We start from the raw sequence: 69,983 nt of genomic DNA on the forward strand, positions 1-69,983 counted from the left end.
GACTTTGGGCTGGTCACAGTCCCTCTCTGAGTCCTGGCCTCGGGAGAACAACACTGGCCTGGGCTGGGTTCGAGGCTGACCCATTCCTTCCTGCTCCTTACAGATTTGACAACTACTCAGCCAATGTGATGGTGGACAGTAAGCCCGTGAACCTGGGGCTGTGGGATACCGCAGGTCAGGAGGACTATGACCGCCTCCGGCCGCTCTCCTACCCACAGACAGTGCGTACCCACCCCCTGTGCCTCCTTGTGGTCCCTGTCTTGATCCTGTTCCATTTACTTCTGATGGCCTTCAGGCCAGCAGTGTCTGCTCAGCCCTGAGTCTCCCTTTGAGGCCTGTGGGGGGGGGGAGGGGCAGAGCTAGGGTCCTCCTCAGACTGTGCTCCCTCAGCCATGCTGCCCCGAGTATCACCATGCCCTGAGATGCTAGCCTTTCTCAGTGTGTGCCAGGCAGGGGCCAGTGTGCCTGGAACTGGAGTAGGCAGGTGGCCTGCTGCAGGGGACTCTGTGGCTTCTGGGTCCCTAGAGCTGGGCTTTCTACCCCTAGGGCAAAGGGGAGTGCGGTACGGCAGGTAGATGGTTATGGGAGCCGAGGGAGGGTTTCCCAGACAGGACTCTGGCCTCCCTGTGCTAACCTGCCCTGTTCTGTATTTAGGATGTATTTCTCATCTGCTTCTCGCTAGTCAGCCCAGCCTCCTATGAGAATGTCCGTGCCAAGGTGAGCCACAAGTGGCCTGGGAAGGGTGCTGAGGAAAGGGGAATGGGCAGTTAAGGTCTATCCTGGGTTAGGAGAGGCCAGGGGAGAGAGGGTCACTAGTACCACACGGGACCAATGAGGGGAGAGTCTCCCTGGGCTGTGTGTGTGGGGAGGGGTGGGGCAGTGAGGGTTCCTCCTGCCTCTGAGCCCTGTCCCTTTGTCTATCCAACCTCGTGCCTCTTCTTATCAACACACAAACTCGCCTGACTCTTATCTCCAAAAGAAGTCTTGCCATTTTTTTTTGTTTTTGCATGCCTGCTCAGATCCTGCTCTGCCTTGTGACCCTCCTGCTGGGGGTGGGGGCGGCTCTTACCCCCCTTTTCCTGGTGCCTTGGGCGTCTTTGCCCCACTCCCCGCTGCTCCCTCTCACTCTCCACTCCCCCACCTCCAGTGGTTCCCTGAGGTACGGCACCACTGCCCCAGCACCCCCATCATCCTGGTGGGTACCAAGCTGGACCTTCGCGATGACAAGGACACCATCGAGAAGCTGAAGGAGAAGAAGCTGGCTCCCATCACCTACCCGCAGGGCCTGGCACTGGCCAAGGATATTGGTATGGGGTTTGAGCTCAGAGAGAGAGAGGGTATCTGGGGGTTGGAGGTGCCTGAACACAGCCTTGTCTTAGCGCTATGCTGTGTGGTCAAACTCTGTTCTCCCAACCATTGTACCAGCTGTGTGACCTGGGCTGGTCCCTTGGCCTCTCTATGCCTGTGTTTCTCTGTCACAAAGGTATAACAGCAGTGATGGCTTCTGCCATGTCGGTGCCTGGGTAAAATGACTTGGTCCACGGTCCCAGAGCATCACGTCATGGGATGGGAGGCATAGCCTATGATTGCTTGGAGCACAGGTAGCCAAATCAAATTGGGCTGTTTCTGGAAGGCTTTCTGGAGAAGGTGTCCCTGCTGGGGACTTCAGGGTGACTCAGTCCTTTGTGCCTGGCCCTCACCTCCCTGTCTTTGCTCATCCTGACTTTCCACCAGTCACTCTTTGTCTCCAGGGACCAGGCAGAGGAGACTTGATCCTTCAAAGTCACCCAGCTGGGGGAAGAGTGGTAGCTGGGATCAAAAGGATGGAGGATGGTTGCTGGCTAGGCCAGTGGGGACACTTGCCCCGCCAAGCACTCCATCGCCAGGAGACCTGACTCTGGGTCTAGCCTCTCCTGTGGTGTCCTTCTTAGGCAGAACTACCAGCTTAGATCTGATCTCTACCCAGCCCTGTACCTCTTCCTCTGCAGGAAGGGAAGGGAGGGGCTCTTCACAGGAAGAGAAACCGCAGCCTTCTTGTGGCTGTCATGGCCACCTCCCCAGGGGCCTCGCTGCTGCTTCTCCCAGGGCCTCAGCTTCACACATGTCAGGGACGGTCCCAGCCTTCTCTTCTTCACCAGCCTGCCCCCAGAGGGAAGTCTGCATTGATTTGGGGGTGTTAGGGAATAAACCTAGGACTTCGCTCACACTAGACTAGTACTCTACCACTGAGCTACCCTCCCCCTTCCCCTTAGAGTTTTCTCACCTCTCAAGGCACAGCCCATCATGTGGAAATGACACAGCAGCAGGGATGTGAGGCAGCTTGTCACAATTCACGGTCTGGGTGCAGACAGAGAGTTAAGATATTTTAATTTATTCTTGGACAATTTCATACATGGTGAACAACCTGTCTTGATTATATTCACCTTGAACCCTCCCCCACTCTCCTCTGGCACCTGACACATGCCCATCTTTCCTTCATGTCCTGGGTATGCGTGTGCTTGTGTGCATGTGTGTGCATGTGTGACATGGTGTAGTATGTGTATGTGAGAGTGTGATGTGTGTAGTGTGCATGCATGTGTATATGTTATGTGTGTGTGTGTATGTGTGTGTGTGTGGTGAATGTGTGTGCATGTGGTGTGGGTGTGTGTGTGAGTGATGTGTGGTGTGTATGTGGTATGTGTGTGTGTGATGTGTGGTATGTGTGTGATGTATGTGTATGTGGTGGTATATGTGGTGTGTGTGATGTGTGGTGTATATATGTGATGTGTGTGTGTGTGTGATTTGTGTGTATGTGGTGGTGTATGTGCTCTGTGTGTGTGTGTATGTGGTGTGTATGTGGTATGTGTGGTGTGTGTGTGGTATGTGTGGTGTGTGTGTGTGTGTATGTGGTGGTGTATGTGTATGTGTGGGGTGTGGGTGATGTGATTGTGAGTGTGTGTGTGTGTGTTTGTGTGTGTGGTGTGTGTGGTGTATGTGGTGTGTGTGTAGTGAAGGTGTGTGTGTGTGTGGTGTATGTGGTGTGTGTGTAGTGAAGGTGTGTGTGTGTGTGTGTGTGTGTTTGTGTGTGTGGTGTGTGTGGTGTATGTGGTGTGTGTGTAGTGAAGGTGTGTGTGTGTGTGGTGTATGTGGTGTGTGTGTAGTGAAGGTGTGTGTGTGTGTAGTGAAGGTGTGTAGTGAAGGTGTGTGTGTGTGTGTGTGTGTGTGTGTGTACCCCATTGACTCCAGTTAGAGTTGCCTGCTGGAATGTCCAACTCTGGTGGCTTTGGCTTTGCACAGATCTTTGTCATAGCTGCTGTGAATGCATGTCCAGAAGACATCCCCAGCCCTCTATGGCTCTTTGGTTCTTTTTGCTCCATCTTGCTCAGTGTTCCTTAACCTTGGGGTGGGATGGGGGTGTGTGATGATGGTGTGCCATTAGGACTGGGCACTCAGTAATCACTTAGTCTCCGCACCAATATGAGTCTCTGCATTGACTGTGGCCCACTGCAGAGCAAAGGCTCTCAGCCCAAGGTTATCTGTCCTCTCCCCTCCCCTTCCTTTTGTTCCCTCTCCTCTCCTCCCCTGCCCTTGCTTGGCTCACTGTGAAGCCTAAGCTAGCCTCCAATTTATATAAACTGCCCTCCTCAGAGTCTCTGGTGCTGGATTTATAGGCCTCATTCACCAGCCACTCTTGGCCATACTTCTTCCTCAAAGTGTGTGTTCTCCAGTGACAGGACCCTGTAACTGGGATCTGTTCCTTCCTGCATCACTGATTGCCTGTGAGCTTCCCCTCTCTGGGTCTTATACTTTGAGTGCATGCATGTGTGTGTGTGTCTATGTGTATGTGTGTGTGTGATATGTGGAGTGTGTATGTGGAGTGTATGTGTGTATGGTATGTGGAGTGTATGTGTGTGTGGTATGTGGAATGTGTGTGTGTGTGGTTTATGTAGTGTGTGTGGTATGACGAGTGTGTATGTGGAATGTGTGTGTGTGTGTGATATGTGGAGTGTGTATGTGGAGTGTATGTGTATGTGTGCTCTACAGCCTGTGACATTTCTCCCTGAGGCTGTTTCATCCTTTGTGGGGAGCTGAAAGCCCCTCCCTTGCAGCTGCTGTGGGGATGGGCAGGTGAATGTTCCAGCTGTATGCCTAGGGACCCAGGTTCAGAGTGCCTCACTGCTGGTCACCACAAGAATGGGGAACCCGAGGGACAGAGGCCATGAGCCCCCACCCAGAGTCCTCTCTGGAACAAACAGCTGGATGCCAGGGTAGGACCCTGGCTTCATCTTCTCAGGGGGAATATGGAGCCTTGAGAACTTTCCAGGAACAAGAAGCACCTGGTGTGACTGCACAGGGTCTGACTTCCTGAAGCTCCATTTCCGCCTGGCTGCCATGACCCGTTTCCCAAGCCCTGGCTTCAGTGGCTTCCTCTCCAGGGGTGGGCCTGTGGCTGCTCTGCGCTGGGCCCACTGAGGCGGGGAGAGCCACCAGTTCCTCACAGCTGTCAGAAGTGCCTGCCCCAGAAAGGAAAGCAGAAGGAGTCAGAGAGGTCACCGGCCTCCCTTCCTTCCCCTTTCCTTCCTCGGGACACTGCATCTCCCAGCCTCTGTGTCAGGGCTCTGGGCTCAGGTTGCAGGGGCTGGGTAGCCATGCAGATGCCACCAGGGCCCTGTCCTTTGGAGGGCACAGAAGAGCTCACTATTTTCATCTCCTTACTGAGTTTCCCTGGGGCAGGCAGGTCCCACAGCTGCTGTTATGGTTTGCCCATAAATTGGGGTGTGACTAAATGATAGATGTATTGGGGTTTCCTCATACCCGCTCAGAGGTGTCAGCTCCATGAGAAAGGCCGTGGGGAACTTGGCCACTGAAGCAGGTCCTCTCCACCTTCCAAACAAAGGGTCCTGTGTCCTGGGGTCTTTCACCATTCCCACTGAGTCTACAAGAAGATGAAGTACAGAGAGGCATATTCCCACTCGGGTGATACTCCCCACTTGAGTGATACTCCCTGTTTGGGTGATACTCTCCACTCAAGTGATACTCCCTACTTGGGTGATACTCCCCTCTCAGGTTGACACAGCTTCTCCATGACTCAGGCCCTTGCTCCCCCTGTCTCTCCTCAGATTCAGTCAAGTACTTGGAATGTTCTGCACTCACCCAGCGAGGCCTGAAGACTGTCTTCGATGAGGCAATCCGCGCAGTCCTCTGCCCACAGCCCACACGACAGCAGAAGCGCCCCTGCAGCCTGCTCTAGGGGTATTACACCTCTCCTCTGCTGCTGGAAGGGCACCCTGCCCCTGGGCCCAGCCCTCAGGTCACTGAGAGTAAAGTTAGATCAGGACAGAGGGCCATGGGTACCTAGGTAGCCTCAGTTTCCCCTCTTTGTCACTACCTGTGAAGAGTCTTCCTGGACGGATACAACCCAAGCAAGCCAGAACCTGCCCAATGCCCTAAGCCAAGACACAAGAGCTGCCTGGCTCGCATTAAGCCTGTCCTTGTCACAAAAACCTAATGACGCCAGAGAACCCCAACCATACCCTGGGAAGGATACATGGGGGTCTGTGGGAGGAATGGAAGAGAGTTCTGGGGCAGGCAGAAATTGAAAGCAGCCATGGGCCCGGATGGCCCTGAGCTGGGATGTCCTTGTCTGTCCTCGGCACTGACCCCCTGCTGTCTCCCTTCCAGGTGTCACCCCAGTCCTCCCATCCTGATGGTCCTGACCCTCCAGGGCCCCCACCATAGCTCAGTGATGTGCTGGTGGGATTGCTGTTTCTCCATGTGGCGTTCCTTCCCAGTTAGCTGCAGAACTTGCCTCTCTCCTCCACGGAGGTCCCTGGGGATGGGCGGATGTTCATAGGCCACATCCAATTTGGGATGCTCCTATGTTCCCAGGGACCATCAGGGACCCCCAAGACGCAGCCATCCATCCTCGTACAGAGTCATACGCCCACCTGCTCCAGGCCTTCCTGACGCCTCTCTTGAAGCTTCCAGTCTCCATGGCCTGCCTCTACTGTGTTCGCCATGTTGGGACACCTCCTTCCCTGAACCAAAGGGAGAGATGTGGAAATCTGCTCCTCTGTTCTCCTTTTCCAGAAAAGCACAGAACAAATCTATTTCAGTAAGAAATAGATTTCTCTCATCTGCCCAGCCAAGTGAGGGTCTGAGCTCAGCCAACCCCTACTGTCTCTCGAGACCTCCTACTCTACTTGAAGGGTAGAGCTGCTCCTTCTTGGGACTGTCCACTCCACCTGCCAGTCAGGACCTGATCCATAGCAAATGGAAAACACAGTTCTCTTGCTTACACAGAAAATAAATGTGTTGATTCTTTTGGTGGAAGTGCAGTGAGTTCAGGCACAGTTTGATCAAGGTGGGGCGAAGGGATCAGATGACACCACGGAGCCTGGCTTCCTGTCCGTTTTGGGTCTGCCTGCTGCTGCTAGGCTCATTTTTCTGGCCATTGATTCTTGGGACTTGATCCTCTGAGGTCAAGTTCAGGTGACGTCTGCCCCAGGCAAGCTCTAAGGAAGGGTCACTCTGGTTGGACGAGCTTGTCTTAGGCCCACCTTCAATCACACAAGTGTGTCAGAGAGAGGCTGCACTGTGGCTGGCTGTGAGTTATGTTAGAGCCAGGAGCAGAGGTGATGCCAAGAAGCTGGGGTATAGAATGGGTGTGTGTGGTGTTGGGGGAATAAATTCTTTAGGGAACAACCTTCTTAAAACTGGGTGGGTATCCAGTAGCTAGGGTCCTATAACCCCGACTGTCAGAGATCACGGTAAGTGTCCTTTCTACCATCACCAGGGACAGTTTCTGCCCCAGCTGGCACTAAGAAAAACATACCTTTTCATTTGTTTTTTGTTTGTTTGTTTGTTTGTTTGTTTTGTTTGTTTTGTTTTGTTTTTGAGACAGGGTTTCTCTGTGTAGCTCTGGCTGTCCTGGAACTCACTTTGTAGACCAGGCTGTCCTCGAACTCAGAAATCTGCCTGCCTCTGCCTCCCAAGTGCTGGGATTAAAGGCGTGCGCCACCACTGCCCAGCTCATTTGTTTTTGAGATAAGACTTTATTATATAGCCTGGGCTGACTTCAGACCTGCCATCCTCCTGCCTCAGCTTCCTAAATGCTGGGTTTACAGATGTACACTTCCGTGCCTGGATAAGGTTGAAATTCTTACTAGAGAGTTCTATGGAAGTCGATGTGGTGTCCATATTGGGCACTCAGGGCCTGGGCCTGAGACAGTCCTACCTACATCTTCCCTGAATTATCAATCTATGGTCAAGACCGTGGCACTGTCTGAGCTTCCACGTCCTTCTCCCAACACACTTTTGATGGCCTGTCTGTGTCAGGTGCTACCATAGTCTCAGAGATTCAGTGACATATGTGTTGTTCTCAACCCCACCCCCAACCCCCAGGCCCCGAGTCTCCGAAAGGCTGAGAGAAAATGGCTCCCCCTGACATTGGAAAGCTAGCCCAAAGGAGCTCAGCATCTTCATTTTCTGTCTCCAAGAGTTCCAGAACTGCCCCCCCAACTCCCCCCCCCCATTTAAGAGACTCCACCTCTGGAGGGGCTTGGCCCAGTGAGGGAAGCTTCTGTCTGTTCTTACCTTGGCTCACAGGAGGGCAAGATTTCTCTGACACAGAAAGAAAGGTTTTAAGCCCATAGGTGCTGTGTTCTCCAGCACGGCTGAGAGGATCTGCACCCCCATCGCTTTGAGGAGTTAAAGACCTGGGGTGCAACCAGAGTCCCTCTTCTAGCTCTCTGCTCCTTTTCTGCATGATACTAAGCAAAACCTTACATGATTCAAAACCGTAGATCTAAACCCAGAACCATTCAAACTAAGCCTCTAAGTAGCTAAACCTCCCCCCCCCCCCGCCCCCTCCTGTAGGCGGCAAAGCCCAGGCTGTTACCTTGAGCCTCTGTGTGAGTTGTTGAGCACACAGCCAGCCCACTGTCACCTTGACAGCTTATTTCACCCAGATCTCAGCTTTCACTTTAATCTGAATAAAGTCCCCGATACTTTTGCAATTTGTGTGAAATTTTATTTCGGTTCCTTGACTAAGAGGCCAAGAACTGAGAAAACCCTGACCGGACTCCACACCACCACTAGTGACCTTTCTTCTCCTCTGTTACCCGCCCACCCAGGCCCAGTCCCTGCGCGCCTTAAACTCCCCTGTGTGCTGGGGTGGGCTCCTGCTGTGGGTGTTTAGCTCCCCCCAGCTGCCCTTGGGTCTTTGCCTTACCCCAAGAGTAATGACATGAAATACCCCTTCCGCCCCCTCACCACACATGTAACCCCAGTCCTGCATTTGATCACTTGGGGTGCTGCTCGCCATTGCAGAGGAGGAAACAGGGCCTGGAAAGCATAGGGGTCAGTGCTCTGATGGACAAAGCAGCCTGACCCCTCCTGCCCCTCCCCGCCCTGCCCCTTCTGCTTGTCTCACCCCTCCTTCCCTCTTCCAACCCCCCTACCTTCTCTTACCTTTGCTAACCCTCCCACTCCTCTCTCCCTCTCCCACCCCTCCTGCCCCTCCCCCATTCCTCTCTCCTTGCCTACAGAATCCCAGTTTAGGGCAGGACAGCAGTGCGCTCAGCATTGACGAAATACTTGTTTTCAGGGAGAGGAAAGGCTGTTTAAGTGTGTGCTTGTTGCTGTTAGAGCAACCACGTTTTGTTCCTAATTCCACCTCCCTGGAGGAGGATCTGACACCCTCTTTTGGCTTTTGTGGGCACACACACACACACACACACACACACACACCATTAAAAACAAAACTAAAGCTTTAAAGTAAATATCCGTGTTTTCTCAGCCTTTGGGGCTCCGAGGTCACACTGTTTTCACCAACCACATCCACACAAGGAAAGTCAGTCAGAGATGCTGTGTCTTGGAAGAAAGATAACAAAAGTGCTCTCCTGCTCTGAAAACTGATGGGATGTCCAGAGCAGCCACTGTCGCCTGGTGAGCTTGCAGCCTACAGCATCAATAGCAGAAGCCAACGGCTTCAGACAGAGACAGAAAGATAAACCGGGCCGACACTGTTAGCCTGCATCAGCCTTGCTTCCAGGATGAATGCTGGAGGACCCAGTTACTCGTTTTTAGCACACTTGGCCAGACTTTCTACCGATGATGTTCCCTGTTAGTACCGGAGGCCCTAGACCCTGAGTGCAGCGGCTGAGGATCAGAGGCCTCCTGAGCAGCGGATGACAAGCTGTGAGATGGGTTTGAAAACCCTAGATGTTTTGAAACAGGAGGAAGTGCTTGCTGGGTTGGCTCAGAAGTGAGGCTTGCTCCACAGCATCCACCTGGTACCAAAGCACACAGTGTGTGGCCTGGGAGGGGCCGGGGCTCTCTACTCTATGCTCAGCCCTCTTGTCCATGGCATCATGGCCCAGGAGTGAGGTAAGCACCTGCTGGACCAGACCTCCATCTCTTCCAAAGCTCTCAGCCTCCAGCTGGCTGCTTCCTGCTCCTTCTTCCGAAGCAGGGACCTCTTAGCCCCACCATCTCACATCCACACTCACAAGTCAATCCTGGATGACTGTCATCCTAGGGTTCCCTAATTCAAGCCCCCAACTGCACTGCCCCTCCTGAGCTGGGCCTTGGCCCTTTCCCCTGGTCAGCAGTGATGTCTTTCCCAGGATACCTCCTGCTTTCCCTCTCTCAGTCCCTGCACCAAATTCACCGGGCAATCTCAGTAGGATCTTGTGTCACAGACACACTGTGCCACCCCAAGTGTCATCCTAAGATCTGCTGTCGGCTGGAGCCAGGACTCATCTGACAGGCTGTCTGGAGTCTGGGGGCTGCACCATGCCCTCAGGAGCTCATAGGCTATCTAGGAGGTCCCCATGTCAGCAGAGAACAGGGAAGTGGTCCCTCTGTGTATCTGTCCCCTGTGCTTTCAGTCCTATGTGCTCTGTCAACACGGACACTCAGTCCCCGATTCAGGTTCTCATCCAGAGCTATCATGTCATTCTTTTTGTTTTGTTCAATATCAAGATTTCTTTTTTATAGGCCTGGCTCTTCTGGAACTTGCTCTGTAGATCAGGGTGGCCTTGAACTTGTAGAGATCTGCTTACCTCTGCCTCCTGAGTGATTGACACAAATGAGGGAATGGATAAAAGAATATACTAGAGAGAGAGAGAGAGAGAGAGAGAGAGAGAGAGAGAGAGAGAGAGAGAGAGAGAGAACCATCCATGCCCATAATCTGCCATCCTGCTGAAGCAGGTTTCCACTGCCCACCAAGGTGTAGCCATCCCCGTGATCCATCTTGTGTGTGCCACATCAGCTGAGTCCCCTCTGAGTGCCCCATCTACTACTAATGTGAGCGACGAGAGTGGCCTGGATGAGCCCAGCCATCCCGGATCTTGAGGGGGAGCAGCACAGCTCCTCTGCAGGCTCTGAGTCTGGAGAACCTTGCTGTCTGTGGCTTTGCTCTGTCTCCCCACCCCCACCTGCCTCTACACAGGCTTCATGGGATGTCAGTAAAGGACACAGTGGGTCCTGCAGATGGCAAGGCAGAGCTAGATGCCATGAGAGGACCCCCAGGAAGGCAAAAGGCCACAAGGCATAGAAGAACACTGGCTTCTATTCACTTCCTGTGTCCCCACTTCTCTGTGCTAAGACTGCACACACGGAGAAGTCCTTTCTCACCAGGGGCTTGGAGGTCAAGGAGAGACAGACACGTGAATACCTTTGCCTTTGTGATTTGTTCCACACATCAGAATCTTCTGTACAGAAAGGTCTGAGGGTCAGTACACCCAGGGTTGGTATACCATGGGATGGTACATATACCCTAAGTCCTTATACCCTGGCCCCATGGAAAGGTGGCCACGAACCAAGGACAGAAGAAACAGAAAAAAAAAATCTGTGTGCAGAGAAACTGTGGGACAGCTATGACCTCAAATCCTGGTAGTTGAACTATAGAGCAGAGGGTGGTGAAGGCTAGACCTCAGGGCATGATGGGAAGAGGAAAGGATGGGGGAGGGGTGCAGATCAAAATGACACAGAGCAAGCCCACCTCCTGGAACTCAAGGGGGAGGTGTGTGGATCTGGACACTGTAGGCTGTCGATGACAGTGATGGCTTAGGACACTGAAGAGCCTGCTTGAGGAGCAGTTAACCTTCTGAGCCTGCTTCAAGAAAGCCAGGGTGAAGACCCACACTGGATTTGGAAGATGTGAATTCTATCTTACTTGGTAACCCCTCCACAGGGACAAGTTAGCCAAGATATAGCATTTACGGGAAGAAAGATTTGTTTTGGCTTGTTTCCAAGGCTTTGGTTGGTGGTTGGTCAATTCTTCCCTTTTAGGCCAGTAGCCAGGCTGGAACACCACGTAGGAGGGACATGGTGGAGCAGAGCTTGCTCATCTCTGTAATCTGCCAGCAAACGGATAAAGAACAAAGAGCCAGGACCAAGGTTTAACCCTTCTGAACCACGGTCTGAGTGACCTGCTTCCTCCCATTAGGCCCTAGGTTCCGCAGTTCCACTTCCCAATAGTCTGTCTGAAATTAGACTCTCAGGGGATTAAATCAGTGATTAAGTCAGAGGCTCCATTATCAAGTCGTTTCTGGAAATGATCACAGACACTCAGGCTGTTCTTTATTAATTTCCTAGGTGTCTCTCAATTCAATCAACTAGATAATTGAGATTCACCTTTGCAGTACCAGCCCATGTCAGTTTGACACCTAATGCATTTCCTTAGATCACACTTAATCTCCAAATAAAGACGTTTGCAGAAGACGACCAGTCTACTCAACACGGCTGCCCTGTTCATACTCAGGACTGCACCGAGGTTTTCTCCAAACGTCCCAACAATTTCAATATTGATCAAAAGTTCAAACCGAAACTGAGAGTCCAGGCAAATTGACAAAATCAAAAGTATATAACACCACACAGCAAACATTCTTATTCTTTCCGGTGGAACAGGGGTGTAGAGAGAATCTTTTGTGCACTGGGTGGGAGCATCACCTGTCAATAAAAAGCTTCTGGCCTATTAGCTTAGACAGGAAGTAGGAGGTGGGAGTCCTGGCAGGAAGAGAGGATTCTGGGATAGAGTCTGCTGTGGGAGGAGATTTGCCTGAACTCGGAGGAGACAGATTTATGAAACTGAGTGCAGCCGTGTGGCACTCATGTAATAGAATAAACAGTTTATTGAGTTACGAGTACGTCGGGGAACAAGCCCAAGCTTGTGGCTTAGCCATTTATTAATTCAAAAAGTAATTCCGAAGGCGGGTTCTGGGCCGCAGCAATGGCGGAGGCGGCGGGCTGGTAACGCGAAGGTGGATTGGAAGGAAGAACAGCAGCAGAAATGCAGACAGCACACACAGGTTTAAGCCACACTGCAGATGGCGCCTCCGGTCCGACAAGCCGCTGCTGTCCTGGTAATGCAGACACAAAGGCAGTTATTCCCAGTGGAGCGCACCCTTTTGCAAGAGCACTGGAAGCCTCCCGAAATCCCAGCAAAAACACCGTGCCTTTAACCCAAAGGCCTGGAAGCCGATATCATAGATTCGCCCTCTTCGTGCCTTTCCCGACCTCTTTGGAGGCAGAAATTGCCTGTGGGTCCCTAGTTCCAGATGTCGAACCACACCGAGGACTGGTAGGGAGGAAGCTTAAAGTGAGCGGCTGCATGCTGGAGGTACGCTGGATCGCGGAAGATTCTCGCCTCCTCCGAATTTCCATCATCAACTTTCTTGACCAGCTTTCCCTAGTGGTAAACACCGTACAGCTCTTTGGGCCCCCGGTTTCCCATTAAGTCTGGCTGGGGACCCATGTCTGACCTTATCTCCATCTCTTCCTAAGCAATACAATTTGGTTCTAGAAATAGTAACTACTGCAAAAATGTGGGGGGGGCTAATATTTTTTTTCCTGACTTGGTCCTCAGGCACTTAGGGGCCATTTAGTCTAGTGCTTCAATGTTTTGTTGCTGAAGAAAATAAAGCTATGCTGCTAATCTGCATTTGGAAAAAAAAAAGTAATTCAGTCTCAGAGTCTATTTCTGGACTTTAGGCACTGGTAGAAAAGCTCATGGTTAAGCAGGAGAACAGAAAGGAGATGTGAGGCCAAAGACCCAACAGGTCAAACATCAAATCCTGTATATCATGTTTTGCATCTGGGGCACATGGTGTCATGATGTGAACATCCTGGCACATATCTCACTGCTCTGGCCTTGCTGGCTCTAATGTACACGGCCTCTTTCCTGGATTGGCTCTGCTCACTGCTCATGGTTTCCCTTGGCAGCTCTTCCAAGTCTCTTGGCATCTCCAGCTTGGCATGGTCTCCACAGCATCTTCAACTTTCTCCCCAGTTTCACACAAGAGGGGACTCTTGGGGCTGACCCAGCCACAACCCCCGTCCCCAGCCTCCCAGGATTTCCTTTGGAATCTTCGTGGTTGCCTCCGTGATCTTACAACCCTTCCACTCTTTGTGGCTGCAAAACCAGAGTCATATGAATGACAGAAGGTCCGCCACCGTCACAAGCAAGAGCTGTGGACCATGACTGTGGCTGATTCGAAAGCCTGGGCAGATTGAGCATGGTGAAAGGAATTCTGGGAAAGTCTTTTAAAAGATTACATTAACAGTGTAGATACTGCCAATGGCTGACGTCTGACCAATTCTTGAGATGGCCTTGAAGTACTTTTCCTTACTGGTCAGATACAAGGTATTGGCTTCTTTTGTTGTTTTTGTTGTTGTTGGTGGTGGTGGTTTTTGTTTTCTGAGGCAGGTTCTCACTGCACGGCCACAACTGGCCTGGGACTTCCTTTGTAGACCAGGTTGGCCTTGAACTCCCAGAGATTCTCTCCCTGCCTGTGCCTCCCAGGGTTGGGAGTAAAGACGTGTGCCATTACACCAGCTATCCTTTTAATGGTGTGAGTCTCTTTAGCAATCTACTTCTCCTCTTCGAGCGAACTTTAACCATTCCTTTTCTGAGCAATCTGCAAGGTTTTCAAATTCTTCTCTGTGCTCACCGTCAACATGGCTAAAGGCAGCTAGCAATAACTGCGCTGTAACCTAAATGCTGAAAATGCCTTAAAACTTTGTCTGCCAGAAAAGTCAGTCAGCCACCTTGAAGCTGAGTCTCACAAAGTCTCATGGCATGGGGAAAACAGAGTTAGATTCTTGGACAGACATAAGCAAACATAAATGGTGTGTGGTCTAGTCCCTAGAGCATTCATGTTCCCATCAGAAGCTTCACAGGCACTGACTCTGTCCACATCTGTCTTAGTCAGGGTTTCTATTGCTAGGACGAGGCACCGTGACCAAAAATAACTTGGGGAGGAAAGGGTTTATGCACTCACAGTTCCATGGAACAGTTTATCATCAAAAACAATAAGAGATAGAACTCAAGCAGGGCAGGAACCAGAGGCAGGAGCTGATTCAGAGGCCATGGGGGCAAGCTGCTTACTGCCTTACTCAGCCTGATTTGTTATAGAACGCAGAACCCACAATGTGCTGGGCCCTCTCCCAACAACTTCTGAAATCCCCTACAGCCAGATCTTATGGAGGGATTTTCTGTCCTTTCAAATATCTCTACCTTGTATCAAGTTGACATAAAACTAGCAAGCACAGTTGACCTCTTGTTAACTTGACACACAAACCCATCACCATTAAACCATAAACTTTCCTTGACTGTTCTTCCCCACGACCACACATTAATATTGACATTACAATATAAACATTCCAAATTTTAGAAGTTTCAGAGTCTTTAAATTTTTTAAACACTTAAAAGTCCAGTCTCTTTAAAATAGCCAGTCTCTTTTAAAATCTGAAGTCTTTTAAAATTCAAAGTCTCTCATCTGTGGGCTCCTGTCAAATAAAAAATTAATCAAATGCTTTCCTACTTCAAAAGGGAGGAATCAGGGCATGGTCATAATCTGAACAAAGAAACACCAAACTCCAAAAGTGTGAATAACCTAAACTGTCCAATTACCTGGGATCACTCGAGATCTTCTGGGTTCTTCTAAGGGGCTTGGGTCACTGCTTTTGCTCTGGCTTCTGTAACATGCACAGCTTGTCTTCTAGGATCCATCTGGCTACACCCCAGTGCTCTTGCTGCTCTTGGTGATCACCCCATGGTACGTGTCTCCAAAAATGCTCGAGTTCTGTCTTAGTTAGGGCTTCTATTGCAGTGAAGCGCCATCATGACCATGGTAACCCTTGTTGAGGGAATCATTTAATCGAGGTTGCCTTCCAGTTTCAGAGGTTTAGTTCATTACCTTGACAAGAAGCAAAGTGCATGAAGGTAAACATGGTGCTGGAAAAGGAGCTGAGAGGTCTACATCTTGATCCAAAGGCAGCAGAAGACAGTGTGCCGTACTGGGTATAGCTTGAGCATATGAGACCTCAAAACCCACTCCCATAGTGACACAGTTCCTCCGACAAGGCCACACTCACTCCAACAAGGCTACATCTCCTAATAGTGCCACTCCCTATGAGCCAAGATTTCAAACACACGAATCTATGAGGGCCATTCCTATCCAGACCACCACAGGTCTCTTGCTGCAACTGAGCTGCACTTTTACCAATAGCCTCTCCTGGCCTCTCTTCAGGGACTCCAGTCAGGCTACACAGTGCCAGATCTCAGCTGCTCTTCATGACCCATTTGTGTCTTCAAAATCAGGACCACCTGGGGCACTCTTGCACTATCAAGTTTGGTTGCCAGCAAAAGGTACAATCTTGGCTCCTTCTGGAACATAGATTCTGTGTGCTGACTCTCAGAAAACACTTCCCAGAAGATTTCACCTCAATGATGCTGTCTCTTAATCACAGCTAATTCTTTAGTTGCAACTGAGCAGAACCAAAGATTATTCACATAAATAGCCCAGTAGTCTGCTTCCCTCTGAACTTCATAAGTTGGGCATCCATTCTCTGCATTGCTCTCAGCAGGTTTATCTTCCAAGTTCCTACAGAACAGCTCACTGAGCTCTCAACACTCAATGGCTTTTGCAGCCCAAAGTTCTGAAGCTTTTCCGTAATCCTATTCAAAACAACATGGTCAGTTCTGTCATGGCAATTACCCCACTCCTGGTACCAATTTGACTTAGCTAGGTTTTCTATTGCTGTGACAAAACACAGTGATAAAAACCACACAGGGAGGGAAGGCTTTAAGGCTTCATTTACTCATGGTTCCATATAATATCCCCCATTGCATTCCAGTTTCCTAAGGTTCAACCAGAATGCCCTAACCAGCTCTGCTTACAACATTTCAGGGATCTACCAGCTCATGTCAAATTTTCAGGTTCCTCCCACAAACACGTTCTAAAGCCTCTGGACCACATAGTCAAGAATTATCATAGACATCATTTCACTTCTCAGAACCAACCTTCCTGTGTGATTCCCCCCCCTCCCTTTAGTGTGGTAGCAACAAAATATCTGAAGTGCATAGCCTAGGGGCAGAACGGTGTTATCTTGGCTTGTGCTTCCAGAAGCTTCCATCCATAACCAGCTGGCTTCACTGCTTTTAGATCCATGGCTATGGAGAGAAGGGCGTGGTGGAGGAAAGCCGCTTGCCTCAGAACAGCCAGAGACAAGAAGGAGGAAAAGGGAGGGAGGCCTCCTGTAATATGCGTGGACTGTGGACTGGGGATGGGCACAGTGAAGGGAGTCTAAGACCAAAAAGAAAGATGGCGTCCATGAGCTAAGCCAAAGTGACTCAGTGGCAGAATGCAACACCCACCCTGCCTGACCATGACAGCAAGGCATTAACTGTCTCCAGGCACACACACTTTCTGGAGGCTACACGCCTCCTAAGCGAGAGAGCACTGTAGGGTCATGTGGAAATTCTTAGCCCCAGAAAATGAATATGTTTATTTTTTTAAGTAAGCAAGTGAAAGAATGAAGAGTTATAGGAGGGAGTAAGAAATCAAGATCTCTGCTGTAGAGGGGGCCGGAGAGATGCCTCGGCTGGTAAGAGCAATGAATGCTCTTTCAGAAGAAAGAAGTCGTTTTGGTTTTCAACACTCTACCCCCCAACACACACACACACACACACACACAGCTCATAACAACCGTCTGGTCCCCTCTTCTGACCTCCTTTGGCACCAGCTATACATGTGGTACACAGACATATATGCAGGGAAAAACTCAGACACATAAAGTAAATGGTTTACACTCAGGAGAGTAGAACATACTTCTCTCCAGTGTGGCACAGTGAAGCTGGCCCTCGTGACAGGGACGAGGGTGAGCTGGCCCTGAGGGCATGAGTGTGGGAGAGAGCTGACCCCTCCACTCATCTGCTGGAAGGTAGCCTGGGTACAGTGGTGATGCCCTCCCCCTGAACTCTCCTCACCACCTCCTGCAGTCAGGAAAGCTGGCCTCAGGACAGGGAGCAGGAGAGTTGGCCCAGCCCCTCTCAGGCTGCAGCATTTGGAAGAGTGCTACCCTCCCCATGCCCAGCTCCACTGTATCACAGTGTATCCCTGTGTATCACAGTGGAGCTGCCTTTGCAGGCATGGCAGAGGGTTTGAGAGCAGGAGAGCTACTTGCATCTTACTGATGGCCACATTGGGTAGCCTAGCCAGAGCAGTGTTGGAGAGCTCCCCCTGATGGTATGGATAAGGGAGAGCAGGTGGGTGGACCAGCTTAGCTATCACCCAGGCCTAGACCCAGAATTTTGATTTGGCCCATTCCAACATCTACATCATCTGTGAACTGTTGGAGTGTGTGAAAGGGCCAGTCCTGCCGATCCAGATCTCCACAACACACGGCAACAACAGGAAAACTGGGAGGAACCAATATTGATGTCATAGAAGCCAGGGACCTTGAACCAGACCAGTGACTCACTGCAGTGAACATTCCCAAATGAAGATGTGTGGGTAGGCGGAGGGATAGACTGTGGGACACAGTGTGACACACTGCAGCTTCCATAGTGAGATGTTTTTTATGCTTTGTTTTGTTTGTTTATTTGTGTGTGTGTGTGTGTTTTATTTGGTGGGGGGAGAGGGAAGTTGCTAGGGCAAAGGGTGAATATGAGAGGGTGGGGAGATGAGCCAGACTGGGGTCCATGATGGGAAACTCGCAAAGGATCAATAAAAAGGTTGTTGGGTTTTTTTTTTTAAGGAAAAATTTAAAATGCCTGTTGTGTTGGGTGGCCCACACTTAGGAGCTCTGACCTCGGAAGGTTGAGGGAGAAGGATCAACTGTGCAAAGTCACTCTAGGCTCCATAATGAGAGCCTATCTCAAACACACCAAGTTTGTGCGTGGGGGTAGGGGTGTAGAGAAGGCAGAAGGATGCTTCGGAAGATGTGTGCACATAAACACAACTAAAGGTCAGAGCTGCCTCTGAGACAAACTAGGGAGAGGGCCGTTGGAGGATGGCTGTGTCTTCTTCGTTTAAAACCTTTTTAGCACAAGACGATTCAGAAACCTGTTTGCGAATAATGCTTGAAGAACACAAGAGCAAATCAGAAATGAAAAATAATTGCATTGCCGACAGAAAAGGGAGGCCCAGGAGAGGAAGCCTGCCTCAGAGCAGGTGATGTCTAAGCTTGTGAGAAGGGAAGGGGAGATGTGTGTGTGGGCAAAGGGTTCAGGCTTCGGGGAGGGTATGTAGAACAAGAGGAGGGGTAAAGTGCAATGAAAGGTCAGTGGGGGAGGGGAAGTGCGACACTAAGAACTGTGGCAGTGTCAGGAGTGACAGGTGGCCATGGGAGAGCCTCAAGCAGTCAGGCTGTGACTCAGCATTTTAATAGAGTCCCTGTGCCTCCTGAGTAGGCTGGTCTCACTGTGCTGTCTAAGGGTCTGGGCCGAGCTAAGAATAAAATTGACACAGAGCAGATTAAAGGGAGAAGGGCGTGTGACTCGTGTGACTCGTATCAACAGGGACAGTACAGGAGAGTTCCCTGATCACTTTCCCCATGGGGGGCAGGGGAGGGGGATGCTCCCATCCTCATGGGCTCTGGCAGCTGTCCTGCGGGAAGAAGAGGGTTAAATGGAAAGCAGGCTCTACAGGCCCAACCTTCCCCAGCCCTGCCTGGTAAGCAGGTGGGTTATGATCCTCTGGGTCCTGGGAGATCCTCCTCTCATGGCCTTCAGCCCCTGCTTTCAAATTGAGAAGGGAAGGTCACAGTGTCCTTCTTGATTTTCAAGTATCTTTTGTTCAAAAGAGAAAATCAGTGTGATAAATCGGGGAGGGGAGGGGAGGGGAGGCTGGCATTCTTAGAATCTTGTGAAGGCTGCTGAGGCCTCTGGAGAATCAGCCAGGTGAGAGAGGGGAGGGTGTGTGGGCATCCCATGAGCCTCTTCTCTGTCTCCTGTCAACCGAGGTCAAGTGTCTGCCAGCCAGGTGGTGGCCTCTGCTGAAGAACACTGAAGTTCCAAGAAGTGGGTTTTACAGTCATGTGGCTGGGGACAGAGCCAGGACAGAGTCCCACTGTCCAACGTCATGGTCCTCGGTTCCCTCACAAGCAGGAGCTCAGAAGTTAGAAGTCACTGGGTCACAAGAGCTGCTGCAGTGTGTGGGGGGTGAGGGTGAGGGGTGGGGTGGCTCATTCTGTTATCTGCATAACCCTATGAAGTAGGAGCTGGCAATGAGATCCAGAGAGGCTCAGACACATATTTGAGGTCACACAGTCAGTACAAAGCAGACCTGAGACTCAGCTCCAGAAGGAGCCAGCAGGGGGTGACAAGCCCTAAGACATCCTTAATGGGGACATTAGTGAGAAAGTTTAAGAGATGGCCAGAAAGTCATCTCATGTTTTAGAAGACAGACTAGTTTCAGTAGCTAGGTCCTTCCCTGGCCCCATGGTGATACTCCTGGCTTCCAGTTGTGTCTGGGCTCCTGAAAAACTATTTGTCTCATGGCACCATTGCTGGCCATGGGAGCCTCTACTGTGAGGGTGGAGATACCATCAGGGTTTTGCCAAGGCCAAGATCACATGGGAAAGCCAGCCAAGTAGCCTTTGCAGGACCCCAGCAGATCTGACAGCCCTGGGAGCCAGGTCCAACCAGAAGTCAGGGATTTGGGATTTTGAGTCACAGGCTTCTAGAACCTCAGATTTCCAGGGCAGGGCCATCTCGATGGGGTCCCTCTGCATCTGCATTGTCCCTTGCTCCCAGAACTCTAGGTGTGGACCTACACTTTCCCCTCTCTGCTCTGGCTTACCAGAGAAAAGGGCTCAACAGGAGCCTCGGGTCACTTTGCTGGCAGAATTGGTCCCAGTCTGCACATAGTACACCTTCCACTCACTCTCTAACTTCTAGCCCTCAGGAACCAGGTGTCCCTTCTTGTCCCTCTGCTACTCCTGATTCATCTAGCCATCACCCACTCACCCACCCATGAACTCCATGAGTTCAGTCATCTCTCATCCATCTATCCATTTGCCCATTTATCCATCATCCATCCATCCATCTGTCCATCCATCCACCTATCCATCAATCCATCTGTCTATCTGTCCATCCATCCATCCATCCATCCATCCATCTGGCCATCCATGCATCTATCCATTTATCCATCTACCCATCCATCCATTCATCTATCCATCGATCCATCTGTCTATCCATTTGTCTGACCATCCATCCATCTATCTGACTGTCTGTCTGTCCATCCATCTGTCTGTCTGATCATCCATCCAACCATCCATGTGTCCACCCTTTTATGCACCCATTTATCCATTTATCCATCTTCCATCCTTTTTCATTTGTAATGGGGTCGAATGCCTACCATGTGCTAGGCTGGTGCCAACCCAGGGCCTCCTTGGGAACCATGTCTAGAGCTTGACATTGGGGGACTGACAGTCCAATACAGAAAATATCCAAGAAAAAAAAAAGAAAGAAAATATCCATGCCCAGCTTCAGATGAGTCACCAGGAAGTAAATCACAGCTGTGAGAACAGATTTTGGACATCTGAGGGTAAGACTCCCTGTCCTGGGGTCAACCAGATAACCGTTTGCCCCCACATGGGGATGGTGTAAAATCAGTATTCCAGCTGCAGGTAAAGCCTGTGCGAAGACCCTGAGGCTCCTGCCTAGCCTCCTGCTCCTGTCCTTGCCCTGGGTGTGACTCCTGCAGCGGTGAAAGAACTGTGGAAACCTAAATCAAGGTCCAGACCCCTGCCCCATTCTCAGGAGCTCCCTGCTCACCCAGATTGAGAGGACCAGATCCCAAGATGACCATAAGTCCCCTGAGGCTTAGTTGTGATTGCCCTACCTAGATCCTTGCTTGGTGAAGCCAGCTCCTCACCCAGCCTCATGGTTCCCAGCCCCATCTCTGTACCCAATTCCTTTTTGTCCCAGCTAAGGTTGGACTCTCTTTAGTGATATGGTGTGGATTGCCTGCCCGGGGTCAACTCCATTCCTTTTATCCCTAGAACCTGGACCCAGGCTGGAGGCAATGGTGTCAGAGAATGATGGACAAATGAATGAATGAATGAGTGAGTGAATGAGTGAATGAATGAATGAATGAATGAATAAAATTGATGAGCTCAGAGCTTAGAGAGCCAAAGGGAATCTGTGGGTAGGGGGCAACAGGGATAGTGGGCAGCAGGTGACTGGGAAGCGTCATGCAGGGCTGAGAGCAGAGAAACACAGCACCAAGAAGCTCCCCCCCCCACCTTGGACCCTCAGGGCTGCTCAGAGCTCGTGTCTGTTTTAGACCAACAGCAGCCACAGATGGCCACAGTTTACTACTTAGTCTGTGCAGATTACAAGCCAAGAGAGAATGGCTTATATAGGTAGGCACCTGTGAGGAATCTGATGCCAGGGACCACCACCTTCACGCACCAATGAAGCAACATATTCCCCCTCCCAGGGAGCGCATCAGCTGATGTGTTATGAACAATTGTCTTCAAGGGCAGTTGTTATTATTCAAAGTGTATCAGTTAAGAGTGAGAATTTGTTTCCTCGGTGTATACCTTTGACTCTCGGCTCTCAAAGCCTAAAATACTTACTTTCTAAACCATCTCTCTGCTCCTCTGTCCAGATCCAACTGACCCCAGCATCACAGTCTCCTGGACCCGTCCTGCTGCTCCTAGAATCCTCCACAAGGGGTATTCGGGCTCGGAGCCCACATCTCGGAGCCCACCCTGCCCTCTCCTCCTCATTCCGCTGAGCAGACCCCTCCCTTATGGGTAACTACAGTCCCAGGGATCTGGTGCTGTCCTGCCTCTGGCAGGCAGCTCCCTCTCTCTGCTGCTCCCCTCTTTTTTTCCAAGTCCCTGAAGGAGCCAAGGCCAGCGTGGGTGGCTGAAATCTCCCCGGTAACGAGATCTGCCTCTCCCTCTCCCGGCCTGGCCTCCGCCCCTAACCTGCGGCCCCTCAGTCTGGCACCTGCTGTCCGGTGCTCAGTTCCTCTTCCCGGCCCCTCCCGCACCCTCCTGCTCCCCCCACCCCCCGCGTCTGCTGGCTCTCTATGTCACCATCTGTGGCACAATCCTTCTCTGTCACTGTCCCCACCACCCCCTCTTTCTCCTTCCTCCTGCCTCCCTCTGTCCCTGCCTTTTTCTGCATCTCTCCCTGCTCCTCCGTCCATCTATTCTCGCCTCTCCTCTTAGCTCCTCTGTCCCTGCTCCTTGCTAGGCATCTCTCCTTACTCCCCCTCATTCTGCCTTTCCACCCACACACTGTCTCTTCTCCCTCTCCTTTCTCTCTCTCCACCTCCGACCCTCCCCCTCCTTTCCTTATTTTCCTCTGGCTTCTTATGTCCCCTGCTATCTCACATTTCTGTCATCTTGAGAAGTGTCTCTTGCCACCCCCAACTGGGTGCCATCCGAAGACCCCCCATCCCGTGTCCGGCACCCTCCACGTGTCCTGGAGATGGGGGGTGACGTACCTGGAGGTGCGGGTGGCAAGTCAGGGCCGAGGACCAGATGGGAGAGGCGACGTGGGCTGACGTGGCCCCCAAGGACCTAGGAAGGGCCCACGCCCACGAATGCTGGACGAGTGTGCACGGTGTGGCACCCCAGCTGGCTGTGCTCTGGTGGTACCTGGCTGCAGAGTGCTAACCAGCCTGGCAACTACAAAGGGAGTTCTTGCCCAGTGGGCAGGTAAGAGAGCTGAGGTCATGGGAACTTGGAGGGTGGGATACCTGGGAATCTCTCACCAGATTGAACTTGGGGCTAAATCTGGGGCTGGCAAAGGGTAGGGAGTTCCAGAAAGCAATGAGGCTTTTGGTGTGTGGGCTGGAAGGCAGGAAGGACTATTAATCTCAGCATCTTATGCCATTATTCCAGAATCTTGGAGCCTCCGTGCAGCAGAATGTCAGAACTGGACCAAACCAGACGCAAGCTACCATCTGGCCTCCCGGGCCTTGAGCATCCCTTGAAGCTGGCAGTGGTGCATCTGATGAGCCCCCTCCACCTCTGCAGCAACCCTGTAAGGTAGGAATGAACGTCTCCGTTAAAGTAGGAGGAGTCTAGTCTGGAACCAGAGAGAAGTGACTTGTCCAAGGTCACACAGCATAGCATCAGCAGAGGCCAAGTTCTCAGCTCAGGGCTTGAGGGGGTGGCTCTGAGGGTCAGGCTCCAGGCCTATGGCTCATGTCAGTCACTGCCGGCTAATAAAATCCCAGCCTCTTGTGGGGAGGGGGGAAGGTCCAGGGGTGCAGAGGACAGGTGCGTTGCAGAGCCAGCCAGGGGTCCTCAGCCTACATTGTCCCTGGATGTCCTGACTCTTGACAACTCCACGCCAGAGGCCTTTAAGGAAGCCAGCATGGTCCAGTAGGCAGACAGGATTTCTCACTCACCGGGTGGGTGACCCTGTAGAAGTCACTTAACTTCTCTGAGCTTCAACTTTCCTTCCTCATCACCTGCCCCAGCCTTGCTCCTTTGACTTCTCCCTGCTTAGCTTGCTTGTTTCCACTAGTACTTACTAAGTTCATGGCGATAGGCTAGGTGCTGAAGGAAAGCGCTTCGGAAAGGGTAGGCGCTTAGTGAGAGGAGTCCCTGGCACGCCCGAGGGGCCACCCTTAATTGCTGTGAGGCTTGGGAGTACTCACTCACCCTCTCTGTGTGTCTCTCCCCTCCTGAACAGTTCTGAGGAGATTCCACCCCCAGTTTTCAGGCAAGCTCATGCCAAAGATAAACCAGACAGGGAGGCAAAGTCCCTCCCTCCCTCCCTCCCTCCTTCCCTCCCAAGGAGGAATTAGATCAGGCATAGGATCACAGAACCTTAAAGAAAAGACGGCATCGAAATTGCAGGTCTGTTTCCCCCCTCAGTGAAAAGCTGTGATTTCTCTGTTCTGGCACCTGCCTGGCCCATCAACTTTGACAGCAAGGAGGGTGTCTTGGAGGGGAGCCAGGGTACCAGGAGGGATGTTCCACCTCCGAGTCTGAGGAGGGTCTGGCTGGGTAGCTGTGTTCCTGTGAGTATGTGTGTGTGCGCGCGCATGTGTGTGTACGTGTGTGTACGTGTGTGTGTGTTGTACACACATGCTTTTGCAGGCTATGAATGTGCTTATGTGGGCCTGGAGGGGCCTTCCTTGGAGCACACGCTGGGCTTTCCTGAGGGCATCTGTGTCTCAAGTCAGGAAATGAGGTTTGCCTGGCTCTCTGCTCTCCCTTCTCCTGCCATCCTGGGCACCTGTGATTGGCCACCCTATGGGAAAGCTATAAAGAGGCACTGCGTAAAGCAAGTGGGTTGAGTGGCCAGGTGACGTAGGGGTGCCCCACCCCCACCCCGGGAGCAGAACCGTAAGGTCCTAGATCCCAAAGTTCCTTACCTAGGATGGTTTGACTCCAGCTGTCTGGAGTTGGAGTATTCCCTGTTTCAAAGTTATGGGGCCTGAAAACCCTGAGACTCTGAGATTCATGGCTCTGTTCCAGGAATTTAAATGCCCATCTCTAGACTCCTGTGGGGCTGAGACTTTGGGCCCATGGTCCAGAGTTCAAGAGCACAAACAGCCAGACAAGTTCTGCTTAAGCCAGCAGGGTAGTGAGACCACCACAATACTGAGTCAGGGACCTGCCCTAGCCCGGCCTCAATTTGGCAGTCTGTAAACTAGGATGATGGGTCACAGGTCCTCCTATAAGTGCTTCTTCCTGTCTATGTCCCAGATTGTGATACTCCTCTTAGTTCCTGGACAGTGGGTGAGGACAACAGGAAAGTCACACACTGTAGGCACAGGGGTTGTGTCAGTTCTGAGACACCAGCTTTTCCTGAAGTCTTCTGGGGTCAGGGTTCAACAAGAAGCTGCCAGCTCTGTGAGGACACTACAGAATCCCACAGCCCGCTGGTCAGATTCGCTAGACCCAGCTCAAGAGAGCTGAGGGGGCGGTGGGTTGAGGAACACATTCTGGGGCTCACGGAGCCAGGAGCTTGGAGGCTGCCAGAAACCTGGGCAGCCTGGAGTGTGGCAGGGAGACGCCTTGGCACTCAGCCAGGGGTCCGTTGCCACCCTTGGCATCACCAGCCTGGTGCTCAGAGCTGTCACATATGCTCCTCCTCAGGAGCATGCTGGGAGCTAGGTGCTTCCCCTTCCCAGGAGCCTCCTATATCCAGAGGCTCTGTGGGAAACCTAAAGCACTCTCAGCTTCTAGTGGAGGGGTCCAGACCCAGAGTGAGTTAAATACAGGAGTGAGAAGGGCAGTTTCTTAGCCTGGAGACTTCCCCTTCAGCCCACTCTGCAGCGGATCCAGGATCCAAGGGAACCAACCGGTGGGGTGGGAAGAGGGGTTTATTGGCTGGGGAAGAGATGGGGCAGAGGGTCAGGCCCATGGGAGGGACTGCTCTTAGCCTTGTACCTGGATGTTCTAGGAGCAGTAACCTGCTGAGGAGGAGGCCAGAGGGCTTCCATTTCCCAGGTCCCCAGGGTGCAGCCCACACCTTCACAAGTCTGCCCACTCTGGGTTCTTCTGACTCATTTGATGCCTCACTCACTGGTAAACGATGTGATTGAGTGAGAGAGAGAGGTGGGAGTAGTGGCAACGGTCCAGCGTTGGCCGATCTGCAGTGATCCAGGAGATTCTGAGTCCAGCAGGGGAGCCCAGAAGGGTCCCCTAGGCCCAGGCACACAGGACCTCACCAAGTGCCAGAAAATGGTTGCTCCTGCTGCATCCTCCTGCTTCATCCAGTGTTCAACTGCAGGGTCCTGCATGCAGCCCTGCACCTGGGAGATGTGGCTTCAGATGCAGATTTCTCATCACCAGTCTGTCCCGGAGGAGGAGTGGTCCAGGCACCCACTCACATTCACACTCACCCCTCCAGGCAGGGCTGTAGGTAGGGGACCCCATGGGATGGCCAGAGTTTGGGAGATGTCAAGGGCTCTGACTCCCAGGAGAGGAGATGCCAACAACTCACTGCCATTCTGTTTGGAATTGGAAGTCTGAGGGAAGTTCTGGGCTCTGCTAGAAAAGACACAACTATATCAACTTTCCCCTGGAGTTTGGGGGTGTCTCACCTGAGAACTAAGAATAGCATCCCTCACCTCCCTGGGCTGTGCAGAGAACACAAGATGCTCATCGGGCTCTCTGAGCTGGCACATAGTAGGTCTCTAAGTTCAAAGTGGCGGTGGTGTCCAGTGTGGCACAGAGGAAGCATCTCTGTCACAACTAAGCTCTCTTCTCTCTTCTGTAGGTTAGGGCTGGTTGGCTGCTGACTGATCCTCATCTCAGCCATGGCCACTGTTACCTATCCCTCATCCGAGCCTACGACCTTGGACCCTGGGAACACATCCTCAACCTGGCCCCTGGATACCACCCTGGGGAACGCATCCGCGGGCGCTAGCCTGACGGGCTTGGCTGTCAGTGGCATCTTGATCTCTCTGGTGTACCTGGTGGTGTGCGTGGTGGGTCTGCTGGGCAACTCGCTGGTGATCTACGTGGTCCTGCGGCACACATCCAGCCCATCAGTGACCAGTGTCTATATCCTCAACCTGGCTCTGGCTGACGAGCTCTTCATGCTAGGGCTACCCTTCCTGGCTGCTCAGAACGCCCTGTCCTACTGGCCCTTCGGATCTCTCATGTGCCGTCTGGTCATGGCCGTGGATGGCATCAACCAGTTCACCAGCATCTTCTGCCTCACGGTCATGAGTGTGGACCGCTATCTGGCTGTGGTGCACCCCACACGCTCGGCCCGCTGGCGCACGGCACCGGTGGCTCGCACGGTCAGTGCAGCTGTCTGGGTGGCCTCGGCTGTGGTGGTGCTGCCTGTGGTTGTGTTCTCAGGAGTGCCCCGGGGCATGAGCACGTGCCACATGCAGTGGCCAGAGCCAGCGGCTGCCTGGCGAACGGCCTTCATCATCTACACGGCCGCACTGGGCTTCTTTGGGCCCCTGCTGGTCATCTGCTTGTGCTACTTGCTCATTGTGGTAAAGGTGCGGTCGACCACCCGGCGGGTGCGGGCTCCCTCGTGCCAGTGGGTACAGGCACCCACATGCCAGCGGCGACGCCGCTCTGAGCGCAGGGTCACACGCATGGTGGTGGCCGTGGTGGCACTCTTCGTCCTCTGCTGGATGCCTTTCTATCTGCTCAACATCGTCAATGTGGTGTGCCCGCTGCCGGAGGAGCCCGCCTTCTTCGGTCTCTACTTCCTGGTGGTGGCGCTGCCCTACGCCAACAGCTGCGCAAACCCCATCCTCTACGGCTTCCTCTCCTACCGCTTCAAGCAGGGCTTCCGCAGGATCCTGCTAAGACCATCACGTCGCATTCGGAGCCAGGAGCCAGGGTCGGGACCTCCAGAGAAGACTGAGGAGGAGGAGGATGAAGAGGAAGAAGAGAGAAGGGAAGAGGAGGAGCGGAGGATGCAGAGAGGGCAGGAGATGAACGGGAGGCTCAGTCAGATCGCACAGGCTGGCACTAGTGGACAACAGCCACGGCCCTGCACAGGGACTGCTAAGGAGCAGCAGCTTCTGCCCCAGGAGGCCACAGCCGGGGACAAGGCCAGCACACTGAGCCATCTGTAAGGACTGTCAAAGAACCAGCGTGGTTCAGAAAAGAGCAGAAGCTGTGCTTGACCTCGGGGCTCGGACACCCACATGCAGTGATCTGAGCAGCAGCGAGAATGACCTTATGTACATGGCTGTCCTGGTCCTCTCTGGACTGCTGTGGTACCGGGGTCCAGCGATGGAATGTTCATAGGCTTGAGTTCTGTGCCACTGTGCCAGGACTTGCTGTGTGTCCTTTGGCCGGTCATTTGTCCTCTCTGGGCCTTGTTTTCTTCATTTGACTCAGGGATGGGTAAACTGAGCCTGGATGGGCCCTGTCAGAAGAGGGGTCTGGAATCCTTACCAGGATCAATCTCCTTTCAGATCAGGGCCCAAGTTAAGAGAATTTGGGCCATCTGACCAAGAAACAAGATATCTTGGTGATCAGTCTGTATCTTGGCCCTCAAGGAGATATACCAGGACTTGGGAAATTAGAGATGCGGGTGAGCCAGGGGTTTGCTTGGCTGAAACCTAAAGGAAGTGTTAGTTGGCGCTGTGGGATGCCACAGCTTAGGACCCAGGTGAGCCCTCCCCATGCTGCTGTGTGGTCTCGGCCAATCTGTTCATGCCCAGGCCTCCTACCTCTTCTGCAGGACAGTCCAGTGTCCTACAGACCCTCACCCCAGCCTCTGAGCACTGGGCCTTCTATGCTCCTGGACATGAGGGGAAGAATTTTCCAGAAGGCAAATGGAACCAAGTTTCAGGGGTTCTTACTGCTTGGGCCCCTCTGGGGCCTACAGCTGACTCGTCTTCTAATTTTGTATTCCTTCTCTGGTGGTGGTGGTGGGGGAGAGGGGACTGCACACCACACAGGCTCAGGCCACCGGAGGTCTGACTCACCCTATTAAGGCTATTCAGGTCAGCTACCTGGTCCCCAGGGCAGGCACCATGCAGCAGCCTGAGGCAAGAAGAGGGAGAAAGAGAGGGAGCTGAAGTAGTAAAAAAGACTGTGGGGGATGGGAGAGGAGGGAGGAGAGAACAGAACTTGGTGATCTTGAGCCAACCTCCCCGCTCCCCTTAGGGTAAGTTCAGTTGCAGTGTTGATGGTTTCAGGCAGGATCTGAAGAAGACAGACACATGGCCAGGATCCCCTGGAGGGTGTGTGGGGCTGGTGAGAGGGGCACAAGACCATGATAGAGTCCTGGGAATGGGCTTGGCTCCTCAAGACACTCAGGAGGGATGGTAAGCTCCTTGGATGGGTCAGACCTCCCATCCTCTGTATTCCCAGGGCTCCAGCTGATGTGAAGACTAAAGGGCTGTTGTCAGGGAATAGCCACTGTTCCAGCTGGCTCGGGACTTCATCCTCCCTTCCCAGAGATGGTCCTTCTGGTCCCAGCAAGGCTGGCCCTACCCTGCAGAGAGGCAGGGCTCTCAGGGAACCCACAAATCCTAGTCACCTCAAGCCGCTTGGCCACACCCTCTGTCTCTGCACCTCAGTATCCTCATCATAACAAGAATGGGGTTCCTCAGTTTGCCAGTCTGCTGGAATCTGGGAGGGAATTGAGTCTTGCTGGGGAAGCTACTGCTGGCCACAACAGGGCTGCCTCGGGATACAAAGTGGCAAGGATGCAAAGTGGCAAGGATACAAAGTGGCAAGGACACATAGTGGCAAGGTTACAAAGGAGCAAGGATACAAAGTGGCAAGGACACAACATAGCAAGAGTACAAAGTAGCAAGGTTGCAAAGTAGCAAGGATACAAAGTAGCACAGATGCAAATGTGGCAAGGATACAAAGTAGCAAGGATACAAAGTAGCAAGGATGCAAAATAGCAAGGATGCAAAGTGGCAAGGATGCATCATGTCAAGGATACAAAGTGGCAAGGGTAGCAAGAATAGAAAGTAGCAAGGATGCAAGGTGGCAAGGATGCAAAGTGGCAAGGATACGAAGTGGAGGTGCCCCTACCTCAGGTTCAGCCCATACCCTGCCCCTTCAGTGGGTGGTTTCTGTGTCAGCTACTGGAAGTGAAGGTATTCATGAAAAATGGGGGCCAAGAGGTTCGAAGCCAAGGGCCAGGGAGAATACAAACCACCCCAGAAGGAGGAAGTTTGCAAACGTAGGCATGTGTGGGGCCTGAGGCCAAGCCCAGGCCTCCCTCTGAGAAGGAATGGGATCAGGAAGTGAGCAGGCCAGCCTTCCTGGATGGGGCAGGTAAGGGAGGAGGGTGGTCAGTTGAGAGATTCTTCGCTGCTTCTGACCCGAGCTCCTATCAATAAAGACAGTGACTAAGACCTTTTTCTCTGTATTTCCAATGGCTGAGCTTGCAGCTGGGTGGCTTCTTTCTCTATAAGACTTCCTAGTCCTTCAAGGGTTACACAGATGTGCTTGAAAGTCTGAGCCTACACCCTTGAAGATTTGCAACCCCCACCCCCCCAAAAAAAGATACCTCTTCTTACTATCATGTGAACAGCAAGTCTCAAAGTAGGAAGATAATTGAATACAGCTAAGTCACTAAAGACAAGGCCATGGAGGTGATGACTGGTTAGCCTCTGCCTTTCTAGACAGCATGAGGTGTGGCAGTGTGATGGACAATATAGTCTGGTCAATGGTGTGTGATGGGAGGGGCAGGGTCATGGATGGACAATATAATCTGGCCAATGGTGTATGGGAGGGGCAGGGTGGTGGGGGAAGGGCCAGAGAGTAGCAGTAGGCTGAGTGTGCCTATGTGGCCTGTGGCTACTGTATCTAGGTACAGTCATACAGGGGTGTGTGTGTGTGTGTGTGTGTGTGTGTATGTGTAGTTACATGCATGTTGTTCAGTGCATGTTGTGTAGAAGTTGCTCATGCCATAAACACGTGTCCAACGTGTTCTATGAGGCAGGTGCCTGCAGCCACTGCCTGTGCTACCTGGCAGTGTCCACATGGGCCGGGTTTCTCTTCTGCTCCCATGGTTCTGAACTTACCAAGACTGGGAGCCACTGCTGGGGCACCCTGCAGTGTGTGTGTGTGTGTGTGTGTGTGTGTGTGTGTGTGCCCACATGTATCTGAAAACCTTGACCTTGCAGGGCAGGGATGATACAGCTGTGTCTCCAGGGCCCGGCAGCGGCAGCGCAGCTCTGGCCCTTCCTGTGAGTCTCTGGGATGAATACGTGAAAGAGTTAGGCCCTTGGGGTCAGAGTCATGCTGTGAGGAGCCTGCAGTAGAGCAGGGATTGGGAATAAGTCAGGGTGTGCTGGGCAGGAAGGGGAAACTGGAGGAGCTGGTTTTGGTTTGGCAATTAGAATCTGTGATTTAGTCCTGAGCAGAGACAGAAAGGCAGTGACAGCCAAGCCTGCCTCAGTCCTCTTCAGCTATGGAAGCTGCTGACTTACCTTGATCTTGTCGCTCAGGAGCAGTTGCCAGGCAACGGCCCATGGCCACAAGCTTGTAGCTCAGGACTTTGTGCATCCGTAACAGTATGATGGGAGAAGAGCTCGGAGCCTCCAGGGTCTGAGGCTGAGAAGGACAAGATGGACATCTGAAGATGATGTGGTCCACTGTTCCAGAGGGAGCTGACAGCTGGGCTCCATGGAACCCCATGTAGAAAAGTTGTAGATCCCATCTTGAGTAGTAGACCCCAGGCTGTCCTGGAGATGAGCAAGGGGTGGTCTCAACAGAGCCTCAGGGGACTGCCTGTCACTGACAACCCTCAGGCCCTTGGGGAGTTCACTGTAAAGCTGTGGGAGGACACATCTCTGAAAGTCATGAGAAGGGTTGGAGAGATGGCTCAGAGGTTAGAAGCATGCTTGCTTCTTTTGCAGAGGATTGGAGCGTGTGACTGGCAATTTACATCACCTGTGAGCAGTCCCAGGGATGGATCCCCTCTTCTGGCCTCCAAGGGTCCTGGGAGGGAACTGACTCCAAGTTGTCCTAAGACCTCCACATGTTGGCCATAGTGTACACACACACACACACACACACACACACACACACACACACACACACGCGCGCGCGCGTGTGCGCGCGCACAGAGAGAAATAAAAATAAATCTTAAATATATAGACATAAAATGAGACCCAAAGTTAGGTGTCTCAGGCCTTAGACTCCATTTTACTGTGAATCTACTGTGTGACATTTTTTACTTCTCTGGGCATAGTTCACTTAGCTAGCAGAGACTTTCCTGAGGCCTAGCTGTGTGACAGCACCCTCCCTCATACTGGCTTGTCCTAGAGACAAAGTGACTGGGTAGGTCAGGGCATGGCTCCTGCATCTGGACGTTCCCAGGTCAGCCCCTTGTGCATTGCTCCTTTTTGGACACAGTGGGAAAGGTGAGTATATACCTGTATTGGGAGAACGTAGTGGGTGTGCACAAGAGGTAGGTGCCGGTGCCTGAGTGTGCCAGGGTTGGTGTGTGCTGACGCTCTACAGTTAAGACAATGCAGCCAGCAAGGTCATGGGAGGCTGAAGTCCCATGCTGAGGCACAGGCTGTAAAGTCACGGTGCCCTGGAGAGTTAGCACCCGTGAGGGGCTGGATTGCGTTCCTCCCGGTTCCTGTATTGAAATCTTAACCTGTTTCTCTTTCTTTTGGAAACAAGGTGGTTGCAGATGTAAGTAGGTGCCGCAGACCCTCTGGGCCCCTTTGTCTGCGTGGAATGGGTCTCTAGTCGCGAGTGGACAAAGCGTAGGATGGGTGACAAACAGATGCACACAGGAGAGGTTGTGTATAGAATCTGAATGTAATTTTCGAATCGAGCATCAGACTTTTTATACAGAAGACAATAAAGAAGTTGGGTGATGACATAGCCGCAAGGTACAAATGAGGTAACCGGATGCTTAATGACTCTTACACAGAACAGAAGAATGGAAACGCAAAGACTGGCAGGAACTGGGCAATAAAATAACTGAGACAAAGTCAGCCCTATCTAAGGTCAGCTATAGTTTTAGAAGCCAGGTGTGAGAACTTTTAACTCCTAGGGCAAGGGCTTTCACACCCAAGTCATGGTTCTAACTAGGGAGTTCTGTTCTAGCTAACCATCTCATGAATAATGCAATACTTTAAAACCACAGCCCGATCTGCTTCCTAAACCATTGTAAATTCCTGTATATGGGAACAACTTGGCTTTTATTGATAGTGTAATACCAGAGGCTATTTTGAATGTCACTGTCTGGTTTAAGGATGTTCTAGGACTGTTGGAACACTGGCGGAAGGCTTTAACTATGTCAGAATTCAATCTTAAAAGACACTTATAATAGGATGATACTGAAAGAGCACGTGGATCCATACACTAGACTAACTCGGGAATGGAGAATTAAGAGAACGCCAGACTCCAGGAGGAGAGCTTCCTTCAAACTCTTTTTGCCTCATGAGCAGCTTTTAGGCATCCCTGCCTGACAGGCTGACTTGACCAGAGTGCCATGGCAAGTAGGGAAGGAAGTCCACATTCATATAGGGTGGACTCACTACAGTGTGTGTCCCCAGGAAGAGAGATTTGGACAGATACAAACAAGAGCAACATAGAGGTAAAGGACAAGGTGGTGGGGTGGCACACGCCTGTGATTCCAGGACGACCTGTACTCAAGGCCAGTTTGTACTACGTAGTGAGACCTTGCCTTAAAAACCCAGTACCCCCCTCCCCCAACAAAGACCAAGCTGATGCTTCTTCCTCCAAGCCCAGGGATGCTGAGGGTGCCGGCAACCTTCCAAATGACAGAGGGAGCCTTAGAACAGACCCATGGTGCTCAGAAAAGCTGCAAGGGAGATGCCTTGCTCCTGGAGTTTGGACTCCATCATGGTCACAATAAACTCACGTGCGTGCTTGGGTGTGTGTCTGTGTGTGGTGGGTATTTGTGTATCAGTGTGTGTGTCAGTGTGTGTGTCAATGTGTGTGTCTATGTCTCTCTGTGTGGTATGTGTGTCTGTATGTGTGGTGTGTGTCCGTCCATGTGTGTATCAGTGTGTGTGTGTGTCAGTGTGTGTGGTGTGTGTGTGTGTGTGTCAGTGTGTGTGTCTATGTCTCTCTGTGTGGTATGTGTGTGTGTCTGTATATGTGGTGTGTGTGTGTGTGTGTGTGTGTGTGTGTATGTGTGAGTGTGTATATGTGTGTGCTGAGGCATGCATATATGCAGGCCTGTGTTGGGTGTCTTCCCCAATCCCTCTCAGTTTATCTTTCAGACAGGATCTCTCACTAAGCCCAATAGAGATCCAGGTGACCATGAGCTGTTTTTTAATGTAGGCTACTGGGGACCCGAACTCAGGGCCTCACTCTTGCAAGGCAAGCAGGCACTTTCCCACCTAAGTCATCTCTCCAGCCCTTGTTTTCTCTTTCATGGCAGAGTCTCACTCTGTAGACTGGCCTCCCAAGTGCCCCACCCCCCACCCCCCGGCATGAACCACTGCTCCTGGCAACACAATAATCTTTGTTTCTGAAGCTCCGGCTGTGTCTCTCACTAAGACCGCTGCCAACATGCCATAGGGTGTTAGTGGTGGCTCCTCTGGCTCGGTTCCCGAGATCTGACCAACCAACCTGCTCATCCATCATGCAACACTTGATGAATGGGTGCCGTTAGCTGCCAAAGGCTGAACCCAGAGGCCAGATGGCTTCTCTAGGAGCCAAGGAAGGGACAGCAGAGAGTGTCACTGTGTAGACACTATAGACTCAGAGTCCTTATGGTTTAGTCCGTTTACTAACCTCCTGACTTTGAGTCCATAGATCAACCTCTTCCTGCCTTGGCTTCTTCCTCACTGGGTCAAGGACGTGCTTAGGTTGTAAGTGAGCTAACTTTTGCTGCCCACAGGTACTGCTTAAGCATTTTTAGAAGTGTGTCCACAGGACAGACGTGTAAGACCTCCTGGGGTAATCTGGGCTGTTACAGTTGTTGCCCAATATCAGGACCAGAAAGATGATTAAGAACATTGTTTTCCCAGCTCTGGTTTAGGGCCATCCTCCTGCCTCAGCCTCCTCCTAAGTGGATAGGGTGATGCTGGGGGTTGGATGCTCTGAGATTACCAGTGTCAGCTCCTTCAATGCCCTGGAAGTGTATACAGTCAGACCACACGGCCTCAGTTGCTTCCTGGAGGCTTAGGGTCCCAAGCCCTGCAGCCCTGGACAGGCACTTCAGGGCACTGTACAGTGGGGGTGAATCTGGAGTATGTACACAGGTACAGACAGCTTCTCATTCTCACTGGCTCCAAGGAGTGCCCAGCCATACCTTATGCCCCATAGGGACCCAGAGACCTGGGATCCTGGCCACATCCTTTGTTGCCATCCTGTTTCAGGTGAGGAGACTAAGACCTGGGGTGAAAGCAGGAGGTTTCAAATACAGAGAAGGGACAGAATGTTCTCTTTCAGTCGGCCTTTCTGCTTTAATGGTCAGGAAATGTGTCAATATTTGCTCATGGGAACTGCCGCTCCGCCGCCCTCAGTCAACACTTGCAGAGCCTGCTTGGTTTCTCCATCTGTGAGGCTATGGTTATGTCTGAGTTCTGTCCACTCTCTAAAAGGGAGTTCTCTGTAGGCTCTGGCTGTAACAAATGGACAAACACAACCTGACTTATGTGTGGGCAGTGGCACGGGTGTTCTTGGCCACACGCAATCAGGAGAACCCCAGATCATTCACTTCCTAGCTCAGAGTGCTCATGAGCCAACCTCAGGCCCTGGTGGAGCCTCGGTTTTCTGATTCCTGAAGTGCACTTCACAACTCCATCAGACAGCAAGGTGACACAATGACTCCCATTCAGGTCAACCCAGTTCTTTCTGTGTCCGCCAGGGGGCGCCGCTGGACCTCAGAGCACCAGCTCCTCCTTTTTGCTCAGATTCGGCTTTATTCGGCCACAATCGGAACTACCCGGCTGGACCCGACTGTTCTTTTAGGCTCGGAAAAAATCGTCTCCATTCGGCTCTTCTCGGCCGTACTCGGCTGGGTTCAATTCTGTTCGGTTTGCTCAGCTGGAATAGACTCTAGCGCTTTTTGGATATGCTCGGCTCCTCCCCTTACTAGGCTTCCACGGTGTGGGCCCTGGAACCCTGCCCACTTTCTGGGGTGCTGAGGATTGGAGGAATACACTCTGCTCCCCAGTCAGGCTTGGACTGCCTGCCGAGGTTCTGGTGCTGGGTGCGGAGTTGCGCGCTGACTCCCTCCAGGAGAAGGCAACCTCCTAACCTATCTGTTCAGCCCTTAACTTGGTAATGTCCTTGAACTCCAACTGTGATTTACCATTCACCATTTATACAGGACTCCCTTCTGGCGTCAGTAAGTCATTGTCCTGCCTCCTGGGAGAAAGGGCAGGAGTGAGCAGAGAAACAAACACTTATATTGTGGGACTCTGGCCTTAGACCTGGTTCTGGCTTTTTGTGTCCCGGTATACATTTGCTGGCAGAGGCTGTGAAAGAGTATAGAAGGTATCATGGGCCTTAGGGTATCCACTGGTGGGTGTGCGGAGAAAAGTGGGTGCACACCTCAGCATACGGGGCTTAACCGAAGTTGCAAGGTACCCTTTGGTTGGCTGTTCCCAGACACTCATACAATCCTGGACTCTTCAAGATCGTTCGGCCCAGGGTCATTAAGACCCAGAGAAAAGTCAAGCACACCTTTAATCCCAGCACTGGGGAAGCAGAGGTGGTCAGAACTCTATGAGTTCATGGCCAGCCTGGTCTAGAGAGTGAGTTCCAGGACAGCCAGGACTACATAGAGAAACCTTCATATCAGCCCCGCCCCTGCTTCCCCTCCAAAGACTCGGGGAATTAGGGACTTACCCAATGTCATGAAGCTAGAAAGAGGACATGGAACAGAGCCATAGTCTGTCTGTTACTCCAGAGCTGGACTTCATGTCTCAAGTCTACCTGGTGTGCCTGGACGCCCTCGTGTCTGAGGTGAGTGACTGGCAGCCTCTGGTTTGCTAGGGCTGGATGAGCAGCCTTGGCCCTGTATAGTGGGGTGCGGAGTGTAGTGGGGTGCACAGTGCTAGGCACACAGCCTTCTGCACTACTGTGCCCTTCGCCTGCTTCTCCCTGACCGTCCATCTTTTCTTTCATCCATCTTCCCAGCCTTCTACACCAGAGATCTGAGACTGCCTGGTGCTGTCCCCACCCCCAGGGCCGCTGACTCAGCCGTTTGCTCTGGTGGCTGCAGCTTGAAGCAGGTAGCCTCTCTGCAGGTCTGGCTCTGTGCCCCTGGAATGCTGCTCCGGCAGGGCCACACAGAGCCATGCCAGTGTGAGCTTGGTGGTGGCCCTTATAGGGCTATCATCCCCCTCTCTCCTTTCTTCTGCCAATGTATTCCTGACTGGACCTGAGGACTCCAAGTCATTTTGGGAGGCAGCACCAGACTAGAAGAATCTGGCGTTCTCTCAACTTGGATTTCGCTCTGCTATGTGACCTTGTACCAAAGGCTTGATCTCCCTGGGCCACAATGTCCCTGATTAAGGGATGGGATTAGATCATCTCTGAGGCTCGTTCCAGGCCTGGTCTTGCTGTTGGATTGTCTGCCTAAATGCCCAAGAAGCCTGAACCCAGAGACAGCCCTGTCAAGGACCCTAAGAAATAGGGCTGGTATACTTTTTATTTATTTTTTTATTGAAGTCCCAGACCTATCACCTAAGCAGTGGGCTGGAGAGCAATACCACTGCCAAGACCCTCTAGCTGCTAACCTGGAGAGAGGCTGGAGGTGGGGCTAGGAATCATAAATCTAAATACTTTTGAGGACCAAGGGTCCCCATATTGGTGAAACCTAGCTCAGGCAAGGAGGTATCCAGCAAAACTGAAATAACAGGTCGCCAAGGGTGAGGGACATCTTACAGGAATTGCACAGGGTTTCCGACCTCCAGGAAACCAGGGCTAGGAGCCAGGGCAGTGGTCTTTGCTAAACATTCCCCAGTTTGTCCAGGAGGAAACTGAGGCAGGGCTTTGCCTAGTCCCAGGGCACACAGGCTGCCTCCCCCAGCTCCACCTTGATCATGTTGGGGGTCATACTTCTGTAGAGGAGCTGGCTTTAGGAGAGTCAGTGAAGGTAGGATTCCAGGTGGGGAAGAAGGAATAAGCCATCCTTGGTCCAGCACGAATGGTAGGGGCAGAATCCCAGAACACCTCCGGCGGGAGAGGCAATGCTTGACCATGTTGCTGGGTGTTAGGACTAGGATTTATACCTATGGAGAATGGGTACCAGTGGCTCATGCCACTCTCTCTGTAGCTCTTGGCAGATGGCTCTTGGGCTCAGACTAGATCCGGGCAGCCTCCCTTTTCCTGAGTAATGCAGAGCCCCGCCTCCTCTCATGCAGCCTCCAGTTTCCAGGCCTAGTCTTTCTCGGCTCTTGATGCTCGTCCTTTCTAACTCTCAGGGCATTTGACTCAAACAGGTTCCCACAGCTGGGCCTGGGCCACAGATGCCCAAGGATGTTAAAGATCCAAGTCTCCCAGTACCTCCCAGGCAGAGCCCCAGGCTGGAGGGGCGGGAGCAGGAGGAGGGGACTGGGAAGCCAGCTCAGCGGGCTCCCTCCTCCCTCCCTCCCTCCATCCCTCCGCCCTCCTAGCACAGTCGTAGGCCTAGGGGTCGGGCCTGCAACAAGTTATCATCACAGACATGGGCCAAGGACCCAGAGGCCGTCCGGGGTCTGTGAGTTGAGCTTGAGGCCGCAGGATGAGGGTGAGTGGCTGGTGGCCTCTCTTCTTCTGACTGGGATGGGGGTTGGGGTCACAGTCTGAGATTCCTCTGTTCCCCTCTTTCTGGCAAGCACATAGCTCTTTCCCTCTCGCCTAGCCAGCTCATTTGGAAGATTTCTTCTCTGCCACCCTGCACTGCTGGCCACCCTGCACTGCTTCTGGTTTTTACCTGCCCCTGCAGGGACTTCCTCACCGCCCCACCCCCACCCCAGCCACTAAGCCCCGCCCATCTGGATGATAACAAAGGTAGCCCAACCTCCCACCAATTGGCTCTGGCATTTTAGGTGAGGTGGTGGGACCGGCAAGACCCCTCTATGGTTGGTGTGACCCCCACACTTGATACTGCCTGGCCCCTCTCCCAGGACCCAGCCAGGGATCCCAGCTGCAGTTAGTTAGTCCTGTTTCTAGGGAGAGGGCCCTGCTTCCTGCTTCCTGCCCCAAAGCTCCAGTTCTGTGTCTCTGAGCATCTGACTCCCAAGGGACCAGACCGGTAGGAAACAAAAATGTCTCCAAACCATGCTGACTCTCCGGAAGTTCTTTGCCTTTCAAGCCATAGACTCTAGAGTGAGGTCTATACAGGAAGAGGAAGGAATGGGCACTTTGAAGTTTTGACAAACTGGGCAGTTTCCCCGGAGTGTAAGTCGCCCATATTGCCTGGCAAGGAAGACATGTTGGCATCTTGTGTGAATGAAAGAGGGGCTAAGCTGCAATCACAAGGTCACATGACCACCAGGTCACGTGTTTGTTACCTTCTCCTTCACAGGGTGGGCACATCTATGGCCAGAATAAAGTATGTGTGTTGGGGGTGGGGGTTGCTGCGACCTGTATTTGAGAATAGGCGTGGAATTGGTCTCTGAGGGAATTCCCTGCCTGTGGAGCAGAACTAGCAGGCCCCCGCAGTATGGACAGGATCATTCCAGAAAGGGGGTGTCTATGAAGACACCTCCTGTTGTCACGCCAATCCCTAGAGAGAAGGCTCTGAGCTTCTGTCCCTTTAACACATAGTCCCTCTTCATAGCCTTTCAAGAAGTAATCATTTTACCTTCTCAGCCTGTATTAACCACAGAAAAATATTTTTGAATTTGTACTAAATGTTAAGAGGAACATAAAGGAAATAAACAAAGAGACGCCAGAGGTGTAAAAACCAGTCTGGTTTCAATAGCAGTTTCTGATCTGCGATCATCGGGTGGTGCCAGCCCCCGAGCCTGTCACCACCTCAAAGGGCCCACTGCAGGCTTCCGGCCCACCGAGCCAGCTCCTCTGGTGTCCAGCCTACTTCCTGCCCCAGTCTGGAAACTCATCATATTCGAGGCCCGAGATGGAACATTTCCATTTCTGATTCCTTTCAAAGTCTAGGTGCTTTCTGTTCACCCCCCTTAATTTCAATTTACCACCCCAGTGGCCGATTGGTAGGCCTGTCATGATTGACACAACCACCTTCGAATCACTTGGCCCCTGGGCAAGAGTGGGTTGTTAACAACACAGAGATGCCAGAGGGATGAGCCCTGCTCATAAGCCTTATGCTGTTCTAAAGGGGACATCTCTGACTTGTTCTTCAAGAGGGAGACCTTTTGCTTCTGCTCAGAAGTGGCCTGCAGGATCCACAATGCTCTCAGGGACCCTAACTCCTGACACCTCCTATGGTGCTTGCCAGAGGTGGTGGGAGCCGAGGTCAGCAAACAGCCTTTAGAGATGAGAGGGCCAAAGAGTCGTTCTCCACTTCCCTGGCTAGCCATGTGGATATCTGACATCTTCCTTGGTGCCCCAGTGAAGGCCTGGAAGCCTAGTTTGTGCCATCTGAGGGTCTCCACGGGGCCTTCCTCCTTCTCAGGCCGTGTGGCAGTGGCCACAGTAGACAGATACCAGGAGGCTCAATGGCCAGTCTAATGCCCTCCCCCAGGCTTGCTTCCCAGGTGGCCCCAGACTCTCTGTTACCAGAGGTCCTTCCCTACTCCCCTAGAAACACTGGGTCTGCCATGGCTACAGGACAGTGTTATCTGTGGGTGCTGAGACAAATGTATCTATCTGTCTCTCCTTCCAGGTCATCATGGGGATAGCCAGCCTGGGGTCCCTCTGGGCAGTATTCCTGCTTTCTCTTGTGTTTGGGGTCCCCACAGAGGAGCCTACCTTTGGAGAATCTGTGGCCTCCCATCTCCCCAAAGGCTGTCGACGATGCTGTGACCCTGAGGACCTGATGTCCTCTGATGATACGGTCCAGGCCCCTGTTTCCCCTTATGTCCTGCCTGAGGTCAGGCCGTACATCAACATTACTATCCTAAAGGGTGAGTTACCACACTGGGCAGGGTGTGGGCAGAATTGGGAGGGAGGAAAGGACAGAGGGAGAGAGGGAGAGAGGGAGGGAGGGAGAGAGGGAGAGAGGGAGAGAGGGAGGGAGGGAGGGAGGGAGGGAGGGAGGGAGGGAGGGACAGAAGAAAACAGGGCAGGCCTTGCCTAGGCCCTGTCTGTCTTCCATCTGCATGTACACAGGACCTAGGGTGTATAAGGAGCTAAGGAATAGATGATGTGCAGCCGACCGATTCCCCAGGTTAATGGGGTGGATAGTGGGAAAGGCCCTGGAATCCAAAATATGGGCATAGGGTATTGGGGTGAAGTGTGGGGCACAGTCGACAGAATGAGCATGGCAGGTACACAGGGCTCCTGGAAGGTGAAGTGCAAACTTATGTTCACAGCATAAGGGGCTCCCCAGCAGGAGTGTGAAGAGAGATGTCATGGGAGAAAGACATGGGCTCACAGGGTCACCAGCCACCACTAGGATAGAGGTTTCTCTCAGCGGTATCAGAGAGAGGACCTGGCCCATAGGTTTCATGTGGTGCACAGAGGGGACAGAGGTTGAAGTATAGAGCCTTGGGGGAGCTCGATGGCCAGTGACTCCTTGATATATAGCATAGGATGTGACGGAATTAGTGCCACTTCTGCGAGGGAACCCATAACTGCCAGGGCCACACCACTGACATCCTGGCTCCATCTTTGTTCACTGTGTCCCCACCCAATGTGAGGACATGACTTAGTGTCCAGTAGAAGAGAGGGACTTTCCTGGGGTCACTTCGATGTCAGAGACAGAGCAGGGCACTCCCCTCTGATAGCCAGCTGGCCCCTGAGACTCCTGCACACTCTACTTGCCTGGGTTAGGATACTTCATGGCTTCACTCCATGCAACTTCAGGCAGCTTAGCTTCAGGAGGTGGGAGGGCCTGGGCCTGGCTGTCCTTCCTGTGGCTGTCTATCCCATGCTCTGTGTTGCCTTGGATCAGGCTGTCAAAAGTGGATGGTTCCCTGTAGCACAAGGCCGTGCCTTGTGGGTCAAGATGGTGTCTTTCTAAATCTCCTGCTAGCTTGTATGTAGAAGGAAAGCACTCTCCTCCCCACTGTCACGGCGGCCGTAGGCCGGGCAGAGTGGGTGCTCAAGTACTCTGTACCCAGTGAGGTACCTCTCCCAGGACATGGCACCTGTGGAGCCAGCCCGCAGCCGTGGACACACCCACCCCACTTTCGTTTGGTCTGTCTTCAAAGACCTGGGCCCCCCATTTTCTCTCTACCATCCGCTGACCTCACCATTATGGTCAAGGAGACCTGGGGAAGTGCACCTTACCAGGGAAATAGTCAGGTCTCTTCAGTACACACTAGGTGTGTTTGTTGGGGGTTGCGGGTTGGGGGTGGGGTGGGGTGGGGGTGTCGTCAGTGTCATATCTATGCTCAAATCTGGCCTGCAGCTAGGGCTGGGAAAGTGACTAGGAGATCACCAGTTCCAGGGAGGGTGGAGATGGGCTGGGCCATGCTGAGTGGATATCTTGTCCTCTCCTTGCCAAGGAAGGACTCACGTGTAACCTTGAAGTGGGCATTGCCCTTTTAAGGTACACCCTAAACACTCAAGACCCAAAGGCAATTTTCTTCTCTAACCAAAAGTACAAAGTACGTCTTACCTTATGCCACCCCCTGGCTGGCCTAGGCGGGTCAACCTCCCGGAAGCTTGCCACCCTCTTCTTGCTAGGAAGGGGTCCCAGGCTGAGCTGGATAGGACACACTCTAGGTCTTGGAAATGGCCTCAGTTTCACTTCTGCAGAATAGGATGTTTGGGGTGGTGATGCCCAGCATGTAGTTAGGTGCTCAATAAACACCAGCTCCTTTGTCTGGACCCAGGCAAGGGCAGACGCTTCCAAAATGGAGTGCTTAGCACACGGGTGTGTACCTGTCCTGATTTCTCCCCCTTCATGTCCTCACAGGTGACAAAGGGGACAGAGGTCCTACAGGAACACCAGGGAAGCCAGGCAAGAATGGTACCCGAGGGGACCGTGGCTCTCAGGGTGTCAAAGGTGACAAGGGGCAGGCAGGTAGCCCTGGCAGCTCGTGCCAGACGCATTACTCAGCCTTCTCTGTGGGCCGCAAGACTGGCTTGCACAGCAGCGAGAACTTCCTCTCACTGCTGTTCGACAGGGTCTTTGTGAACACGGATGGCCACTTCGACATGGCCACTGGCCGCTTTGTGGCTCCCCTGCGCGGCCTCTACTTCTTCAGCCTCAACGTGCACAGCTGGAACTACAAGGAGACCTACGTGCACATCGTGCACAACGAGCAGGCGGTGGTGATCCTGTACGCACAGCCCAGCGAACGCAGCATCATGCAGAGCCAGAGTGTGATGCTGCCACTGGTGCCGGGTGACCGCGTGTGGGTGCGGCTCTTCAAGAGGGAGCGGGAGAACGGCATCTACAGTGATGACGTGGACACGTACATCACCTTCAGTGGCCACCTGATCAAGGCAGAGGACAACTGAGCTCCGCCCCCCCTTCCACACTCCCCCCACCCCAGTCCCTCGGCCACTTTCACAGCTGGGCAGCTGGTGGCTAGGGCAGGTCCCGTAAAACCCAGGGCTGCGTCTGCTGCTCTCCATTCCTTGTCTCCAGTTACTGCAGTCTGTCTCCATCCCTCTCCTCTTAGCTTCGTTTTTCTGGTACTTTGGGGTTTACATATTTCAGACTTTGCCAGCCTCTAGAGTGGCTATCCTGACACTCCACCACTCTATTCATCCCCGGGATCTTTATTATCTGGTAGATTCTGGCTTCGCATTTGGGGTAGACCCAGGATTCTTCATTTCTAGTGATTTCCTCCGTGACATTGATGCTACGGGTCTGTGGATCACACTTGAGGAGTTGTGCTCTCTCTAAAGTGTTCCCAGCATTCTAGGGACTTCAAGAACACTCTGGAATTGCTCCCCTACCCCCCAAACTCTAGGATTCTTTCCATATCCTCTGGCTTCCTCCTCCTCCTGGCCCTCCCTCATGTCTGACCTTTCCCCTCCTCCCCTTTTCCAGCCATTGTCCATTTGTGCACTCATCTGATGCTGAATGCTCACGTGGTCTCAGGCCTTAGGAAAGCCCAGAAGTGGGTACTAAGACTTGAGCACATACTGAGTGCTCCTCTAGACTGGGTCCACGGGCACTGTGGTTCCTTCTCCACTGCTCCCATGGTGTGACAGGTCCCGGAGATGGGAGGATAACCTTTCCCATGCTCCATGTTCTTGCCCTGTGCCCAGCAATAAAGCAAATATAGGTGTAGTCTTAGCTGGGAGGAGACCCAGGAGTTTAGATGTATCTGGGATGAAGGGGCATCTGGGAACTGGAGCCTGTTCTCTTCCCTGACGTTAGAAGACTCCTCCTTCCCCCCTTCTCTCCCCCAGACATTAGCCATGGTCAGACCATGCACTAGTGCTCTCTGGCCCTCCTGGCTCCTCCAAGACCCAGGCTCATCCTGGGTTTATGAAGGTGCTTAAGCCCCTGTCCCCCTGGAGGTGGCTCCCCTTTTCAGAGCTTCTCCTGCCTGTATTGCCCTTGCAGACATCGTGGGCAAGTCAGGCAGGATGGAGGTGGCAGGTTTCAGCCCAAAGCAGGTCTAGGGACTGAAGCCAGTGACATTCAGGTTACCTGGGGGCCTTCTCTGAGCCATGCTGCCAAGACAGGCCCTGGGGGAGGTTGTAAAAAAGCAAGACCTCCAGGTCTTTCCCAGGGTGTATAGCCTGGTGGCCTTCCAACCTTCCCCTCCCCCACTGTAGCCTGCCCAAGCTTCTCAGGGGAAGGTGGCCTCCGTCCATTGGTGCTTCTGCAGATCCAAGGCAGGGCTGGCCCTGAGAGGGCATCTCTGGTGCTTACAACCAAGTGAGCCATGGCAGGGTAACAGAGGCAAGGCCTGCCATGTGCTGTGAGGGCTGGCTCTACAAAGCCACCCTCAGCCCGACTGTCCTTGCCTGCTTGGCCAGTGTGAATAAAGATATTGAATTCTCTTGGCAATTCAGCCTGGTAATTTTTCCCCTACAGCCATCTCCTGCCTCGGGAGATAGACACTCTGTCCCGCCAGTCATTCACAGCCAGACTCCTGGAGTCTCACTGAGAGTCAGCTAAGATCTATCTGGGCAAGTCCCCATGTCTCTGAGCCTCAGTTTCACTGCCTGTAAAGTGGAGCTGACAATGGTTTGCTTCACAGTGGCAGGGGCGTGGAGGCTTCCGGATTAGATGGTGTGTCACCTGCCAGGCAGGTGTACCTGTACCTCTGTGCAGCAGAAGCATGGTGGTGATTTTCCTCAGAGAACATTCCAGAGTCTCACCTCGCCAACTCTATTTATTAGCTACTGTCTTGTTACTGAGACAAAAGCAACTCAGGGCAGAAAGGGTTCTTTTTGGCTTGAGGATACGTCTACCTAATGTGGTGTGGATGGCATAGCAGCCGGGTTGTCAGGCGCTGGTCCCACCGCATCTGCAGTCAGGAGCCAGAGAGATGAGTGTGGTTAATCAGCTTGCTGTCTCCCTTTTATTCTGACCTGGACCCTGACCACGGAATGGCACCTCCCACCTTCACTGACCTAGCCTGGAAACAACTTCATAGGCACGCCCTGACACCAGTCTTAGGTGACTCTGGATCCTACCAAGTTGACAATATTCACTTGTGCGAGGGACCGCAGAGTCCCATACCTCTGTCTCATAAAATACCCATCGTGCCTCCCAGAGGATGGTCTATTGGGGGTGGCCATATTGACCAACCACAGTCCCTTGCCTATACTGTTAAACAGATCTCTGTCTCCACTCTCTGCCTGCTGCCATGGGAGGGACAGCAGGAGTTTGTGCCTTGCTCTGTGTAGCCATCAATATTTGGTGGCTCTCTGTGTTCCAAGTGGAAGACGAATACTGGAAAGAACATACCTTTTGCACCTGCTTGGAAATTTAAGCCTGTTCAGTCAGTAGCAGAGTGGGCTCTGTGTCCTTGGGGTCCATCTAAGGCTTGAGAGAGAGGCGGCCCATTTGTGCCTGTCCAATGGCCTGACAAGTGTGCTCTTGCTTGTTAAATACGCTCTAACATGAAGAAGGCCCAGATCTGTCTAGCGTGTCAGTGGAATGTGTGATCAGCTGGTTGGCTACCCTGGAAACTTCAGGCCAGGCACCCGCAGAATTTGCACACTGATATGCATACCAAAGCCACAGACATTTCCAGGCGGTGCTGGTTCAGGCTATTCAGACCAGCACCCACCTCACCTTCCTGTCTCACTACCGTCCACGCTTCCTCCCAGCCTCAGTTCAGCAGTGGCCATGAAATAGCCTCCGACAGTTCACACTCAGTGGTTCTGACTCAGTGGTGTAGTCCCAGTGGGTATAGGAACCCTAGATCTTGGCGACAGAAACTTTCCAAACAGGCAAAGCATGGAAGAGCTTGGGCAGGGGCTTCATAAAATTGGAGGCCACCAAGGCAGGGTTGCAGAGAGAAGATCTCTGTAAAGTGGAGAGAGCTGGACATAGTGGCTTATGCCTTTAACCTCAGTGCTTGGCAAAGCCGGGGGAATCTCTGTGGTTAAAGGCTAGCCTGGTCTCTATATAGCATTCAAGGTTAGTCAGAGTTATATAGATACGGTCTCAATGAGATAAACTAAAAGCAGAGAGAGACAGAGAAGCAGTAAACAGAATGGAATTGGACACAGGAGAGGTTCTGTGTGTGAAGCTTGCCCTGGGGTTGACCTTGGGCCGAAGCCTTTTAGAGGCGGCTCACTGGGGCCAGGTGGTGCAGACAGTTCCAGATAGAGGGAGGAGGCCTGCACTGTGGTCCAGGGTGGACATGAGCCCTGGGAACTGGGAGGATGCCACACGCCATGAGGACAGCAAGTTCCCACTGGACTGTTGAAGGAGGTGGGAAATTTGGATACAGAGAGTGGAAAGTAGGCTGGTGCTGGACTAGCCAAGTCAAAGACCCTGCCTATCAGGCTCCTCCATCCCTAAAGACGTGTCTAAGAGATCTGGTGGCTTTCTGTTCTGCCTTTGCACAAGGCAGTCTTTTGTTTAGCTGGAGGGATGGAGGATGCTGGGTAAGTTAACCTCTTTGGACCCTATGCAGTCTTTGTAACATATGACCCCAAATCTTCTTTCTTACCCTACTGAGGACTTTGACTCAAAGTACACATGGGAATGGCAGCAGAACCCCATTTCAGATCTTACGAGGGCTCACAGTGGTATGGAATCCTGACAAGAGGGATAATTGTTCCAAGAAATGCAAAGTAGGCATGAGTAGTTTGAGAGACATGATGAGCTTGGGTCCCAGCTCCGATAGACTCTGCAGCCAGGCTGGGGGCCTTTGAGAGGGACTACTTTCCCTTCAGATCCACTTGGTCAGGTCCCATCACCTCAGTGTCCCCTGTCATGGGCCCTGGGCCATTTCTTCTGACTGTGTGAGCCTTGGCTTCACTCCCCACGTGCCCACACAACAGTGTGTGTGTGTGTGCGCGCGCACATGCGTGTGGGCATCTCTGTGTGTCTCTGTGTATCTCTCTTGTGTCTCTCTGCATGTGTCTGTTTGTGTGTCTATGTGTGTGTTTGTGTCTGTGAGAATGGGGAAGGGGCAACACTGCTTTGGCTGAAAAGCTTATGCCTATTGTATGACCAACTTCTCCGAATCTCCTCAGCAACTGTGGGGACAGCGCTGCCACGTGTACAGCTACAGGGCAGGGAGAGCCGGAGACACTCACCAGGAACAGAAGCAGATGGCGAAGACATTATGGGTGGGGCACACAGAGGTTAGCCAGAGAGAAAAGAGGGATTTCCAGAACACGAGTCAAGAGTTCACAGGACTGGGCAGGGAGGCAGGAAGGCCTTAGGTGAAGACCACAGTCACACTGAGGAAAGCGCCTGATCCTCAGGCAGGTCAGAGGCAGGATGAGGTGGGGACAGATGACCAGGCCAGGGGAGAGAACTGACAGAACAGATTCTCACGTAGACAGAGCAAGGCTGGTTTCCTCTGACTGTCCTTCATTTTCCAGACAGCTTTTATCGCTGAAATTGAGGAACTTGGCGATGTCGTCTGTTGATGAACTGTCTTCCCCACTGCCTCTCCCTGGCCCCTCAAGCAGCAGCTTAGTGCCTCAGTGTCCCAATGTCATCAGCCAGGACTGTCCATACATTGTTCAGTGTCCTATAAACATCTGCTCCAGGCTACAATCACTCCCCCCCACCTCCCATACAGCTGCGCATGGCTTCTGGTCCACCTTGGTCTTCCCTGTACGCATGCCAATTCTTGGAAGGTAGTCTGGACCTGGCCTCACCAGCCTGGGACGCTGCTGCTATTACTTTCCTATGTTCTAGCTGCCTCCTCCTTGGGGCATTGATCAGGAAGAGGAATACTGCCTCTGTGGCTCGGAAGCAAGGCACGTGCATACATGCATGCAGGCATGCATGTGTACATGTGTGTATGCGCGAGCGTGTGTGTGTGTGTGTGTGTGTGTGTGTGTGTGTGTGTATGCGTGTGTGTTCTCTGTGAACCCCCACTAGACTCAACCTGAGCACAGAGGACAGGATCCCTTTGGCAGGAGCCCCCATTGACATGCCCTGCATCCCCTCTGCCCTCTGCCCCACCTCAGGGCTTTTAGAGCTCACTGAACACTCTCTCTCTCTCTCTCTCTCTCTCTCTCTCTCTCTCTCTCTCTCTCTCATATGCTGAGGGGCGTGGTGCCCATTGCACCTTTCCTTCTAAGCCTTGGGCCCAGCTTGAATTAAAAACTGAGCATAAGCGAAGACCTCCCTTTCCTCTGCTCTTTGCTAGGAACCCATGTGTTTGTTGGGTTACAGCAAGCCCAGGACAAAGCAGAGAAAGCATAAATAACCCTGTTTTGAGGGATAGGGCAGTTCCATGGCCACATCCAGGGTCAGGCATCACCCCCTGTGTGCCTCTCCTTAACTTTGGTGCCAGGGAGACAAGAGGTGAAAGTCAGCCAGCTGCAGCTCTTCAATTCTCAGTGGCCAGAGCTGGCCATGTGACCTAACCCACCGCAGTGACAGAGACTAGGATTATAGACAGTGTTTAAGTCTGAGCTCCAAGGGGCTAGGGTGCCCATCTCAACCAAATCAGTCTCACCAAAGGGTGGGGACCTGAGAGACGCTATCCCGAGGTTAGCTCCAAATAGCATCAATGCCCCACCTTCGGAGTAGTCCCTGACCCTTTCCAGCAGTGCAGTTAGTGTCCCCCACAACACGCACTCACTCACACACACACATACTCACACACACACTCACACACACATACACACACACACACTCACACACACATACACATTCACACACACATACTCTCACACACTCATACACATACACACTCACATATACACACTCACACACACACTCTCTCACAACATACACACACACTCTCTCACAATACATACTTACACACACACACCATACACACACTCACACACTCACACATACACACACACACTCACACACACATACATACACACACATCATACACACTCACACACATACACACACACTCACACACACATACTCACATACACATTCACACACACACACTCACACACTCATACACATACACACACATATACACTCTCACAACACACACACTCTCTCACACATACATACTTACACACACACACTCACACACTCATACACATACACACTCACACATACACACTCTCTCACAGATATATACACACTCACACACTCACACGCACATACATACACACACATCATACACACACACACACTCTCTTTTTCTCTCTCACACACATACACACACACACACACACACACACACCCCTCTGGTTAAGATGGTGTTGTTGAGGCTTTGCCTCTAAGTCTGAGTACTTGAGAGCAGCTCCTGAACTCTATTCTCTGTGCCTCAGTTTCTCCATCTGTACAACAGGATGCATACAGGAACTATTGCAGATGTTCAAGTCAAGCAAAAAGCCTGGGACACTCTCTGTGGCACTTTATTCTGAGGCACATGTGTCTTTATAGTCATCTCCCAGAGGAAGTCACCCTGAAGCCACAGACTGCTCTCTTCCCTCCCCTCTGCCCACTGGGTTTGCAGCCACAGTCTACACCTGTGATGTCACAGGGCCCATCTGTGTGCAAAACACAAGGTATTTCCTCTGGTGGCCTCCGGTCTACAGTGGGGAGATGCTATGTAGGTCTCTGCAGCAGCCTTCCTGGGCGAACAAGGGCTAAAGATAGAAGCTCGTGTGAAGGGGCTGGCATACAGGCAGGGGAAACAGCAGATTACTTCCAGGGCATTTGGGGTCAAGACAGGGAATGGAGAATTGGAAGGACCCGGAAGTGGAGGCGAATATGGTTGGCCGCTGTTAGGGTTCAAATCCAAGTCAGCCCTCATGGCTCAAGTTTTATAAGCTCATTCCCCACAGGGTGGTGCTATTTTTTGAGGCTGTAGGGTCTCTAGGAGGGGTGCTGAGCGGGCAGAAGCGGGTCATTAAGGATGGACCTTTGAAGGTCCATAGGACCTGTGTTCCGGGTCATATTCTCCGCTGTTTCTCTGTGATGTGAACAGCCTCTTCCACCCACTCCTGTCACCACGACCGACCCGAGGCCCTCCACCACAGTGTCCTCACCTTGACAGACATCGGTCCTCTGCAACCATTCCCTGAGAGGGGCCCTTCCTCCTTTGAACTGCAGCAGCCTCTGGGCACACATCTTGCGCTGCGCAGTGTTAGAGGGATTATAAACCACCTGAAAGAGGCACATGGCTGGGCCTCCCCACAGGCCTCTCAGCCACACATCCAGATCCGAGTTGTCCTTTCTCAGAGGACGGACATCTGGATGAGGTGACTACCAGAGGTCAGGGGAAGGCTGCTGCTTCTAAAGGAGGCCTTGAGGCTAAAAGGCCAGCTGGAAATTTTGCTTGCACACTTAGGCTGAGCGCAAGGACTGACGGACATGTGAGCAGGAAGGGAGGGCAGGGGCTGCTGCTTGTGCAAAGGCTGTCCATTGGCCCCCATTTCCAACAAGACTTTTTTTTCTCCCCTTGAGCTAAGAGGAGTTAACTGCTTTCCCTCACAGCTGGGATAACTTTCATTAATATACTGTGGTCCACCCTCCCCCACAAACGTGATGCCGCTTGACAGGTGGCATCGGACAGACAACAGGTCATTTCTCCTCTGCTACCATAGCTTCTTCAGATGTGTGCTTCCCGTTCCCCAGACAGTATTCTCTTTTCCTCCATGGCATTGGCCTTCTCCTGGCATCCCTCAGACCCTCACATCTGGCATCCCCTTCTTACCTCATCCCTAGCAGACCACATGCCAGACCTGCCATGGCAGGTGTCTGTTTGGCCCATGGCCTCTTCCTTCTCCCTTGCCCCCTTCTTTCCCTTTCTTCCTCATTTTCTTTCATGTGTCTGGGGAATCAAACTCAGGACCTCACGTATACTAGTTTTAACTGTCATCTTGACAACAGCCAAGAATCACCCGAGAGAACGCCTCAGCACAGGACTTGTCTAGGTCAGGTTGCCCATGGGCGTATCTCTGGGAAAGGGCACTGTCTTGCTAGCTGAAGGAAGAGCACCATTTCATGACCTGAGCCCTGAACCCTATAAGGGTGAAGAAAGTGAACCTAGCATAAACAGCACAAGCAAACAGGCAGCACTGGCTGTCCGTTTCACTCTGCTCTTGGCTGTGGGTATGGTAGGAGGCAGCTGTGAGCTCCTGCTTTGATGTTCCCAGTGATGACAGACTGTAACCTGGAAATTATAAGTTTAGTAAACCCTTTTCTCCTCCAAGTTGGGGGTGTTTTATCACAACAACAGACATGAGATTAGACCCCTAGGGGAGCCCTCTCCCACTGAGCTGCACCCAGCCTAGTTTATTCTATAACTGTAGCTCCTTTAGTAGCGATGTGTCAGACACCTTTGTGCCTAATCTAACATCCTTGTATCTATCAGGTAAAACTTAGAATGTATGAACTTTAAAAGACCACTGGCTTCCACTGGCCTCAAAGTTGAAAATGCCATCTGATGACTCTTAAAGCCCACAGTAATGGCCACCCCCACACCCTTTGCTGTAACCTGCGGCCCTATGCCGGCAATCGAGATGTGTTCTAAGGGCCTTGAATTATGACCCTTTCCTTTGTTCTGTGACTTATAAGCGCTCATATACCCAAATGGAACATGTCAGCTGGGACAAAGTGACTCAGTGTCCTGGGGGCTGCGGCCACTCATACTTGGTCCAGAATATACTCTGTCGTCTTCTCTTTGAGGTGGGACCTGTTTTTGCTTAATGTTAGTAAACACATGCAGAATGACCCAGGAGGAGTCCTGGCATTGAGGAGGGAAGCCAGAGGATGTGTGTGTAGTCCAATCCAGCCTCAGAAAGCACCCGCCTCCCCCAAGATCATACAGATAAAGGTGACATTGTATGGGCTAGGCAGACTAGTCTGTATGTTTAGGAATGCGCGCCTCTTTGTGTAACAATAAAGAAAAACTGGTAAAAGCCATCCAGCCTGCATGCTGTCCGACATCCTCCTGACCAACAGGAAGGATGCTTCCACACTATGCAGGACTTCCCTGGGTGTGTGGTAGGCACGTCAACCACTGTGGTCATTTCCTCTTCAAGGAGACCATAGTGAGGGCTGCTGGAAAGCCACAGGCTTCTTATGCAGAGGAACAGAGGGTGTGGTCCAGCCTGTGGCGGGGGTGGGGTGGGGGGTGCATTGGTGGGGGGTGTGGGGGTGTGAGGGTGGGTGGGCTGGAAGGCTTTACACCAGCAGCCGCCCCTTGAAAGACAAGATGAGTAGGAGGGCTCAGATGTGGTCCCTTAGAGGAGCCACACCCACAGAGTCCTGTCAGTGTGACGGCTTAAGCATGATCTGAACAAGGAACACACCAGAGAACATTTTCTAAGGACAAAATTGTAGCCCCCCCACCAAATGAATTTTTTCCCTGTCAGTTTAGCTTATTAAAGTCTTGAGACGTTTAGAATCAAGTCATATGGATTTAATATTTCTTTCTACCAGGGCTGTCACAAAAATCTAGGCCAAGGGACGCTGCACCGCTGCTGCTGCCTTCATTATAATTTCCATATGTTTTCCCCTAGTGCTAAGAGAACTCCTTGGTTAGCATGCAAATTCTTCACACCCCAGTTGTTCCATGGGTCTCCGCGTGGAGCTGCCTGAGAGACCATCAGATTCTTCCTGGGACAAGGGAAGGATCAATAGATTCCTCTTCAGCTTGTAGTCAGCTCATCTGTTCATCTGTCCACTCATCCATCCATCTGTCCATCCATCGATCTGTCTGTCCATCTGTCCATCCATTGATCTGCCTGTCCATCCATCCATCCATCCATCCATCCATCCATCCGTCTGTCCATCCATCTGTCTGTCCATTTGCCCGCCCATCTTTCTATCTGTTCATCTATTTACCTCTTTCCTCTTTCTTTTTATCTTCCTTCCTCATTCTTTCCTTTGTTCTTTCCCTCCTCCCTCCCTTTCAGCAGGGATAGCCGGAGCACCTACGCCTGGCTTTAGGTTCTTGAAATGATGTGGGGCCCATAGACCTTACCTATGTACACCGAGCAGGTCCACCTACTAGCACCGGATCCATTAGGTGCTGGAGTGAAAGGCAAGTGAGATCAAGCAGGAAATCGTTGGTGTTAATAAGGTTGGGAGGACTCAGGGCCAGGGTGGGGATGGATGCCAGATGTAGACAGGAAGGCTTCACGGACAGGGTGTTTGGAAGGTCAGAGTTCACATCCTGCCCTGCTGTGTGAACTAAGAATGATAACTGCCCTCTCTGAGCCCAGGTCCATTATCTAGGTTCCCCACAGGCTGGCTTTTTGTGTTCTGGTCACTTGCTGATTGGTACTGCCTGGAAACCAGGATGGAGCTCACACTGCCCTCTGGTGGCAACTACAGGTATTGGCCTGTGTGTTTTATTTCATTTTCTCTTAAAGGAGTTAGATTACCTTTCGTGTACAAAGTCCTCAGGCAGAAGTGTCGCAGGTGGGTGTTTCGGGTAAGAAGGGACAGAGAATGTAAAGAGCACGTGTTAGCCTCACTGCCCAGGCAGGAAGCACAGGTTCCGTTATAACACACCAGGCTCACTGCATGTGCCTGGAACACACTGCTGTACATGTGTGCATGGTAACCGCAGCCTTCTTCCCAGCAGGAGCAGTCAGGAGTCAAGAGACCCTTCCAGTTCAGTACAGAGAAGGGTCCCTCAGCAGCAATGGCAGCGCTCCAAGAAACCAGAACTCCAGAAATCTGAGAGCGTGGGGGACCCTCTGCTGTCCCATAGGACCTCTGACTCCTGCTGGAAAGAGTTCCCCAGCCTTCTGGACACACATGCTGCAAAGAACACACACACACACACACACACACACACACACACACACACACACACACACCATGAACTCCTCACAGCAGTGTGGTCCTTCCAGGGAAGGTGGGGGCTGGATCAGGGCTGGACTTGGGAAAGAAGGAAGCTCCAGGCGTCAGCTTTAGTCAGCGAGACTTGCCTGCTGTGTTGCTCTGCCTCTTTCTGTCTCTTTTCCAGCTGAGGCTGCTCTCCCTGACCCTCTCTGAGCCAGGCCTCCTCTTTTGGGGACATACAAACTCCAGGTGTAGCCATTTGATGATATATCTGTTGTCTCTCCCTACAAGTGGTGGACCCCTAGATGATGGGGTGGCCTCCTGTCACCCTTTACTCTCTGGAGTTTAATGAATGGTTCGCCATTGACTACAGGCAAGTTTTCCTTTAGTGCCCAGAAAAAGCAAAATTCAAATAGCAATGCAGTATTACGAAAATATCTCTTACATACTGAGAGACTGGAACTTTTGCTGGACCCCATAGTCAGGGTTAACCATACACCCTGAGATCACTTAAGACTGCTTGCCTACAGTGTGTGCGCATTCAGCCTGTTTGTTTAACCTGCCTCTAAGAGAACTGAGAAGCAGCCAACCTTACTTACCTTGGATTTCCATGTAACCAACTTCTATAACCTAAGCTAATATATGACTGTGACCTTACGTTATACTCTTCCAGGCCCCCTGGCCCAGAATGATGCATACATATCGTTTGTGAAAAGCAGTAAATATGCCCATTGAAAGGAGCCTTCTATGATCTACCACAAAGGTTGAAAGCATCTGTTTGACTATTAGTCAGGACACAGTGAAGTTTGGTAGCAGTGCTTGTTGTCTGGGTTGGCTGGGATCAGTTGGAGCCAGAGACTTCAATCCGTTGTAGTTACTGTTAAAGATTTCTGTAAAGGGTCCCGTTCTTTTTCCATGTGATGCTTTCTGTGCTGTTCAATAAATGCAGAGCAAAGTCCTTTGTGAGGGACAGACACATGACAGACACACAGACAGAACATAAAGCTGACCAAGTCGCATATGACAGACACATGAGAACGACACACAGGAACAAACAGATTCACGAGACAGCCTTCGGGCAGGCATAGACTCAGCCAACAGGAGACCGACGGCACGGAAGACACAGGAAGCATGAAGCAGAATGTTTCCATCTGGACTCGCTCTCTGTTCACCAACTCCAAGAAGTATGCTGCTTGCTTTCTTTAACGTGATGCATTATTGGTAATCTAGTTAATCACTAATGCATATAACCTGACCTATCAGATGCTCGCTTGATAAGCCGGGGCCAGAGAAACAGTGAGAAGGCCACAGACAGCTTTGCAAAATCAGGGCTACACAGCCTGGCCAGACCCAACACGGCCAGCGGTACCTCAAGTATCCTTTGGCTTTCTTGTTCCAAAGGTGCAGTGGCCCAGAAGAGAAGATGTGTTTTGAAGCCAGGAAGTCCTGGTTCTAACTCCAGCCCTGACACTTCCCACCTATGGGGCTTTTCTTAGGCAGTGATTTAGCCTCTCTCTGTCTCAGTTTCCTCATCCAAGGAACAGCGTGAGAAGCGCTATCTGCAAGGTTGTCAGAACTAAAGGACTGAGTTTCTGTGTAGATATGAATCAGCTCAGCTCTCACTAAGTAATGGGTTCTGACCCAGTAGGACTGGGTGGGGCCTGAGACCCTGACACGCTCTAGGTGTGAGCACTTGGTACAGTTAGGATGTCTCAGATGAGCTGTCAATTGTTCCCTGGGGGAAGTTACAGCTTCTAGAACATTCTGGGGGAGGGCATCTGTCCATCTGCTCAGTGCTCTGCTTGGGTCATCAACACGGCTTCTCTTGTGTCTTTGAGGGGATTGATCTGAGACCCTGGGGGAGCCTAGGTTCTAGGCCTGGAGGTGGGTTAGGCACCGGACAGAAGAGAGCTGAGATCCAGGAAGAGGGCCTAGCAGTGAGGGCTCTTGGAGTACCCCCTCAAGTGACCATGCTAGCTTGGTAAGCCCCACAGCCCAAACCACAGACCACCCAGCCTCTCCAGCCCTGCCCACTCTCTTGCTCCTTTACACCTGCCGCCCCCTGCTTCCTGCCTGAGAGGTGCAGGTGGCTTCAGCCAGGCTGCCAGGCTCAAACCACAGGCCTAAAGCCTTGGCCACATCCTCCCCCACAGAGCGTCCAAGGCCAGTTTACCTCAGTCCCTCCTCTGGTGTTTGGGTGGATGGGCCAGGCCCAGCTTGGTCTCTGACCCCCTTATGTTTATTTTTGGTTGTGAGCCTAGCCTTTAACGGCTGAGCCATCTCTCCAGCCCAGACCCCTTATTTTTATAAGACAGAAGGGCTGGGGTTGTAGAAAGAGTGCCCCCCTCCATATTAGTGTGTGGATGAATGCATTTCAGCTCCATCTACATGAGTTATGCCACCATTCATAGGCTTGTCTGTGACATGGGAGACAGTCCAGGCTTGTGGCAGGTTACCCTGGGAGAAAAACTGGGGGTCCAAGGTCCCTGGATTCATACTGCTTCGTGGTACCTGAGCTTACTGGGAGTCATTTCTTCGTTCTCATCCCTAGCACCGTGAGTGAGCTGCCTGCAGCAAACTCGACCAACAAGAGGATCACAAGTAGCCTGGGGCCTAGCTAGCACCTTGTGTGTTCAACCTGAGCTGAACAGGTCAGGTCAGTTCAACCCTGAGCTCTGGAAGGCCCCAGAGATCACCACGGTCTTGGGTTCCTGGGTTCAAGCCTACCTACCTATCAGTGGAAGTGAGCTTTTTCACAGTCTTAACCCTGCTTGGATCACCTCTTTCCTAAGAGCTGGGGGCTCAGGGAGTGAGATGCAGAGCACACGGAGTCTCTCCCAGGATCCGAGAAGAGCCCCACCTCTCTTGAGGGTTGCACAAAGCCCAAGGTGAACTCTGGAAGTCAGAGGGGGCCGTTCCTGGAAAGCGACTGAGGATTAGCCGACCTGAACAGGCCTCCTGTAAGGTAAGTGGGAGGCGAGCAGGAAGTGCATCCTGAGCCCAGGCTCAGTTGGCATGGCTCATAGCTCGCGGGCCTCTGGTCTCCACCCATGGCCGTTCCTCTTTCAGAGTCTTTTCTGCAGTTTGGGATTCATGGGAGAGCTGACGGAGGAAGTCCTCCTGCTCTACCCGGGAGGTGATTCCTGATTCACACTTAACCAGTGTGACTCTGGGATCTAGGCCAGGAAATGGATTTCAGTGTGTGTGTGTGTCTCTTAGGAAGTCTTCAGCTGTTCAAGAGTCTGTCTTCTGAGGTGTGGGGATCTGACGTCCAGAGTTTGTGTGCCACTCATCCGTCTGGTTTGTTCTATTTCACTCAGATCAACCACCACCTGTTCCTGTGGTCTGTGGCTTCACAACTGTGATTGTTCCAGGGAAGGGACGGGGGCCTAGTGCTACGAGGAGCTAGGGCCTGGTGGGCTTGACCTGGGCCTACTGAGAGACCTGGGCCTGGTGAGCTTGACCTGGGTCTAGTGATATGAGGGACCTGGGCCTGGTGAATTGAGGGACTAAGGCCTGGTGAGCTTCATCTAGGCCTACTGAGAGACCTGGGCCTAGTGAATTGAGAAACATGGCCTCGTGAGACTAACATGGGCCTAGTAAGGTGACAGACCTGGGTCTGGTGAGTTGGTGGCCTTGCTAGGACCCAGCTCTGACAGGGGTGGGGCTGAAGAGGCGGAGAGGATCCTGGGAGAGAGCCCACTTATCTAGCCTGCCTATGTCAAGTTGGGCATGTTTATGGTTTGAATGCTGGGCAGAGTAGGGAGAAAATAAGACATGTGGAGACGTGGAGTCAGTCAGTGAGACAGCTTTGGCCCTCATGGCTCCCTTCAGCACCCTGGCTTGTGGCCTAAAGTAGAGGCATCCTATGGGGGTGAGGAGTGTGTCTCCCCCAACACACACTGGGGAGTAAGGTTGAGTGAACAGACTGGAAAGAAAGGACCCCGTCCTTTGCGCAAGATGGGCCTCTCAGGATGCCTTCCAGTCACCCTGAAAGCGAAACCAGCCAGTCACCAAATGCAGGCCCTGCTCCTTGTGGGAGGTTTGTGGCCTGAACTTTATTAATAGGCAGCTGCCCAAAGCAGCAATCTGTTGTAGTGCTCGCCCCCTGGGTGTGCAGGGGACTCACAGGCCATCTGCCAAGAAGGCACTCGCCTCGAGCACAGGGGCCCACCCCTTCTTTTCCCATCACCAGCCCCTCAGAACGAAGTTGGTACCTTAGGCACCTTGAGCACCAGGGCAGGCCCCCCGTGATGACGTCAGCCTGATTCTAAAACCCCCGGGAGAGGAAGCTGGAATATGCTCCTGGCCACCCCGTCACAGGATGCGGGTTTTCCTCTCACCACAGTCCTTCAATCTCAGTGAGTGCTCCCCCTGCTCTGCTGAGGCACCTACCCCATCAGGAATTTCAACTGCAATGTATGGAAGCCAACTCAGGTTTTGTCATCGGCAAAAGAGAGTCAGGTAGTTTCTGGGGTCTCTAAAAGGCATTTAGATTCAGGCTTGAGGGCTCAGAGAAACAGCAACGGAGGTGGGATTGCAGCAACCACCCTGACCAGCCCCTGGACCTCCCCTCCCTTCTCCACCTCACTTCTAAACGAAGATAGGGGGTCAAGGTCTGTGATTGGAGAAGCCTGGTCACATGGTCACGGAATCAGGAGTCAAGGCTCGTGATTGGAGAAGCCTGGTCACATGGTCACTCAGGAACTCGGGAGTCAAAACTTGAGTTGGTGAATCCTGGTCACGTGTCACTCCAGAGGCTTGGGACAGCCTGGTTCTAGAATCAAAAACAAAACAAAACAAAACAAAAAAAAAACGAGGCTAACATAGATCTTTAAACTAAATCGTTGTGACTTGGTTCCAACAGTCACAGCCATAAACAAGCTGGTAAGGCAAACATCACCCAGGGGTTAAGAGTCTGGTTTGATAAGCGGGCTTGGTGGCGCATGCATTAGATCTCAGCACTCAGGAGGCAGAAGCAGGTGGATCTCTGAGTTCATTGCCAGCCGGGCCTACACAATGAGTTGCAGCAGGTCAATCACAGTTAAACAGCGATACAATGTTAAAAAAGAGGTCTACAAAGTGAGTGCCAGGACAGCCAGGGCTATACAGAGAAACCCTGTCTCGAGAAAAAAAAAAAAAAAGAGAGAGAGAAAGAGGGACTGGAGAGATGGCTCAGTGGTTAAGAGCACTGACTGCACTTCCAAAGGTCCTGAGTTCAATTCCCAGCAACCACATGGTGGCTCACAACCGTCTGTAATGCCCTCTTCTGATGTGTCTGAAGACAGTTACAGGGTATTCATATAAATAAAATACATCTCTCTCTTTTTTTTTTTTTTTTTTTTTAAGAGAGAGAAAGAGGCTGGGAGAGAGGGAGAGGGAGGGAGACAGAGTGTGTCAGGCTTGGGCTGTCAAGATGGTGGCTCAGTGCGTAAGAGGGCTTGCCACCAAGATAGACAACCTGAGTTTATTTCTGTTATTGTCCTCCTATTTCCATGTGTGTGCTCTGACACACCACAGGCATGGCCTGCTCCCCTCTCAGAATAAATAAATACTTGTACAAAGATGATAGGTGCAAAAAACAAAAACAAAACCAAAAAACAAACAAACAAAAAAAGAGCGAAGCTCTCCTGTGACATGACTGAGTTGGAATCTGAGCTTTAATGTTTTGGAATTGTGAGATGGGCAAGTTTCTGCGCCCCGCTTCCTCTCCTGCAAGAGCAAGGAATTAGGAGAATTCTGAGTACACAGGGTGTTGAGAAGATTAAATAATATGACATGCGCTAAGCCCGTAGCTTAGCGTTGGCTGAAAACAATCAGTGCTAATGTCTGGCTGGTGAAATCATTTTAATGACCAGCCTGCCTTGCTTGTCTCAGCTGGCTCTATGTGATAGAAACATTAGGGCGTCAGGCATGGTAGAGGCAGAGGGACCTGGGGGCCAGATGACCTGACTGAGGCAGGCAGGTGACAAGAGAAAACTGTGTCCTTGCCTGTCACTCACCTTGCTGCTGCAGTCGGAGAGCTGTCACCTCTGATCTCCTTCGGGATTCTGTATGCCTTTAAATGGTCCCTTGTTCCTTTTTCCTTGTTTAAGGCCTTGAAGGCCCTGAAGCACTGACCTGGGATAGATACATTCTAGCCTTTTCTGGAAGCAGTTATATTAGTCAGCCATTCCTTCCTGGAACACATACCAAGACAGTCAAGTTATAAAGAGGAAAGATTTCTCTTTAAGACTCCTTGGTTTTGAGTCAGTCTGAGGAGCCTGGCCCTGCTGTTTTGGGCCCCTGACTGTACTTCCTGATGGCAGTGTTGAGCTAAGCCAGACTCCTCATGACTAGGAAGAAGAGCGGGAGAGAATGATAAATGGTCTAGAAATCTTTAGTACCAAGGGCGTGTTTCCAATAGTGCCAAGATGGAAACCAAGTCTTTTCTCCCTGGACTTTGGAGGGACATTCCAGACCCAAACTATAGCAGGAGGAGAGGGTTGCCACCCACTTGTACTTTAGATGGGCAGTCTAGCAGCCGACAAGGGACAGGTCAGGGGCCAGAGTTCATGGAGAGCTGTTGGAAAGCCATGATAATTCAAGTTGGAAATCCTGACAGGCCTGACTTCGGCTGCTGCTCGGGAAGGGGCCGGAGGGAAGTGAGACAGGGGAGGTTCAGGAGGTAGCACCAGGCAGGCATGCGGACAAGATGCTGGAGAGCGGGGCTGAGGGTGTCTCGGCCAGACTGGGAGTGGCAGGAGCTGCTTCCTAGAGCAGAGACTTTAAACACGAGTGGGTACCAGAATCTGTTGGAGGGCTCATTAAAATAGATGCTACTGAGCCCCAAGACGAAAATATCAGTCACCCAAGCTGCAGATTTGATTATCTATGTATCAGTGCATCTGTCTGTTTGTCTGTCTATGTGGGTATGTATGTATGTATGTACATGTGTATCTCTCTCTCTCTCTCTCTCTATATATATATATATATATATATATATATATCTTTCATCTCTCTCTCTCTCTCTATATATATATATCTATTTATCTATCTCTATCTCTCTTTATATCTCTCTCTCTATATATATATTTCTATCTCTGTATATCTCTCTTTATATATATCTCCCTATATATCTCTATCTCTCCCTATATATCTCTATCTCTCTGTATATATATCTCTCTCCCTATCTCTATATATCTATCTCTGTCTATCTCTCTCTCCTCACCTCTCCCTCTCCACCTCTCTGTCTCTCCGCCTATCTCTTCCTCTCTCTCTACCTCTCTCTCTATCCCTCTCTCTATTCTCTCTCTCTCTCTCTGGCTGTGTGGTTGTGTTGAGTGTGCATTGGAGTGTGTGTGTGCACATGCAGAGGTAAGAGTAGGACATCAGATAACTCTGTGCTGGACTTCCAGCTGTCTTCATGATGCTGAACTCACTATGCAGGTTCTGGGGCGCGAACTCTGTTCGTCATGATTGCTCAGCAAGCATTCTTAATCACTGAGCCACCTCTCAAGCCCCGGTGAATTTGCATCGCCAGTGCATTCCCAGGTAATGGTACTCAGAGGACTGGTCTCTTTGAGAATAGAATAGTTGGGTTTGGATAAGTCTGACTGAAGAGGCAGAGGAAGGCATTTAAGAAGGGCTGTAATGGGCTGGTGAGATGGCTCAGTGGGTAAGAGCACCCGACTGCTCTTCCGAAGGTCCAGAGTTCAAATCCCAGCAACCACATGGTGGCTCACAACCATCCGTAACGAGATCTGGCGCCCTCTTCTGGAGTGTCTGAAGACAGCTACAGTGTACTTACATATAATAAATAAATAAAAAAAAAAAAAAAGAAGGGCTGTAATGAGAGACCGTGAACTCTTGTGCATGGTGGAGTGACTGTATTGTGACCTCTTTTCCCTGCTATACTCTCCTTGCTTGAGAACATCTCTTGTCAGGGGCCAACAGGCCATGGATGGGTCTTACACTTATGGTGTGGACTCTTCCAGATGAAGACATTGAAAATGTGCGAGAGCCATTCTTCATTGAGAAGAGCAGGCAATGCTGGGTGTGGCAGCCCACACCTGTGATGCTACTACTGGGTAGGCTGAGGCAAAAAATCAGGCTATGTAGAAATCAAATGTAAGGCCAACCTGGGATACGTGAGATTTTGTTTTCAATCTCTCATGCCCTGCAAAACAAATGAATGAACAAATGGACTGCGGATGTAGCTCAGTTGGGAAAGTACATGCCTAAAGTGCACAAAGTTCTGGGTTCTGTTTAGAACACTGCATAAGCTGAGTGTGGTGGTGAAGGCCTCCAATCCCAGCATTCAAGAGGTAGAGACAAAGTGCGTCCTGAGTTCAGGACCATCTTCTGTTGCATAGCAAGTTCAAGACCGGCTCAAGCTACATAGAGACTTATTTTTTAAAAAATGAAGGAAAGTAGTATAGCGGGCCAGGGGAGAAGCTGTTGTTTAGGGAGGGAGCTCTGAGGTAGTTAGCAAGCCACGGGGAAACTGGAAGCTCTGTGGGGATCATGCTTAGAAACTGTCCCCACTAAGAGCGGTGCGGGGAGAAAGCTGTACAGCAGCTCCTACATGTCATTACTGAGTGCCAACTACCCAACAGGTGAGGTGTTAATTCCTAGGAGAGGAGTACCAGACATTCTGGCTGTAAAGGGGCAAGGGTGTGTTTTCTGATGGAGAAACCTGGTCTCTACCCAGCTGTAAGAGAGGCTGGGACGTGAAAGAGAGGCTGGGATTGTGGCTTGTGTGTTGGTATCGATCCTGGCTTACTTTCTGTCGCTATAATAGAACGCTCTGACCCAAAGTTGTTTGGAATGAAAGTTGCTTTATTTGGCTCATACTTCCAGGTCACAATCCATCCCTGAGGGAAGTCAGGGCAAGAAGTCAAAGCAGACACCACAGAGAAAGACTGCTTACCCATCCACTCCCAGGCTCATGCTGAGATAGCCAGAGTCACGAGACTCAGGATGGTGCCAGTCATACTGGGCGGAGTCTTCCCCTATCCATCATCAGTCAAGATTAAGTCCTCTCAGCTATGGCTGCAGATCTGGGCAGCTGAGGCTCATACTCTTCCCAGGTGTGTCAAGTTGACAATAAAGTCTAACCAGCATAGGAACCAGGACCCCCAAAGAAAGAAATACCTACAACCCAGGAGACAGACACCCCCAAGTCAGGAGACACCCCCAAGTCAGGAGACGACACCCTGAACCCAGGAGACACCTGCAGGAAAGGCTTACAAAGCTGCCATGGGAACCACAAGTAGGATGTCCTAAGATAAATGCGGAGGGAAAGCTGCGGAGAAGAAAGGCCCTCTCTAGAGGGTCCCATGTTCTCTCCCCGTAGGCATACATTTTTTGCAGCCTGCTTTAAATAAGGGCTCACCCTCTCCTCTAGCCCACCACCCAGCAGAGGGAGCAGAAGAGAAAAGCTATTAGGCTATGGGGGAAGTGGACCTGTTCAGCAAGAGTTCTTTGGGGGTGAGCTCGATCTTCTTTGGCAGAAGTTCAGTCCCATAGCAAACACCAGATACGAATCAGCTGCTACAGCCCAGTCTAGGCAGGCAGACACCACACATGAACCAGCAGCTGTAGTTCAATCCTGAAGAAACCGCAAGGCTCACCAACTGGCCTGAGGCCTCGGGAGTGGCGAGCTGCCGCAGGAACCTCACAAGCAGTTCTTGGGTGAGTTTCCCTCAATGGTGGCATTTCCACAAGTTCAGCTCAACAGTGCAATGTAAGGCGAACCAATACAAGCGTGTTGTTAGTGAAGAGTAATGAGGTGGAGCAACCCAAACCGACGCTAAATGCTTCTCTCTCACTGTCTGTGGGGTCATATTTATACTCCTTCATCCCTGGCCCTTTCACATGTTTGTTATATCAAAATGTCCTTTCACCTGTGTCTGCTTCAGATAAACGTTCTTTCACATGTCTGCTTTAGCAAGACATCCATTCACCTGTGTGCCCCAGCAAAACATCATTTGACATAACTGACTTCCCAAAGAAACTAGAAGTTGCCACTTCATCTCCCCCTTCCCTCTGAATGTGCTTCCCTCTTGTACAGCAGTGACACCCAGCAGTGTGTTCTCTGTGTGGGGTGAGCTGACGGTGGTCGATTGCACATTTATGTTAGAATCAGTGGCTAATCTTTTATCGGGGGTGGGGGAGGATTTTGAACTCCTTTAAACCCCGATCTTCAAGCTGGAGTGGTGGATGGATCTGCAATCCCAACACATGGGAGGCTGAGACAGTAGGATTGCTCCAAGTTCAAGATAAGCCTAAACTACAGAGTGAGACATTGCCTCAGCCACTTCACCCCCAAATTCTGGGTTTGCTGGCAGTATTGAGCCAGCATTTCTCACCAGTATGCCATACACTCTACCTGTCCCATCTTCCATCTGAAATAAAGTCAGTCTTACCCCTCCAACTGCAGTTGGAAACCCTGTCTATGCCTACTAAGAGGGATACCAGGCTGCCTCTCTCTCTCACGGTGCCTGAGGCTTTGCTTGTCTCTTCGTGTGCCCATGTGCCCCCCTGAACCTGTTCAGAACAAGAATCTTACATCTTGAATGGGATCCCTCAGTCCTGAGCTGTCCCTCCTTCAGGGAAACCTGCCATTGGTACCATCCAGGAACAAGGGCACCTGGACGCATAGTTCAACGGTAAGAGAGCCACACTTTTTCTGGCTGTGCACCCGAAGAGTCCTTATATTGGGAAGCCAAGAAGCTTGGGTCACAATGTAGCTAATTTCTGTTTGTTCCCCCAGATGTCACTGGGTTTATACCATGTTTATAGTGTAGCTGGGGTGACCCTTGCTGTGTCCCTTCACACATTTAGTAATGACAAGAGCCTCTTGTCTGAATGCTATGAGGGCCCAGTGTGAAAACACTGCATGGAAGCTTCAGGTGGCCATAGCTCAGCCAGGGCAGGAAGTCCCAACACATTTTCTGTGAATCCTCATTAGTGGCCCAGCGCCTTCTGGGGACTTTTGTACCACCCCAGAGCTCCTGTCCCCATAGGCCCAGCTTAGTCCTGCAATTCTGGGGAGTATATCTAGATACCCCATTGATATCTGGATCCTCCGTTGATAGATGGTATGCAGTTGTACATGTGGCCAGAACTGGGAAGACACTGCCTTTCTCCTCTCAGTCCAAGCTGATTTAGATTCTTGTAGTGCTGAGAGAGACATGACTGGGTATCATAGGCAGGGCCAGGGAAGGATTAACCTACTGTCTGTATATGTTATAGCTCCAGACCCTGCTTTGTTGCTGCCCACTGCCCCAACATAGCATCTTTGCTGTTAAGCGCACAGAAGGTCCCCTGTTCTTTGGAGTCTCCAGTCACCAGGTCCTGGAGCCACCCCTCACATGGTTGGGGAAGGGTATCATTCCAAGATGGAGTGGGTTTCTAAGCCAGGTTTCTGCTTCTTCCAAGCAGACATGTTGGCCTCGAAGACAGCTAGACAAAGCCTTCTCAGATGGACAATTGAATTTTCAGTTCTTTAATAAAAACACTAACGCAGAACAGAAGGGAAGCAGGGCTTCTAGAAAGAGCTTCTCACAGGTGTTCTGCAAACATCACACGTCCTTTCCTCGAGGTGACACCTAGCCTGTCTTCTGAGAAAGATCAGAGATCTTGGCGAAACCCATTTGAGAAGCGAGCAAACAGAACATTTGAGAAGAGAACAAACAGAATCTTGCCCTACACGTTTCCCACGGGGGCGGGGTGGGGTGGGGGGAGTGGGCTTTGCGCAGCTTTCCTGGCTATCCCTGAGGGCACATTCTGGCAAGGCAGTAAGGAGACCTGCATTAGGTCACTTTGCCATTGCATGCCGTAATTATGGACAAAATGCGCTTTGCTCCCTGGGCTTTGCAGCCCAGAGCTCCTTTGGGCTACAGGACTCGAGGTTGTGCAAGGTCACAGAGATCGTGGTTGATAGGAGAGCGCACGAAGGGAACCTCCCTTTATATTGGAGTTTTAGTTTTAGTTTATTTTCAGAAGGAGAGGCTGTGTTCCTATGAAATAGGGCTCTTAGCCACCTTCCCAGGAGACTACAGTGGATGTGTAGTTCAAGCCTATCCTAGGCAGCGATTAGCTTTCCCACTTGGAGTCACTCAGTGGAAGCATCCTCTAGCTCACGGTATGTGCATGCATGCATACATGTGCATGTATGTGCATGTGCACACACATGTACACACACACACACACACACACACACACACACACACACACACACCTACCTTTGGATTGCCCCAGGTCAGAGAACAGGGCTAACTAACTTCCTATGCCTTTCGGCCACCCTTGTTCTTTCCCATTTACTCAATGCCAGACTCCTGTGGATGCCCGTGTCACTGCCTCTGGTCTGGTGGCATCATGACCACACTATCAGTCTCCACACATTTCCCATGTGGGTCTCTGTTGGAGGCATGTTAGGCATGACTTCTGGGCCACATCTGGAGATGCCAATAGATGTCAGAAAAGTGGGGCCATTTTAGGCACGTGCAAGGGATATGGCTTACGTTTAGAACCTCCTTGGGTAGCAAACTTCTTGAGACTTTAAGGATGGATTGTTCCCAGCATCATTTGTGCTTTGCCTCCCTCTGAGGTGCTACTTAAGGAGGGAATCCCTTCACTCTGAGAAATTCATCTTGAGTTAGGAAGTCTCCTCATTGCCCGATCACCATAAGAGGTACTTACACAAGCCGAGGTGGCTTCAAGGTCAGCCACCGGTGGCATCTTATGCAATTGCTGTGGCACTGGCAATCCATCCTCAATGGAAGTGTCATCAGGCCTACTGTGCACAACTGTATCTGAAATGGCCACTTCTCCTTCTCTTTCCCTTCCTCCTCTCTCGCCTAGAAGCTCTCTTGTGAAGGTCAGGTCATTTTCACGCTCTGCCAGTCTGCATGAGTCCCACAGCCCAAACAGCAAAGCTATTTGGTCTGGAACACTGGCCCTAGCACAGATCTCAAATCTGGACTGGCTTCAGCCCAGAAGCTGAGTTGCTCTGGGGAAGAGCAGGGCAGGGATATGGTGACCAGCTCTGTCCTTGTCTTAACCCTGAGAAATGCTAGGTGCTGGTGACCCTGCCAGGAGATGGTCACAGAAGAGATCTGATGGGACCCATGTGGGGCTAAGTGGGCTGCTGTTGATGCTGTCAGTGGTGCTGGAATAGCCAGGGGAGCAGGTGACTTCCAATGCATCATGGGAGAATGCATATCTGTAGATCAGGAGCCCAGGGAGGAGTTGAGGACTATGAGGAGGCATAGTCTGGAAGTGGGGCTGATGAAGGAGCCATAGAAGATGGCACCTTCTGGCTTTGGCATTGGTGGATAGAGTGTCCATAGGAAGAATAGGTGTTGGTTGAGCCCCTCCGTTACTAGCCGCAAGACTGTTTGTGGTGGTTTGAATAGACTTGGCCCAGGGAGTGGCACTATTAGGAGGTGTGATATTGTTGAAAGAAGTGTGTCACTGTGGGGGTGGGCAATGAGACCCTTCTCCTAACCATGTGAGAGCCAGTCTTCTCCCTAGCAGTCTTTAGATGAAGACATAGAACTCTCAGCTCTTCCTGTGCCATGCCTGTCTAGACACTGCCATGCTACTGCTTCTCTCAGCTCCTTCAACACCATGCCTGGATGCTGCCATGTTCCTGCCTTGATGATAATGGACTGAACCTCTGAACCTGTAAGCCAGCCCCAATTAAATTTTGTCTGTGTAAGAGTTGCCTTGGTCATAGTATCTGTTCACAGCAGTAAAACCCTAAGATATTGTTCTTTGTCCTTATCTCAGCTGGGTCCCTCTGATGTTCCTTCCTATCCTGTGCCCTTTATCAGTTGGGAGGGAGAAGCTTTCCGTGCTATAGGGATGAGACTTGGAGTCAGATATGTGTTAGGCTCTTGGCCAATGAGAAGACTAGAATCTGGACCATCAGTGAGGCTGATACCGTGGGGGTGGGGTGGGGGTGGGGTCTTTTCTTCAGCTCCCAGGTTGAATAGCAGAAGGCAGGTTAGCATTAGTGAGGGAGTGGTCTCTAGGTGGGTCACACACAGTGTCACCTGGGTGAGTGATGCCATCCAGGCTGAACAGGGGAGGGAGGGTGTTGGGGGGGTGAGGCCATGGGAGGGTGGCTCGCAGATGCTGGGATTTTTCAATGGTTGGTGGAGGGTGGACTGTGGCAGAGGCGGGAATGGAATGATGCCCTCTGTCTATAGCTAGGAACTTTCTCAGTTGCTTCTGGACTGTTATGTGATTCAGACAGAGATGGCCAATGCAAGGCTAAAGGTAGCAGGGGCAGGCTGGGTAGCTGAGTTCCTGAGTTCGACTCCAGATCTGGCAAAGACAGGAGGATCCCAGGGGCTCACTGTTAGCCGGTCTAGTAAACTGGAGAGCTCCAGGTTCAGTGTGACTCTTCTGTAGAAGTAAGAAGGTGGGGAGGTGGCTAAGCAAGCAAGATCACTTACTGCACACACAGGAAGGGCTGAGTTCTAATTCCCCCAAACTACATAAAGGTTGGAAGTACTCCCACACACTATTGTAATCCCCAGTATGGATATCACTTGCTGTGTGCTGTCCTGGCTCCAGGTCCACTGAGAGACCCCCGTCTCAAGGGAACAAATCAGAGTGATGGAGTAGGGAACCTGGCATCTTTCTCGGGCTTCTACATGCCTCCACGGTATACCTTCATCACATGTGTGTACACACGCATATATCACACGTGTACACATAACAAAAGAAAAAAGAATAGTCCAGCGACTTTAGGGAGGGGTCCTAAATAGCTAGAGACACGTCCTTTGCTTCTTTCTCTGCTTTCTAGTTGGAGGAATGAGGATGTGATGGGTGGCACCCAAACAGCCCGTTTGGTCTGTGAGGAGGTAGCAGAGTGGTTGTTGAGGATGTCTGGGGAGGAAGATGTCTGGGCTTTGGATTCTGACCTTATAAAGCCACCTGCCAGCCTGGACTGCCACCTCTGGACCTCTTCTTACGTTTGTGAGAGAAATAAACCCTCTCTCATCTTCAGCGGCCCTTTTCTCCTTTCCTGTTGAAGCTGAGCTGTGACACTGCTGCTGGTGGAAAGGGGTGGGAGGCAGCTTGTGGGGTTTGGGCTGGAACAGGTCAGTGTCGATGAGATGGAGGAGCAAGTGCCTGTTCTGAAGCAGGGGGGATAGGAGCTTGTGGGAGGAGCTAGTACTGAAATCTGGGGACTGCAGCATGGATCCTGGTGGCTCTCAGAAGCTTGAGTGAGGAGCAGTGTTGCAGCCTGTCTTAGTCAGGGTTTCTATTCCTGTGACAAAACACCATGACCGAAAAAAGCAAGTTGAGGTGGAAAGGGTTTATTCAGCTTACTCTTCTCTATTGCTGGTCATCACTGAAGGAAATCAGGGCAGGGGCCTGGCTACAGGAGCTGATGCAGAGGCTGTGGAGGGATGCTATTTACTGGCTTGCTCCCTGGCTTGCTTTCAGCTTGCTTTCTTATAGAACCCAGGACCACCAGCTCAGGGATGGCACCACCCACAATGGTCTGGACCCTTCCCTGTCTATCACTAATTATGAAATGTTCTACTGGCTTGCCTACAGCCTGATCTTATAGAAGCATTTTCTCAATGGAGATTCCCTCCTCTCAGTTGACTTTAGCTCCTGTCAAGTTGACCTAAAACTATCCAGTATGGAGCCACAAACCTAGATTCCAGGGTGCAGAGAGGACAGGAAGCTGAGAGGGTATAGTATGGCTTAGTCTCCAACAGGGGCAGTGATGTGATAGACAAGGGGGAAGGTCATAGCTAAGAAGGCACATTGGGTCCAGGAAACCCCAATGCAGGCATCTCATAGCCCCTGTGAAAATGGAGTCCTCGTGAGGAACTGGCTGTGGTAGTGGATACTCTGGGAACTGTGTCTGTGAAAGAGGAGGGTGCAGGGAACTTTGTTCACGGTGAAACCCCATGAAGAT

General features: G+C 51.7%; 3 protein-coding genes and 1 pseudogene across 5 annotated transcripts in view; all 4 read left to right on the forward strand.

The window, feature by feature from the left end:
• The window catches only part of Rac2 (Rac family small GTPase 2), a 12,954-nt gene extending 6,642 nt beyond the window's left edge, over positions 1–6,312 (forward strand). Inside the window, exons 3-7 of one of the 2 annotated variants that reach the window (XM_021182985.2) lie at positions 104–221; positions 655–717; positions 1,148–1,307; positions 5,100–5,232; positions 5,662–6,312. In XM_021182985.2, the coding sequence (XP_021038644.1) occupies positions 104–221; positions 655–717; positions 1,148–1,307; positions 5,100–5,230 (472 nt within the window). In that variant the 3' untranslated portion in view covers positions 5,231–5,232; positions 5,662–6,312. The remainder of the gene's footprint in view (positions 1–103; positions 222–654; positions 718–1,147; positions 1,308–5,099; positions 5,233–5,661) is intronic. The other variant, XM_029470176.2, reaches the window with a different exon arrangement.
• A 5,707-nt stretch (positions 6,313–12,019) lies between these two features.
• LOC147000741 (EKC/KEOPS complex subunit Lage3 pseudogene) lies at positions 12,020–13,214 on the forward strand (annotated as a pseudogene).
• A 341-nt stretch (positions 13,215–13,555) lies between these two features.
• Positions 13,556–30,046, forward strand: Sstr3 (somatostatin receptor 3). Of its 2 annotated transcripts, XM_085831446.1 has the most exons (5): positions 13,577–13,630; positions 14,992–15,044; positions 21,888–22,950; positions 23,137–23,283; positions 26,477–30,046. In XM_085831446.1, exon 5 carries the CDS (start codon positions 26,517–26,519, stop codon positions 27,801–27,803), a length of 1,287 nt encoding a protein of 428 aa, XP_085687572.1. In that variant the 5' UTR covers positions 13,577–13,630; positions 14,992–15,044; positions 21,888–22,950; positions 23,137–23,283; positions 26,477–26,516; the 3' UTR covers positions 27,804–30,046. The 2 variants fall into 2 exon arrangements, with proteins under 2 accessions (XP_029325303.1, XP_085687572.1); XM_029469443.2 differs by lacking the exon at positions 14,992–15,044 and having other exon boundaries at positions 13,556–13,630.
• Positions 30,047–38,281: 8,235 nt separating this feature from the next.
• On the forward strand, positions 38,282–44,682 carry C1qtnf6 (C1q and TNF related 6). Its single transcript, XM_021183802.2, has 3 exons — positions 38,282–38,380; positions 40,439–40,679; positions 42,638–44,682. Exons 1-3 carry the CDS (start codon positions 38,375–38,377, stop codon positions 43,183–43,185), a joined length of 795 nt encoding a protein of 264 aa, XP_021039461.1. The 5' UTR covers positions 38,282–38,374; the 3' UTR covers positions 43,186–44,682.
• Positions 44,683–69,983: the final 25,301 nt, after the last annotated feature.

This window comes from Mus caroli, unplaced genomic scaffold, assembly GCF_978045245.1.
Source record: "Mus caroli unplaced genomic scaffold, Mus_caroli_1 scaffold_16, whole genome shotgun sequence".
Taxonomy (NCBI): domain Eukaryota; kingdom Metazoa; phylum Chordata; class Mammalia; order Rodentia; family Muridae; genus Mus; species Mus caroli.

What these genes read in the sequence shown, in the direction of transcription:
- Sstr3 (XM_029469443.2), top strand. Translation starts at nt 26,517, where the DNA reads ATGGCCACTGTTACCTATCCCTCATCCGAGCCTACGACCTTGGACCCT.
- C1qtnf6 (XM_021183802.2), top strand. An exon ending in CAACATTACTATCCTAAAGG is followed by an intron (nt 40,680 to 42,637) that starts GTGAGTTACCAC and finishes ATGTCCTCACAG; the next exon opens with GTGACAAAGGGGACAGAGGT.